Source organism: Papio anubis, chromosome 17, assembly GCF_008728515.1.
Source record: "Papio anubis isolate 15944 chromosome 17, Panubis1.0, whole genome shotgun sequence".
Classification (NCBI taxonomy): domain Eukaryota; kingdom Metazoa; phylum Chordata; class Mammalia; order Primates; family Cercopithecidae; genus Papio; species Papio anubis.
In genome coordinates, this window is record NC_044992.1 from 57,347,468 (window position 1) to 57,419,556 (window position 72,089).

The following is a 72,089-nucleotide window of genomic DNA, read 5'->3' on the forward strand; positions in this document are numbered from 1 at the left end:
AAATATGTGGATAAATCTAAATGGATTGTCTAAAACAGTAATAATAAAGAGATAGGTAAATAGCCCCCTGCTGATAAAAATTGTTCCAGGGTAATCACTAGAGAAAGAGCAACAGAGTGTGTAACTTGCAAGTTACTAGATAAATAAAATAGGATGATAAAATACACTTAATCCAAATGAACCCTCGCTCTTTCAAAAGGAAAAAAATAAAGACAATAGATTAGTGAAACCATAGGCAGTTCTGAGTAAAATAATAGATGTCAACCCAAATACTTCAGTAATTGCATCAAGTATAGATGGATTAGAATGTGCCAATTAAAAGGCAAAGATTGCCAACTTAGATTATTATTATTATGTATATATATTTTTTGAGATGGAGTCTCACTCTGTTGCCCAGGCTAGAGTGCAGTGGTGAAATCTCGGCTCACTGCAACCTCTGCCTCCCAGGTTCAAGCTATTCTCCTGCCTCAGCCTCCCGAGTAGCTGGGACTACAGGTGTCTGCCATCATGCTGGGCTAATTTTTGTATTTTCAGTAGAGATTGGGTTTCACCAATCTCCGGCCTGTTGGCCAGGCTGATCTTGAACTCCTGACTCAGTTGATCCACCTGCCTAGGCCTCCCAAAGTGCTGGAATTACAGGCATGAGCCACTGTGTCTGGCCACCAACTTAGATTATTTTTTAATAACACCTAACTATTTGACTTTCCCCAGAGATTCATATAAAATATAAGGACATAAAAAATTTCAAAGTGAAAACACGGAACAAGGTTTACCGTGTAAACATAAAACAAAAGAAGGCCTGTATAACTGTATTCAATCAGACAATGTAGATTTTAAGGGAAAAAATAATTACTAATGACAAGAAAGTTTAAAATGCAAAAAGTTAAAATTCATAAGCAAGTCAAATAGTAATTCTGAATTGTATGCAGCAAACAAGACCACTTTAAAATATATAAAGCAACAATTTTCAGAAGTATAAGGAGAATGAATAAGTCCACAGTCATAGAGAAATATTTTAATACAGTTCATAAGTTACTAATAAAGCAAATAGACAAATAATCAGTAAGAATATAGTAGATTGGAATAACATAATTAGCAAACTTGACTTAATTGATATATATAGAATGCTGGCATTAACAACTCCAGATACACATTCTTTTCAAGCATTCCTTAAAAGCATGATCTATAAATGAATATATGCTGGATCACAAAGCAAATATCAACAAATTTCAAATATGAAGTCATACTTAATAAATTCTCTGAACACAATGCAATTAAGCTAGAAATCAATAATCAAACAATAAGTAGGAAATTCCCATATGTTTATTAAGCAATATACTTCTAAAACATATACATGTAAAAGAATAAATCATAATAGAAATTAGAAAATATTTTTAACTGAATAATGATGAAATGTGACACATCAAAATTTGTGGGATATAACTAAAGTAATGCTTAGAGTAAGCTACATAGCCTTAGTTTCATACATTAGACTAAAGAAAAAAAAGCCTGAAACTCAGCAATGTAAGTACCAAACTTGAGAAGCTAGAAAAAAAGAACAGTAAATTAACCTCCCTCCACCACAAAGTAGATGGTAAAGCTAACAGCAGAAATTAATAGAATAGAAAACAAATAAAAATGTAGAAATTAAATAAAGCCAAAAGCTGATTCTTTAAAATAATTAATAAAACTGATAATTCCCTCATAAGGTTAATCAAATAAAAAGGAAAGAAGACAGAAATAACCATTATCAGGAACTAAGTTTAAAAGGAGATATTACTGTGATTCTTAAAGGCATGAAAATGATAATAAAAGAAGATATTATAAATAACTTTACACTAATACATTTGAAAATTTAAATGTAACAATCATTTAGGAAAATTTAGTTTACCAAAACTGACACTAGAAGAACTGAGAAATGTGAATAGTTCTAAATCTAATAGAAACAATAAATCTGTAATTATAAAGTTTTCCAACATTGAAAGATTCAGGTCCAGATGGCTTCACCAGTAAATCATTTCAAACACTTAAGAAAAAAACCACCAATTTTGTATGAACTCTTTGAGAAAATTAAAAAAAATGAAGTTTTTCAGTTCAATTTGTGAAGACAGTGTAACCTTGACACCAAAATCTGATGAGGCATTTATAAGAAGGGAAAATTACAGGCTGATGTATCATATAAATAAGATGCAAATTCTGAACACAAGACTGGAAAACCAAATCCTGAGATATTTAAAAAAGGTAATATATTACAATCAAGTTGAGTTTATTATAGTAATTCTGGGTAGACTTTTATTTTAGTAATAGACTCAACTTTGCTTAACACTAGAAAATTAACCACTGCAATTCACCATACTAGCAAAATAAATAAGCAAACTTGTATTACCTCTATAAATGTAGAAAATTTGCTTTATAAAATTTTACAACCATTTATGATCAAAAAATAAAAGTCTTTATAAATTAGGAATAGAAGAGAACTTTCTTAACCTGATAAAGGGTATTTACCCAAAACAACTTACTAGAAACATTATATTGATAAAGTCTCCCCTTGAGATCAGGAAAGACACATGGCTGCTCACTACAACCACTTTTATTTAGCATTATACTGAAGGACCTAGCCAGTGCAATAAGGCAAGAAAAAGAAATAAAGGTGTAAGAAATATTATTCACAAACAGCACAATTGTAGAAAATGTCAAAGAATCTCTGATTAACTGAAATATATAAGATATTTAGAAAATTATTTGAATATAAATTTAATATTAAAAATCTAATGCATTTCTATATACCAGCAACAATTAGAAAATAAAATTTTATTTTTACATTCATAAAAAGCCATTAAACATACAGTTAGTCTGAAAACTAGTAAAGCTCTTCAGGACCACTATCATAAAAGTTACAAAAGATTATTGAGGAAAATTGAAGATAATTTTTAAAAATATAAAATTATATCATATTCATGTATTGAAAGATGTTAATTCTCCCTAAACTGATATGTTGATTCAGTGCAATCCCAATCAAAATCTCGACAGACATTTTATGTGTGTGTTGATCCTAAAATTTATACTGAAATGCTTATAGCCACGAATAGCCAAGATAATATTGAGAAAGAATAATAAAATAAAAGTACTAGCTGTACTTGATATGAAGATATTAATTGCTATATTTAAGACATTGTGGTAATGGTGACATGTTAGATAAATGAGCCAAAATAATAAAATGAAGAATTCAGAAACCTACCAATACATATACAAAACCTTTATATATTATAAAGGTGGCACTACAGGACAATGAAAAAAGAAGGATACATCTTCACAATAAATACTGCTGGGTCAATTGGATATGCATATAGAACAAAATTAATACTGATTCTTTTTTATACCATCTATGAAAATCAATTCTGGGGTAGATTTTAGATGTAAGTAGTAAAGCTACTATGCAGAAAAACATCTTCACTATCTCAGAGTGAGCAAAGATTTCTTAAACAGATCTCAGAAAGCACTTACCATGAAGTAAAAGTTTAGCAAGTTGGACTACATCGAAATTAGTAACATCCTTTTTTCCACCTCCCCCAATGACACCATCATAAAGTGAGAAGGAAAGCCACATGATGGTGGAAGATATTTGCAGTAAATATAACAACAAGGAACTCAATGTAAAATATATAAAGAACTCTTACAAATCAATAAGACAAAGCCAGAAATCCCAATAGAAACATGGTCAAAAGATATTAGTGGGTAGTTTACACATTGGATATTCAAATGTCCTCTAAACAAGAAAAGGTGATTAATTTCATTAGCCATCAAGAAATGCTAATTATAACCACAGTGGCTTACTTCTATATACCCATCACAATGGTTAATATTTAAAAAGCAAAAACAACTAGTACTAATAATTGGTAAGGATGTGAAGTAACTAGAACACTCATGCATGGCTTATGGAAGTGTAAATTATTACAATCACTCAGGAAAACTATTTGGCATTCTTTACTGAGGTTGAAGATAGGCTTATCCTATGAGCAATTCTCCTCTTAAGTATATGCCTAACAGAAATATATGTACCTGTGTACGATGAGGCTTACACACAAGTGTCCCTAGCAACATTATTCATGTTGGCCAAAAATTGGAGACAAACCACATGTCTATCAACAGCAGAATGAATAATAAATTGTGGAATATTCATATAATGGAATGCTATCTGGCAATGAAATTGAATGAACCAAAGCAACACAAGAGAGTGGATCTGTCTCACGATGTTGCGCAAAAGACGTCAAATGCAAAAACATGCATTCCTTTGTATCCTGTATTATTCAATTTATATACAATTCAAAAAAGCAGGCAAACTATAGTGTTTAGGAATGCACACTTGGGTGATATAGCTATAAAGAAAAGTAAGGAAGTGGGTATAAAATTTACTCATGGTGGGGAGGGAAAGATTAGTAATGGGGAGGGGATATGAGGGGATATGAGGGATAAGTGATAGGGAGGGGATATTAGAGTGTGTTTTTTGTTCTGGCTACATGGGTTTTCACAATAAATCTGTGGTAATATGCTGAGCCATACATTTTTGCTTCGTACACTTTTTTGTATGGATGTTGTCAATCTTGTGTTTATGTTCAGTTGCTCCTGCTGAACCTCTGTGGAAGAGGGATGGGTGCAAATACTATGGAACAGGAAGCAATATGCGAGTTCATTCTAATGCCCCATGAGGGATCCACTCTCAGCCTCTCCAAGGAGGAAGTGACTCTTTTCACCAAACAAGGCTTGAAACCCTGGCCCATCTCCAGACCTCAGAAGAAAGTAGACTCTTCCAGTCAACAAAACCATCATCATCTGCTTCAATAGCTACCCCCAGGAAGGAGAGGGGAATGAGGAACCCAGGCTGGAGAGACTGACTTTCCTGGTGGTTTCTTATTATAAGCATATATTACAGTCATTGAAAAAAAAATTTTTAGACATGGTCTTGTTCTGTCACCTAGGCTGGATTGCAATGGCTTGATCTTAAGCTCACTGCAGCCTCAAACTTCTGGGCTCAATTGATCTTCCCTCCTCAGCCTCCTGAGTAGCTGGGACTATAGGTATGTGCCACTGCACCCAGCTAATTTTTTGTAGAGATGGGATCTTTCTTTGTTTCCCAGGCTGCTCTCAAACTCCTGGCCTCAAGCAATCCTCCTGCCTTGGCCTTCTGAAATGCCAAGATTACAGGAGTGAGCCACTGCATCCAGTCTGAAGACAGAAAAAGAGAGAGAGAGAGATGATGACCATGTTTAAAAAGAAAGAGGTGAGCAGGGCATGGTGGCTCATGCCTATAATCCCAGCACTTTGGGAGACTGAGGTGGGAGGGTCAGTTGAGCCCAGGAACTCAGGACCAGCCTAAGCAACATAGTGAGACCTCATCTCTATTTAAAAAAAAAAAAAAAGAATGAGGCAGAAGACATGAACTGAAATAGAAATATCAGATAGATAGGTAGATAGAGAGGTAGATAGCCAAGTTCAAAGAGCAAGTCACAGAATGATATACAAGTATGTATATATACGATAATCTGAAGATTTAGCAATAAAAATAATATACATATATATATTACAAATTTTGAAACTCATGTCCAGATGTCCAAAATAATTGACTACTTTGAAATTCAAATTAGTGGTAGGAAATGGAGTCACAGTTGATTATAAGGAAACTCACTCCATAAGATTTTTTCCTTTTTTGTTTTTCCTCCAGGTGGCCTCTGACCTTGGAAGGAAGACTGCTCAGTGTCCTGCTGCTAGAAGAAGGGTCTCGTCTGGGAGCTGTGTCTGTCCACGCCAGATTCCCCATTGATGGATGCTCCAGTCTGGCCCCCAGGAGAGGCTCACACCACACCCGCGTCACTGGAGGGGTCTCCACTGCTCTCTCTCTACCTCCCAGGTCTTCTGAGCCTCCCTTCTAGCTACTGCAGCAGTCCTTTTATTCGCAACAGCAGAGGCACATGAGGTCGGCTCTCCCTCCAGCTCCCCTCTAGGACCATGGGACACCCAGTGGCACTGCCTCCCGTCCTCTCTAGCCCTGGCAGCCCTTGTGGCTGCCTCTATTGTTTCCACACTGTGGAGACCGAGAGCTCCTCAGTGGCAGCCACTTCCCAGCCAGGGAGCCAGGAGCACATTCCACTGTGCTGGTGGATTTCCAGACATTTCCAAGGGAGGGTTCTTTTGCCACCTTCCTGCTCTTGCAGCTTGCTGGGAGTGAGGGCAGCACGTGAGTAGGGGTCTGTGTAGGGTTCATGTCCACCAGCCCCTGACTCTCTGACTCCTGAGGGAGAGTTGTGACCACAAATGTAGTAGTACCTTTCTTGGAAATTTGTCCTAAGAACTGATCAAAGATGCATACAATAATTAATATTAAAAAATTTCATAGTAACATTTATAATGGCCAAAAATTAGGTGCAATAATAGGGAATTTGGGTGAGTTGTGGTGTAACCATATTATGAGCTACTACATGGTCATTAATATGGTGATATGGGCCAGGCACGGTGGTTCACGCCTGTAATCCCACCACTTTGGGAGGCCGGGGCAGGTAGTTCACTTGAGGTCGGCAGTTCTGGGTATCCAGCCTGAGCATCACAGTGAAATCCTATCTCTACTAAAAATACAAAAATTCACCGGATGTGGTGGTGGGTGCCTGTAGTCCCAGCTACTCAGGAGGCTAAGGCACGAGCATCACTTCAGCCTGGAAGGTGGAGGTTGCAGTGAGCCAAGATGGTGCCACTGCACTCCATCCTGGGCAACAGAGTGAGACTCTGTCTCAAAAAATCAAACAAAAAAAAAAAAAAAGAGAATAAAATGGTGATATAGAAGAAACGTTAATGGAATAAAGTAAGGTGCAAATTGCATATGATTCAGATTGATTGATGGGTGGATTAATAGATGAATGGATAAATAGATAGGTGTGTATCAGTCAGCATTCTCCAGAGAAACAGAACCAATAGGAAATATATGCATGTATGTACGTATAAAGGAATTGATATTGCAGTCTTGCAGCAGAATTTCTTCTTTCCTGGGAAACCTCAGTCATGCTCTTAAGGCCTTTCAACTGGTTGGATGAGGGCTGTATTAGTCCGTTCTCGCATTGCTATAAAGAAATACCTGAGACTCTTGTAAAGACAAGAGGTTTAATTGGCTCGCAGTTCTGCCGGCTGTACAGGAAGCAGGATGCTGGCCATCTGCTTGGCTTCTGGGGAGGCCTCAGGAAACTTACAATCATGATGGAAGGTGATGGGGAAACAGGCTCATCTTACAAGGCCACAACAGGAGGAAGAGAGTGAAGGAGGTTGGGAGTAGGGTGATACACACTTTTAAGCCACCAGATCTCATGAGAACTCTATCATGAAACAGCACGAGGAGGATGGTGCTAAAACATTAGAAACTGCCACCATGATCCAATTACCCCCCCATCAGGCCCCACCTCCAACACTGGGAATTACAATTTGACATGAGATTTGGGTGGAGACACAGATCCAAACCATGTCAGGGGCCAGCCAGATTATGGAGGAGAATCTTTTCTATCCAAACTCAACTGATTGCTGATGTTAACCACATCTGCAAAATACTTTCACTGCAACATCCAGATCAGTGTTTGATTCAGTAGCTGGATACTACAGTGTCTTAAAATGCAGGTTTTATTATTATTCAGGTATGGTATGGTATTCAGATCAGGGGGCAACTGCCATTGAACCAATAGTTATGTTCACACATCCCATGAGGAGGGGTGCACCATGCCATAGTGGGGGCCACGAGAAGGCACACAGGGGAGCACCAGGATCTGTCAGGAGGCACAGAGAGTGAGGGGAAAATGCAGGCAAGAGCCTTTTTTGTGGTTTCTGCAGGAAGGAATGGGTGAGTCAGGGTAGGCAGGCTTAGGATTGACTCACCTAAATAATTTCACTGGGCTCTGGGGCAGGGTGGCTGTCCCTAGTTGCTGACAGCTGGCTCTGGAATGACTGCAGAAGGGCAATAGTAAGTAGCCCTGAGTATAAGAACCCAATTTTATTAGTCCATTGTCACCCTGCTTTGGAGAAATACCAGAAGTTGTGTAATTTATAAAGAAGAGGTTTAATTGATTCACAGTTCTGGATGGTTGGGGAGACCTCAGGAAACTTACAATCATGGTGGAAGGCACCTCTTCACAAGGCGGCAGGAAAATGAGCCGAGCAAAGTGGGGAAAACCTCTTATAAAATCATCACCCCCATGATTCAATTACCTCCCACCAGGTCCCTCCCATGACACATGGGATTATGGGAAGTACGACTGAAGATGAGATTTGGGTGGGGACACAGCCCAACCATATTATCAAAAAAGGAGGTGCTTGGGGTGTGGGCTCTGGATTCGTTGGTTTGCATGTGCCAGGAACTCTAAGTGAATCTCTTACTATCTGTAGAAATTGGCTAAACTTGGAGGAGCCCGTACCTCGAGGGTTAGCAAGGCCTCAAGATGTTAAAGCATTAGAGTAAAGAAAAGGTGTGATTAATTAAACTAAGCATGATAATAGGCAATTAGAAAAATGACTAGAAAGTGTAAGCAGAATTGTTAACAATGGTTATCTCTCAGTGAGCAGTGAGATTGTGTTGTGGAGTATTTTCTTTTCTTTTCTGTCATTTCTACATTTTCTGTATAATCATGAATTTCTTATCTGATGGGCATGGAGGAGGAACTAGATTAAATCATCATTTTTGGTGTCCAGAGGGACAAAACTATTAAATAGCTAAGCAGCGGCCCTCTAGAGTTCTGCTCCTGTCTGGGCTGGTGGCAGGTGACACAGGTGACACTATGTCCCTGTCCAGCCCTCATTGTCTTCTCTGTCCCCAAGGGCCAGGCTGACCCAAGGATAGCAATACCTCCTCTTTCCTTGCCCAGGCACTCTGAGAAAAAGGGACTCCCTTAGAGGACACTAGGGTGTTTCTTCTGAGGAGCCTGTATGGAAACCTCGGCTTTTGGGGGGCTGTGTGTAAGTGCGACTGTGAGTGCCTGTACATGAGTGTGTGTGTACAGGTGTGTAGGTAGGTGTATATGAGTGTGTGACCAGACATCACAGTGTGTAAGTGTGTGTGTCAGGAAGTATGCATATGTGTGAGTACATACGTGTGTGCATGTATTAGTATGTGTGTACATGAGTGTGTGTGCATACGTGTATGTAAGAGTGAGTAACTCTACGTGTGTGGGTGATTTGGGGTCAGCAGGCAGTGGGAGAAGAGTGGAAGACAGGAGGAGGCACAGACACCTGTGCTCTGGTGTCCTGGATGAACTACGGTTACAGAACCCAACAGCCACAGAAGGAGACCAGTCCCAGCGTCCTGTTCTGTCCAGGTTATACCCATGAATTTTCAGGTGCATAACCCCCTGCCAGGAGGTCTGCATGGCTGGCCAAAGGGGCAGGTCTCCACTGTCACCGAGGCCCTCATTACTTCTCAACCAGGAGAGGGACCAGCCCCCTCAGGGGGCATTTGGAACTGTGGGGGGACATTTCTTGACTGTCACATGTCTAGGGAGGGCTCTGATTTAGTAGAAAGAGGCCAAGAATGCTAAATGCCCCTCACAGTGCAATGGGCCTGTTGCAGCTAGGGGCTTGGTGGCAGCTGGGGGCCTCATTCCCGCTGTCTTCCCAGAGCCCTCACTCCATGCTTGCTGGGTCTGCCTCTGGGGAATGTCAGCTAAATGTGAAACAAGACACTGGTGCAAAAACAGTCTCCAGTGAACCTACCCAGGGCCATCAGCATTCCCAAGGTGCAAACAAAAGCACTCGAGGCAATCACACACCAGGAGAGGTCGTGAGTGCCAAACTCCCACCCCTCCCAGCCCCACCCACGTACATCTTCCTGGACCCAGACTGAGATGACATGAAACAGATGAAACAGGGGGTGGGAAGAGGAGGAAAACAAGGTTTTTCTTTCAAAAGGGACGTCCTTCCCCTCTGCGATGAGAAGGCCTTTCCTCCGGGGAGTCACCCGCAAAGTGCTAAGGCTTCTCCGAGCAGGAGCCAGCCCCCAGTCACACATTATCTTTGAAGCTGACCTCCTGGTGCTGGGGCTGCGAGGGCTTCATGGGATGTCCCAACCCCTTGGTGGGAAAGTATTTGAAGTGTCTGGTGAGGCCGAGCTTCTGAGCAGCTGAAAGTTCTGCATCAGACATTCAGGCAGGAGAGGGGTGTGGACTCCTCAGGTGAGGAAGGGCAGGGGATGGAGAAAGGCGCTGAGCCTTGTGTGAAGTTGAACAGGAGCCAAAATGAACAAGGGGCCAGGGGCGGTTCGAGGTCCTTGTCCCCACCCTGCCAGGCTGTCAATCCTGGCAGCTGATCCCCCAGATGCTGGGGAGGTCCTGGGCCCCAGGCCCCAGGCGCTTCTGATTCTGCCCTTCCTGAAGTCAAAGATGGGGACCTGTCCCCTAAGCCCCCTATCCCTGACAAAAGCAGCCAGAGACACCCGCTGAAGGGATTCTCACTCTGTGAGCCCCTCCCCCGGCCCCCCTGTCCTCCAGGGCCCTGCCACTCAGGGTGTGGGCCAGGAACCAGCTTCATCAGTTCCATCTGGGTGCTGGGAAGAAACGAAGCACGTGGAGCCCCACCCCAGACCTGCAGAATCGGAATGGACATCTTAACGAGATCCCCCAACCAGAATTCAGGTGCACGTGGAAGTTTGAGGAGCACCACTCCACAGGAGTAAATAACCTCTTTGCCTGTCTCTGGGAAGAATATATAATCCCTGTCTGGAATAAAACTGCAGTGGAGAGGAAAGTAACCCAAGGCGGCATTAACTGGCACAGGACAAGCTGTCTATTCTGCAAAAATTCCTCAATCCTGGTAACTGCTGGTGAGAGTTATTTTATTTTATTTTATTTTATTTTATTTTATTTTATTTTATTTTACTTTCGAGACGGAGTCTCACTCTATTGCCCAGGCTGGAGTGCAGTGGCATGATCCCAGCTCACTGTAACCTCCACCTCCCAGGTTCAAGTGATTCTCCTGCCTTAGCCTCCCAAGTAGCTGGGATTACAGACACACACCACCACGTCTGGCTAATTTTTGGACTTTTAGTAGCTATAGGGTTTCACCATGTTGGCAGGGCTGGTCACAAACATTTGCCCTCAAGTGATCCACCCATCTCAGATTCCCAAAGTGCTGGGACTACAGGCATGAACCACAACACCCAGCCAAGAATTCTAATATAATGAGTGTTTCCATTTTGGAGACAAAGAAATTCATCTGGGCTTGTGTAGAGGGAGGTTATGAGATTTAATAAAGCCACACAATCTCTGACAAACAGATATAGGACTGGGACTCAGGTCTCCTGGAAGGTCAGCAGGCCAACTTTCTACCACCCTGGTGACCCTTTATCAGCCACCCCAGTGGAAGGATGCTGGATAGGATGGAGAGTCAGGAAACCTCAAATTGTCTCAGTTTGGTCCAGGCTTGGCTGGATGACCTTGATCAGGTCAATTAACCCCTCTGGGGTTGGGACCACATGACCTAGAAGAACAATTTCTGCCCTGAAATTATGTGCCTCTTTCCTCTCTGGAGGAGTTCACTAGAGAATATTTTCTTTGTATATTTCAAAAGGCGATTCAACATATCAAAATGCTGTTTACATCCACCCATTACATAAAACACGGCACTTGGATGTCCCTGGAGGTCACCAGGGAAGGAGAGTTAGACTCAGGTTTCGCATGTCACTAACAGGGAGGTGATTGTTGCTCAGTGCTCAAAGCAAGGTCAAGAAGAAGCCTGTCTCAGAAGAAAAGGATGCTTCCCAGGTAACCACAGGTCTCAGTGAATGCCCGCTGGCAATTAACTACAAAATAAACACTGCAGGTCGGAGGGAAGCCTCCCCTTGCTCACCTCTCCTCTCCTTCCTGTTTTTGTGGCTTTTGTCCCTGTGACTTAAAAAAAAATTTTTTTTTAATGAATAAACTTTATTGCTTTTTTTTTTCAGGGTCTGGCTCTGCCACCCAGGCTCGAGTGCAATGGTGTGATCATGGCTCACTGCAACATCTGCCTCTTGGGCTTAGATGATCTTCCCACCTTGGCCTCCCGAGTAGCTGGGACTATGGGTGCATCCCACCACACCTGGCTAATTTTTCTATTCTTTGTAGAGATGAGGTTTCACCATATTCCCCAGGCTGGTCTTGAACTTCTGAGCTCAAGCAATCCTGCCTCCTTGGGCTTCCAAAGTGCTGAGATTACAGGCGTGAACCACCTCGTCCAGTCAGACTTTATTCTTTTTTTTTTTTTTTTTTTTTTTCATTTTAATCCAGATCCTGGCCAAGACTTTCTTTTTTAGAGTGGTTTTAGGCTTACAAAAAATAAGTGAAAATAACAGAGTTCCCATATTACACCACCACCAAATTTCTCCTATTATTAACATCTTGTTAATAACACATTAGTGTGGTAGATTTGGTACAATTGACAAGACCATATTGATACACTATTGCTAACTAAAGTCTATAACTTCCATGAGGGTTTTCCTTTTTGTGTTGTATATTCTACGAGTTTTAACAAACATACAATGATATGTATCCATGACAATCTCATGCAGAAGAGTCTTACTGCCTTAAAAATGCCCTATGCTCCACCTATTCACCCTCTTCCCTCTCCCTGCTGGCAACCACTGACCTTTTTATTGCCCCTATAGTTTCGCCTTTTTCCAGATGTCATACAGTTGGATTTGTACAGTACATAGCCTTTTCCGATTGGCTTCTTTCGCTTAGCAACATGCATTTAAGTTCTTTCCACATCCTTTTGTGGCTTGTTAGCTCATTTCTTTTTAGCCCTGACCCTGACCTTTTGATATGGGGCTGAAGGTCCTGGAGGTTGGGCCAGGATCTTCATGGGAGACCCTCCAGGTTCTGGCTGTGCAGTTTCAGAGCAGCGCACACAGCAGAGCCTGCCTCCATCAGCTAAGATGTGCCAACACGTGAGGGACAGAAACAGAAGAAATGGGCCCAGGCTGTTGCCAAAGCCTAAACAAAATGGGTAGAAGGAGCACCAGGGAGAGCTTGTGAGATGGGCTCTTGGCATCCTCAGATACACACCTCCCTGCAAGTGATGCAAAAGCCATCACCTGAATACGGGGTGATGACTTGTGACAAGGTGACCCCTCAGCACCTCCATGCTCTGTCTTGCTCCCTTCCCCTAACTAGGGAAAGATAATTCTGGGAGGAGAAAACCCAACTTCCAACATGCCTTAAATCACTGTCATCAGTCTGAGTTCACCAGCCCATGAGCCATAACAGTTGCCCATGAACTGGACAGAAAAGCAGATTGGCTGTCTCCCAGCCCCTCCCCTGGTAGGTGGTTTTCCAGAGAAACCAGACAGTGTCCTGAACTCCCCCAGCATAGGCAGGGTCAGCTTGATCTCATCTGTCTAACTCCCTCCCGGGCCAGGACAAAAGTGTCGCTCTGTGTCTGACACCGAGGCCTGATTTGCTCTCACCCCTGCTGTCCCCGTCAATGACTCCCAACTTTCGAGGCCTCATTCCTGGCTTTAGCCTGTGGCTGCCATTATTTATCACTGCAAAATGAACAGAGGAACATGCTTTTCACTCAAGGACACCACCCTTCGGGAGGAACTTATCCAAAGTTTTGGAAAACTTGGGCAGAATCAAGGTCTCACCTCTTTCATCTTGATGGGCTCAAGAAGGTTCAGACTCAAAGAATTTCTGCACAATCAACCAAAGGTGGGGTATAGAGGCAGGAGGAAAACAGGAGACACAGACTACCCCCAAAAGAAGAAAAAGTCCTTTAAACACCATCTGATAGCTCCTCTGCACAGGGTTTGGTGGAGCTGTTTTTAAAGTCTACATTTAACAATCTGGTGTACCCCAGGCCTGTGTATCTCAGTCTTAATGCCTCTGAAGCAAAAACTACAAAGGTCTCTGATGTTTCTTCTTTCAGACTTTTTTTTTTTTTCCACGATATGAACTTTTTTTAAGGCTCCCGCTTCCCAGTGAACTTGCCTCCATCTCTTTTTCTTGCTGAAGCTGCAGATGTACATTGCGGTAGTGTGAAAAAAGCTAATTAAACTGCAGCGGCTCGGCGGGAGGCAGGGAAGGCCCCGCGGAGCACACGGGATGATTGATTTGCACTGTCACACGGCTCTGCTGGGTGTCATAACTTAGTGACAAATCAAGGATTACAGTGGCCCAGAGTAACTCTCTTCCTTTGTTGTTCCATAGACATCAAAGCAGCCAAGCATATTAGTGTTTTTAATAAGTAGTTAAGTCAGGAGTAGCTTACAGTTTGAAATTACTCTGTGTACAGTCGAAGGTGTTGGGGGGCAGGGGTAAGGAAAACAACAGCCCAAATGTTTTAGTTAGATTTTTTAAAATTTAATAAAATAAAACAAAATAAAATAAAATGCAGGCCATGCACCAGGAGTAAGTTCTTGGTAGGGGTTGTTGGAGATTTTTGCATTATTTGTGTAAGCCACGTGGAGGCCTGCTGTGGTAAGGCATACCCTCTGGAAATTAGGTTTTCTTGGGAGAGAAAAAAAATGACTATCAATGCCACAGGTCTGGGGGGTTTCCTAAGCAAACGGCTTCATTTTAATCAGCACAGAAGGAAGCTGGGAGGGCCGCGGTGATGTGTTTGAGGATGAATATCCTGTTCCCCAACAATTAGGATCATAAAATGATTGGGGCAACTCACCTTATCTTGAAAGTACACAGATCCCTGAAGACAGCTGCAGCCAAGGTTTGTTTTTCTTGGGATATTTACCTTCCACCACAGAAGAGAGGCCTGAAAATCAGAGCAAGGTGGGAATCTGAAATGTATTCCTGCCTATTACGCAATTATCATCACTGTGTTGCTCATGGTTTCTCCCTGGATGGGCTTGAGTCCCTCTGGAAGATGCTGTTGGGGCCAGGGCCGTGATGAGATGCTGGAATGGATGGCCACCTCTCTCTGTGGGTGCCCATTTCTCCTCAGTGAGTTTAAGCTCGGTTAGCCCCAGGCATGGAGAAATACCACCGTAATCCCAAGATGCACCCTGAGATGCACACGTTTCCATTGACTGTGGCACAATCCAGCCCTTTTGGACCCAGCCCACTTGGGAGAGGAGCAAAGGTGACTCAGGACAAGTCTGTCAACCTCCCTGGGCCTTGGTTTCTTCATTCTTCACAATTGGAGATCATCCGTTCCTCCTCACTCACTAGGTTATGAAAATCTAATTAAACAATGCTGGTGGAAATATTTCACAAATTCCTAAGCATTATGCAAATCAATCAGAAAATGGGAGCACAGGACGAAGTCATCTTCCTATGCCCACGCTTCGTTGGTGTGGGTGGAGGAAGCCTGTCAGGGAATCACCCCTGTGAGCACCCATGACAGATTGGAAACTCCAGCATTTCACTGAAATTCACTTTGGTCTATGTTGTGTATAAAATCCATTTGGGGTTAAACAATGGTCTAGAATTTTTTTTTTTTTTTGTATATCTATGAATCTCTGCATTCCTATTTGCATCATTATGAACAAAACCCAAAACAATTTAAAATTGCAGTCATATGTTCAGTTTTCATTATTATGAATTAAATGAGGGAATTGGCCATTTTTATGTAAAACAGTGAGGGTGAGCGAGGTGGGCTTCCCCACACAGGGAGAAGGAGGCTGATAAAACAACACTCACTGGGGGAGATGAGGCTTTAAGGAACTGATGGTCCTTCAAGCAAATTCATGTTGACTGATGAGCCAGAGGGGACAGTTCCATCTGAAAACTGGGATTCACTAGTTAGTGCCATGGGTAGCCCCAGCATTCCCTGACTCTTTCTCTTTTGGCTTTACCTCAAACACATCACAATTATGTGCATCACACTTTTGCCTACTTAGAAGAGTCCACTATCTAACAGGAGAAGCACCCTGTATTCATCGATGCATCCCACAGCCTGAGCTCCTTCCATGTGTGCCAAAGTTCTTTGTTTATGTGGATTCTTATTTATTAAAATTGCAGACTTACTTTTTAAAAAATTTAATAAATTCCTTTGTAATGGTTAGAGAAGCTACTTTTGAACCCACCCCAGACCTATGTTCCCCTTTCCTAACTACAGAGAGCTTTCTTCAAATGACAGCTCTTCTGGGGAAAAAATAAAATAAAATAGTTCTGTTTTGTCTGATAAAGTTGAATCTGCTCATAACACTTTGAACGAGGAATTCTGTTCACCAGTGTATGTCCATGTGCACCAGGAGGCAGCACAGGGAATGTTCACTACAGCATCGTATGCAATAGTGAAAATCAGAAACTGCCTATATGCCCATCAGCAGAAAGGACAAATTGTGGCATTTTAATATAAAGTAAAACTATTGGTTAGAGAAAATATCTAATAACTATGGATATGAACATGAGTAAATTTCAACAACATGAAAAAATGATGAACAAAGAAATGTGTCATAGAAGAAGCCATAGAATATGTGTATGATTTCATTAATACAAAGTGCAAAAATGGTAACAGTAAACAATAAATTGATGACGGATACATACGTAAAGAATGAAACTATGAGAAGGAAGAAGAAAGGAAACATGGAAAGAGGAAGAGAGAAAGCAAGGAAAGAAGCAAGGAAGGAACAAAGGAAGGAAAGGAAAAGAAAGGAAGAAAAGAAAGGAAGGCAGAAAGGCAGAGGGAAGGAAGTGAGAAGTGTTCTCATTTCTGGGGAGAAGTGGTGTCCTCTCCTAACTCAGAGAATTACTGTGTTAGAATTGAGAGTAAAAATAATGAGGATTTCCTAGGAACTTGGAGTCCTTAGCATTACTACACAACATTTAGATCTATGGTTAGTAGGTACCAAGAGTTTGCTAGCCAGAATGCTTACATAATTGGCTTATTTTCTTCTGCAGTCCTTTGGAGAAACAAAGGAGGACTAATGTAGTTCACGCCAGGGATGTATTAAAAACAAAGAGCGTCTAAAAGACCGTCTAAGGCTAGCAGACATTCAGGATGGCCTCCCACACTTCCACAATCTCCAACTTGCATCATACACTTTACATATTCAACATGCTGCTCATGAACTCCTCAGATGGAGTGGGGAACATGTGGAGTGTATAAGGACAGGGGAGAATGGGGTCTTAGTTCCGATACAAGAAAGAGGGTGGAGGGAACAATAGGCGGCCCCAGATGGTGAATGGTCTGAGGCTGCCTCTTTGACTGTTAATGTGTGAATGTCAGTGTGAGTCTGTATAAGTGAGAGATGACATACACATGGCATCGGAGCGACTCTCAACATTAAGTACTGTTAGAGATTAGAAAGCTAACAAAGAAGGAAGAGATGTACCAGTTATTCATATTATTCACCTTAAAAGCCGTCTGCTCACAAAGAGGGGGAGTGACCACCCAATCACTTACCAACATATCAGAGTCTATTTTAATCCTCTGCATAGTACTTAACACTTACCAGTATCTCACATTTTATGATCTGTTTGTGTGTTTGTTTACAGCTGGATTCTCCGAACCTCAAACCTCGTTGCCTGCCACTATTCCCACCATCAGGACAGAAGCTTTGTTCTCTTTTTATTCTGTTTTTGAAAAATGTACATATCTTTTTTTCATTTTTAATTTTTGTGGTTATATAGTAAGTATATATATTTACACAGTACATGAGATATTTTGATACAAGTATACAACATGTAATAATCACAACAGGGTAAACAGGATATCCATCACCTCAAGCATTTATCCATTTTTGTTTGTTTGTTTGTTTGCTTTTGAGATGGAGTCTCGCTCTGTCACCCAGGCTGGAGTGCAATGGCGCGATCTCGGCTCACTGCAACCTCTGCCTCCTGGGTTCAAGTGATTCTCCTGTCTCAGCCTCCCAAGTAGCTGGGATTACAGGGGCGGGCCACCACAACTGACTAATTTTTGTATTTTTAGTAAAGACGGGGTTTCCCCATGTTGGCCAGGCTGATCTCAAACTCCTGACCTCAAGTGATCCACCCGCCTCAGCCTCCCAAAGTGCTGGAATTATAGGCGTAAGCCACTGTGCCTGGCCACTCTATACTTTTTTAATTGACTATTTTACCAAGCACATGTATTTCTATACTAAAAGTTTACCTTACTTAAAATCTCTTTCTCTGAACTCTCTCTCTCTCTCTCTCTGTGTCTTTTCCTCTGCCTCTGTCTCTGTTTCTTTATGAATTCACCAGAATGAATGTTTGAAACTACCTCATTTAAAGTCCTTTGGACCTGACTAATGACGTTTCAAGGTTCACCTTCAAGTCTCTCCCGCATTTTAGAATTTAGATAAAATATATGGGTGTTTCTTTTGATTTTCTTTTAATCCCCTTCACTGTCTTTTTCCCTGGAGGGGAAAGGAGAAATTTCCAGAAGAATCTTGGGACATGATCTGCTAGTCTGCCCACCTCCAGAAGCGAGGGTTGGACTTGTTCTCCTGAGCATTTGTTGGCATGAACCGTAGCAGCATAAACAAAAGCTTTCTCCTCTCTCTTGCTGACGTCCTGCTGGGTTGGACCTCTGCACCTGAGCACCCCAGCACGAGTCTCCCCAGAGCCGGTCGGCGCCCTCCCGTCTGCACTGGAAAGAGCTTCACTCTCCCAGAAGGAACCAGGTAGAGGGGACTGTCCATCATCCGTGCCCGTTGGCCAAGTTCCTCCCTCAGCGAAATCAGGAAGCTCATAAAAAGACCTTATCTCTGGGTAAGCCACGACTCTTCAGTTCCCACCCGCCTGGCGCCTGGGAAAGGACAACAAAGGGGTGTTGAGAACAATGACCATCTGTAGAACCGAGCCTGCACCAGCAGACTCACGGGAACCCCAGGGTCTCAGTGCCTCCCTTCCCCGGCCCGGTGCCCGGCGGGATCAGGTATCCTCCCGGGTAGACAGGTGGCCCTGGTGGCCACGTGTGCTCTCAGGCTTGTGGTGTTACCCACATCCTATCTTAAGTGTTACACCTCTCCTAAAACAGCCTGATGAGTGGCCTAGACTTCTCCCTTTATTTCTTAGAATGCTCCTAGTGTCGCAACTGCAGAGTAACTGTGCCATTTCATTTCTTACCACCCCCTTCGTGAACTGGGCTAAAGACAATGTCCAGTGCAACATGCCACACCCTGCCCCTCACTTGCCCCCTGCCCAAGTGGAATCCTCTGTCCACCAAGACCACAGCCCTAGGAGTTAGGAAGTGATTCCATTTTCCTCTGCCTTGCCTGAGCCACACAATTACCTGTAAATGCCAAGGCATCCAGTCGTCTCTCGCATGAGGCATGGTTTCCCCTGACCCTTCAGGCATTTAGGGCCCCAACGCAGGCCTCCAAACTCCCCCATCAGGGCCCTCACCTCCGCTGAGTAACTTCATAATCTTTTCTTTACAATTCCCGCCTGCTGTTTCACTAGCATTTTATTCACCAACCTGAGATATAAATAGATACGTGTTTTATGCATAAAGAGACTCAGGCATGATTTGTCTAAGGTCATTATGGGTTGCTGACTGACAGAGAACTCAATACCTTTGACAGCTAACCTAAGGCGTTTTCAATTCTATTACCATTTTGGGTACACATCACTAGATTTCGGTCCTAGTCCATGTCTCAATTCACATCATAGACTGCTAGGGCTGGGAAAGACTTCAGAGTGTATCCTTGTCCCCCACCCTCATGGTGAAACTAAGCCCCAGAGAGAGAAGTGGCTTCCAAGGTTACGTAATGAGTTGGTGGCCAAGTTCGGATGAAGTGGTTGGGCCAGTCCCCAACTCGGCCTCATGCCAGACCTCCAGGCTCCCTGTTGCCAGCATCCAAAGCCCTTTCACCCTGAGCCCTCTCCTCCCCTTCCTCCCTGCCAAGGTCAGCAGGTTTACCAGGCGGTCCTTGGCCTCCTGGCCCACAAGTCCCTCTGCGTGGTGCTTGTTGGTGCTGGTACTCTCTGAAGGGGGCAGGAAGCAGGGAGAAAGTCTGGGGGACTCCTGGGGTCCAGGGGACAGAAAGGGAAGAAAGCGTGAGGTGAGAGAGATAGGAAAAAGGACAAAAAGTGCAGTCATAAGGGACATGAGACCTTGGGAAAACCCCTCACCATTTATGCTGATTATTGGTTCAGTCCAGAAGAACTAATAAAATGAGAAAAAACAACAAACAAACAAACAACAACAACAACAAAAACGGTGTTGGTTCTGTAACACCACCACAAATTAGAGGTAATGAAGCAGAACGCTGTTCCCTGGATCTGGTTGCCGTGTGGCTCCATAATTGTGCGTCATCAAGCATATCAGACGGACTTGCTGCACGCCGTACTTTAGTAGAACGGTAAGCTGTATCCTGCCTGTTCAGTCTTCCAAGCAGGTTGTCTCGGCAACACGGCCATAGCTTCAGGGTTAGAAGGGACTTGAAAGGACAGACCCCTATTTAAAACAAACCTAAGCGAAAAAATGGTGTCCTTGAGTTTTGCCTGTGGCTCCTTCCCTTTCTGGTTTCTAAGAGGTCACACTGAGTAGCCAGCGGGGCTGCTTAGGTCACTTATCAGCCCTGAGTTAAGTTCTAGAGAAGCTGGGGTGAAGAGCAAGCTGCTCACTGACCTCTTTCATTCCTGAGCAAGAGGGGTGAGTCACCTTAAAGTGGGGACAGGAGCATCATGCAGCCAGGATGGCAGGGACACTGAGTTCAGAGCATGCAGAGAAAAGGGTACTTTCTAGCTTTTGGCCTGGAGGTTGTAAGTTTAGTGGATTTCCTCACCTTCCTTTGATGGGAGGTGTGAAACTGACATCCCTCCCAACTTGTAGCAGCTCCTCCCAAAAGCTGCCCAAACTATTATTCTTTCCAGTAAACACATGCTTGTTTTGCAAACACAGCTTTAGGACTTATCCTCCAGCCTCCCCTTCTACCAGAAGGATGTCCCCAAACTCTCTCATATGGAAATCTGGGAGCCGTCACATAGGCCTAGAAGTTATTTCCCTGGAGAGTAAAAAATCCTATGCAGAAAACACACACACACACACACACACACACACACACTGACACACACCCCTAGAGGGAAATACTTTAAATATTAATGGTGATTTTCTTTCTTTGGTTGGTGGGATAAAGCCTAATTTTTTCCCATTTATTTTTTTCAATTTCTAAATGGGCTATAATGAGTATATAATATCTTTATGCTATAAAATATAAACTAAAATTTTTAGCAACACTAATTAGCACTGTCGTCCATGTAACAAGAATACAGTCAGCTATCTCCATGCAGACAGGGTCCCCAGAGGGAAAGTTCTTCCCCGAACGAAAGCAGGTCCTGAACTATATCCCCAGTGCTTTCTGTGAAAAGCTCAGTTTAAGGATCCTTAAAGAGGTTTACATCCTTCAAGAGCTTCTCATTCTCTCCTGACCTCACAGAGATAGGGCCATATGGGGAAAGATAAATCTCATTATCCTCCAGCTCAGCTAAATGGTGAGAAAATATAGACTGGTGCAGGCACCTGCGTTTTACTATGAAGTTTCAAAAACTGCTTCTAAGTCTTTCTCTGGCTTGCTTCTCTCCCCCATCTGGTATAAATATCCTCAGATAATAAATAAATATCTCTTCAGGTAGCTCCAATGCAGTAAAGGATTTTAACCTTTAATGTCCTGCACGAGCTCTGATCTTAACTTCTTTAACACATTAAAAGCTTTAGCTACTTTAAACATAGACTTACCAGGGGATTTCTGGAGCAATTCTATTCCTAGGTATATAATTAAGAGAGTTGGAAACATACATCCACATGAAAGCTTGCACGTGAATATCTATCTGTAGCGCCATTATTTATCAGAGCGAAAATGTGGAAACTACATAAATCTCCACCAACTGTTGAATGAATAAATAAAGTATTGCATATCTTCACAAAGGAACATTATTCAGCCACCAAAACAAATGAAGTACAGTCTGTTCTCCTTATCTGTGGGTTCCACATTTGTGAATTCAGCCAACTGTGGATCAAAAATAGAAAAAACAAACAAACAAACAAAAAACCCCCATGAAGCTCTAAAATGCAAAACTGAATTTGCCATACCCCAAGTACTACACTGAATCCAAGTGAATGAAGTGATGTGTAGCCTTGTTTGGGGGTATTTATAAGTGATCTAGACATACATGAGAGGATGTGCATAGGTTAGATGCAAATATTACGCCATTTTATATAAGGGACTTGAGCATCTGTGGATTTGGGTTTATGAAGGGAGTCCTGGAACCAATCCTCCTCCTGGATACCAAGGGACGACTATAATGACACATGTTACAACATGGATGAACCTTGAAAACATTATGCTAAGTAAAAGAAGCCAGACACAAAAGGCCACATCATATATAATTCCATTCATATGAAATGTCCAGAAAAGGGAAATCGATCTACAGAGACAGAAAGTAGACTAGTGGCTTCCAGTGAGAGATTAAGGGGTTGGGGGAAGTAGGGAGCGATAATTCAAGGGACTGGAAGTTCCTTTCTCATCATTGATGATCATATTCTCAAACTGATTGTGTTGGTTGCACAACTCTGTGAATATACTAAAAACCATTGAGATGTACACTTTCAGTGGGTAAATTGTATGGTAAGTGAATTATAACTTGACTTATTTTTTAAAAGCTTAGCTAGCTTATTCACAAATAAATCACATGCACACACTTGCATGCCAGTTGTGTAGCAGCTCTGAGGCAGGGCAAGAGAGAAAGTCAAGGTTGAGCCCAGCTCCTAGGTGGCCAGATCAACAATCCATGCAGAAAGCAAACATCCGGCTCAGGATCCAGGAGGCCAGAGAGATGTGCCAAGAAGTCAGAGCAGGCATGGGAGGGCTTTGCAGACATCCTGGAAACCCCTAAGTCAGGTGTACCAGTAAGGGGGGGGAGAGGAGCAACTGCTCAGAAGAAACCAGAGGTTGCAAGAGGGGCTGGATTCTTTTCTCATGAAAAGCAGCGCGGTTCCCTTGAGCCATGCTGGCCCATGTTTTTCACCTGGACTTGCTTCACCCAGGGTCTTTTTTGCTCTGAGGTCATGCTCTGTGCCCTAGTTTCTTGGTGCCCTGGGTGGGTTCCCTTCTCCCTGGAAGGCCGACAGGCAAAGGGGAAAGGGCAGCACTCAGATCACCTGCACAGGGTTTTGTGAGGGTTTGCTTTATGGATGCTGACCCCTGTACTTTGGAACATTTTAGTGCTTGAACTAAATTGCAAAGCCAGGAACAAGAATTTCTTTGTACCAGGCGAGGAGCCGATCTTGACATTCCCTATTTTCCATTAGAGAAAACAGGAGACTGATTCAATGTCACTTCCACACACAAAACCTTTGCACAAAGGTTGCTGCTACGGGGCAGAGAAGGCCAAGGTTCGAATCAAGGGGAAAACCACTCACTATGTGCTAGGCACCGTGCTTTATAGACATGAACTCATTTGAGCCTCTTAATTATCTATGAGCTTCAGTTTCCTCCTCTGTATAGTGAAAACCAGGCCTCAACCCTGCAAGTTATTTGAAAGAGTTGAGTGAAGTAAAATATATGGGATTTTCCAGCACTCTTAATGCATCAGAAATCTTAGATCTTATCATTGTACAGGATATTTAGATACTGTAGGCATGCTTTCATTTGATCCTGGCTGGAAGATATATTATCTCCCTGTTAAATATGAGAAAGTTGAGATCAAGTAACCAACCCACGGCTATACAGAAAACTAAGGAATCATGGAATTAAAACCACCTCCCCTAGTGCCTCTCCCATCACCAAGGGTCTCAGAGTTCACTTACATCTGAACCATGTGGGCACCTGTCAAAAACAGAGGCCCAAGACCTACCCCAGACCTATGGAATTCAAATCCCCAGAGGGGGCCCAGCCACCTGCATTTTTAAATCTTCCTCAGGTGATTCATGTGCATACTATAGTCAGTCTCTGCACTGGTAAGAAGAACTAGGCAAGAGAAAACCTGAAGGAAAAATAAAGAAGTAACCAGAAAAACTAAAGGCTAAAGAAGAAGCTAGAAGATACAACCTGGTTATATATTACAGCTTTTACGCAGTGTTTACCACATGCAGGGTATGGTTGTAAGTGCTTTGTAAGTCTTATACGAACTTAGTTGAGTCTCAGAGTAGCACCCTACGACACAGGTGCTATTATTAGCCCCATTTTACAGATGAGAAAATTGAGGTTCAGAAAAGTGATAAGTTATTTGCCCAAAGTCACATAGCCAGTAAAGAAAGGCAGGAGAGAATTTTTTTTTTTTTTTTTTTTTTGAGATGGAGTTTCACTCTGTCATCCAGGCTGGAGTGCAATGGTACAATCTCGGCTCACTGCAACCTCTGCCTCCTGGGTTCAAGCCATTCTCCTGCCTCAGCCTCCCAAGTAGCTGGGACTACAGGCATGCACTACCACCACTGGCTAGTTTTTGTGTTTTAGTAGAGACAGGTTTTCACTATATTGGCCAGGCTGGTCTCGAACTCCTGACCTCAAGTGATCCACCCGTCTCAGCCTCCCAAAGTTCTGGGATTATCCAGCATTGTGAGTCATTGCGCCTGACCAGCAAGAGAGAATCTTAACCACCTTGATACAGCTGTAGAGAGGAAAGTGAGCCAAGATAATGAGAAAGGAGAAAGCACAAGAAAAGAGGCACCATGGAAAGCTAACATGAATCAAAGCTGTGTCCAGGCCCCGATCTACGTCTTCAGAAACCCACCTGTGGACTTGGCAAGTTTGAGAACAGGACTTGGGTACCTGTAAAAATATTCATGGTGTGTGGATGGCAAAGCCAGTCCAAATGCTTCCCTGCCACTTGGGGGTGGGGGCACCCCACATTGGCTATAGTGGTTTGAATGGTGACTCCAAACTATATGTCCATGTTCTAACCCTCAGAACCTATGAATGTGACAGTCTATGGGAAATGTGACAGTCTTTGCAAATATAATTAAAGATCTTGATTTTGGAAATTATCCTGGATTATCTGAATGGACTCTAAATCCAATGACAAGTGTCCTCATAAAAGGAGAAGACACAGAGAGGAGGAGAAGGTCATGTGAAGATGGAAGCAGAGACTGGAGTAAGCAGCCACAAGCCAAGAAATGCTGACCACCCCAGAAGCTGGAAGAGACAAGGAAAGGAAACTCCTCTGGAGCCTCTGGAGGGAGCGTGGCCCTGACAACACCTTGATGTTGAACTTCTGGCCTCATGTTGCTTTAAGCCACCAGATTCTGGTCATCTGATACACAATATAGCAGCCTCCAAAAACTACACACTGGGCAATGTTCTATTGGTAACTGTTTTGTTTGCTTGTTTGTTTGTTTCAGACCGAGTCTTACTCTGTCACCCAGGCTAGAGTGCAGTGGTACGATCTCAGTTCACTACAACTTAGCCTCTCAGGTTCAAGTGATTTTCTTGCCTCAGCCTCCCAAGTAGCTGGGATTATAGGTGTGTGTCACCACGCCCACCTGGCCTGATAAATGATTTAGTGGACACTGCTGTTTAAGTCTGCCTAGCATCCCTTTTTCATTTTCTCTGGTTATAACTCCTCCCTCTCCCTAGACACCTGTTTCCCAAAACCTCTTGCATGTGATTCTGGTGGCCCATTCTAGACACAGGAAGTGCCATTCGTCCAGAACTGGCCAGTCAGAGAACCCCATCTCTTCAGCTACAGTGATTGGTCCAGGGGTGGCTCATGACCCAGGCTGGGTCAATCAGAGTCTTTCTCTAGATTTTTGTAGAAGTGAGCTGTGAGAGTTATACTTCTCTTTCCTTTGGAATTATTAAGTTGATGCACCACTGAGGAGCACGTTTTTCTGTATGGAGAAAGCCCATCCATGTACAGTAGGCAGGAACGAGGCCAATGTGCAAAGGGAGACAGAAATGAGTGGTGGAGTTAGAGCATGAGGGAATCCTGATAGTATCTAAGTTTCCGGAGCACCTGTAATGTAGTACACATCCATCATTAAGCGTGAAACAATGTTTCGCCCTTAAGTGAAACAATGTTTTGGCTTAGGCTACCTTAAGTTAGCTTCCTGACCTTGTAACCATCAGAGCTTGGACTAACACAAGGGACTTAAAGCAATTGCTGTTTTCTTCAGGCAGAAGAGAAGCATCTGGGGATAAACTTTACTGCACCATTTGCATCTCATCCATTTCAGAGAAGATCTGAGGATAAGGTCAAGAGCTAGTGGTGAAGAAAAGACGTGGTGAAGAAAAGAAATGGGAGAGAAACATGCTTGAGAAAATCATTCTCCTTTACCTTGATAGCATCAGGCAGAATGTCCTAAAGACGGAATGGGGACCATTTCCAGGCAGAAGCAGGTTCATTCTCATTTGGCAGAGCATGGAAAAGAGAAGGAAATGAAAAGATTCAGACACGGAAGCAAGTCAGGGGTGGGCAGAGAGGTCCTGATTCCCCTTTTCATAACCACACGAAGCTACTTCTACATCCAAACGCCAGCCTCAGGATCGCAGTGACATCTGAAACTTCATTTAGCCATTTCCTTCCCTTTTCAGGTCTCTTTGGGTTGCTCACCTCATACGTTGCTAATTTTTCATCTTTTCAAAGCTCTCCATCGCACGTAAAGTCAGAATGCATCCTATTTATCACTTCTGAATTTGAGGCGGTGGAGTACAGAGGTCAGCAGGCCTTGAATATAGAAAGTAAATGAGCAAGCGAAGCTGTGCATGAACATGTGTGTGCATGTGAGCACACACATAGCTTATTATTTCCTGCCTTAATCCACTTTTCAGCTCCACTGTGCAAGATCACAAGAAAGACTTGGGCAGTACCTCTTAGGTTCCTCACTTCTCCTTCAAGAAGCTTCTTCCTAAAAGTTGCCTTTTGTTGTTCACCAGGTCTGCTGTGCAGGCTTCAGCCAAGCTAATTACTGGTCAGCCAGCAGTCGCTTTGAACTAGTCACACACCAGACGCCCTCCAAGGATCTTGTTTGCTAGGTGACTGTTTTCATACAGTGCCTATTATGTTTTCACGTGGCAAAGGGCTCTTTCTCTCTTACTTGAGGCAGAGCAGAGAGGAAGCCCCTCCAATTAAAGCAGCGACAAAGAAATGGAGGAAGGCTGGGGCACATGGTCTTCTGACAAGGCTCAACAGAAAAGGGGCTCACAGAGAAACCAAATTTGGCTGCTATAATCCACTTAAAGGAAAAACTAAATCAAAGGAAGAGAGTGTGTGGAATAGGGGTGTGAACCATTGGCTTCCTTCAGGCATAACCACTAGATTTCCAATCTGTTCATGGCCATCTGCACCATCTGCAGAGTTCCCAAGGGAGTTGTATATAGGTTTGGACATACGGATCCTACTCACCTAAGGTAGCTTAGAGTGGGTGCCAGGAAAAGAGAAAAGTGTCAGAGGTCATTCCTTTTACCAAATCAGGCCTTTACAAGATAAGTAATAGGGAAAAAATAGTGAAGACCAAAAAGTTGATGGCATTCAGTCCCAGGCTGTTAATAAATTCATTATAAATATGACCTTAATTTCCGAGCCAAAAGTGAAGACAAATGGTCTTATGACTAGGAGTGTACGTGGAATCCATGGAATAGAATTTTTAAAATTTGACTGCTCCTGAAATTATAGAGTAGTAGTTCTCAACTAGGGGCAGTTTTGGCAATGTCTGGAGACAATTTTGATTGCCATGATTGGGAGGGTAGGGTGTGTGTGTAGTATTGGAATATCTTGCATAGAAGCCAGAGATACTGCTCAACATCCTCTTGGGCACAGAACAGGCTCCAACAACAAAGAATTACTCCGTCTTAATGTCAAATGTGCCACTTTTGAAAAATCCCGAGTACAGGTTGTATAATTGGCAAACCCATCAGAGTCATCTGATATGGTGTGGCTGTGTCCCCACCCAAATCTCATCTTGAATTGTAGCTCCCATAATTCCAATGTGTTGTGGGAGGGACCTGGTGGGAGATAATTGAATCGTGGGGGCGGTTTCCCCCATACTGTTCTTGTGGTACTGAATAAGTCTCATGAGATCTGATGGTTTGTTTTCCCTTTTGCTTGGCTCTCTTTCTCTCTTGCCTGCCACCATGTAAGACATGCCTTTTGCCTTCTGCCATGGTTGTGAGGCATCCCCAGCTATGTGCAACTGTGAGTCCATTAAACCTCTTTTTCTTTATATACCCAGTCTTAGATATGTCTTTATCAGCAGTGTGAAATCGGACTAATACACCATACGAGACCATTTTAACCCCTAGGCAGTATCTTCCCTAAATTACGAGTGCATTTCTCACTAAAGACCTTGGATGCCTCCTCTCTGAAGAGTAAGATATTTTTCTTACAAACTCTCCTTTTGGAAGTGATGAAGCCAGGCACATTTTAATCATGATTTATGTCAACGCCAACTACATCTTATTGAACTGAGACGGACAACTGACCCAGGCTAGGTCGTTCAGATTCTTCCACCAATAATTTATACTCACACAGGGAGACAGTCTATTAATTAGGAAAGAATAGGATATGCTGCAGTAGTAAACAACCCTCAGATCTTAGTGGATTAAAAATAGTTTATTCCTTGCTCACCTGTTTATTCCTGGCATTACATGCAAAGGTAGGTTGCCAAGTGTGGGATGGGGGCAGGAGACTTTCTCTGTTCCACATAATCACTCAGGCCCCAGGATGACAGAGGTTCACCCATCTTATGACACTGTCATCTCTACATGAGGCTTCAGGGTTCACCTTAGCAGAGGAAGAAACCACGGAAGGGGCTCCTGCTGGCTTTAGAAGCTTCGACTGGTAAGTGATACATGCTCCCTTCCTCTCACAGCCCATTGGCCAGAGCTAGTCACGTGGCCCCACCTGCTTGCAATGGTGTAGAGGTGTGCAGTCTTCCCAAGACCCAGGAGAAGTGAGGAGCCAGTGAACTGTGAGAAGGTGGGCTGCAAGGCCATGTAGTACCAGAGCTTGAGTGGACATCAGAAGGAGCCAAAGCTGAGGTTATAGGAGAGCAGACCTCAGGAGAAAACAGAAGAGGCTGGTCAGAAAAGAGAAAATGAGGCAGGTGTGCAGGGAAAAGCAGAGAGCAGGAGGTTCCTGAGAGATCCAGAAAGTAGATGCTCCAGTCTTGGGCAGCTTTCTGCTCTCCAAGTAGCCTGCTATGCTCTGTTTCATGAGAACTCTAGGTCAGTACACCAATGCCTTGCTCTGAGCCAGCGTGAATAGATTTCTCTTCGTTGCTACCAAAACAGCTTTGACTCAGCTTTGACTGTAGTACTCATGCTTGCCATTTGTCCTTCTTTAATACGTAATTCCCTGTTAGGATTGTTGGGTTGTGGAAGGAAGCTGGACTCTCAAACTAATGGAACTGCCCAAAGATGACGAAACTCCTGGGGTGAACTTTTCAGAAGAGCCCAACTTTCCAACAGCCCCAGCCTAACACAGCCAACTGAGCCCAGGCAGATAGCGGCCACTGAGGCAATTTAAGAGGCTCAGAAGGACAATCCCTGTGTCCCAGTGCCGCCCCCACATCCAAAAGATGCTGATGCAGGGCTTCTGGCCTGCTTTGTGCCATGGTTCCCTTCTCAGAAAAATGCTTTTAAATCATTTAAATATTTTTAAATGCAAGAAAATAAAATACATAGGATTACAAAGCAAACCAATTACACTGAAAAACAGTTAAAATATTTTAAAATCGAGACATAGTATTATGTGCACTTGTTGTTATTGCTTTTAGAAACTATAGTGATAGCTTTTTACCTATCATAATTTTAGTAACACTGATAATAAATAACTTCAAGATATATGCAACTACTACACTTCATATGAAAATATTTATTTGTTTTGATGGTAACAAAATCAACAAAGTCACAGACACTTTTACTATGTAAATGTTTACTCTGTAAGTGTTTATTATGTAAGTGTTATTTTACTATGTAAAACAGTAAAAACCATTTTACTATGGTTTGTTGCCTGCATCTGTAACGAAAACATGTATCAAATTTCCATTAGGGGTTTGTGAAAGGAATGATGTATTTTATTGTTTAGTTAAAAAAATACATATTTTGTTGTTAGTGAAAACAAAAACATATTTTCCCAGCCATGTTCATGGACCCCTTGAATTCTATGACCCGTTGGCCGTCCATAAACCACAGATTGAGCATCTCTGGCCACAAAGCCCTAGACAAAACTCAAATAGATTTTCTGAGCAGGAAAACAGTTGGTGAAGAGGAAACAGAAATTATTTATTATTGTAAGTCTAAGCCATAAACAATAAACAATGAGTGATACCTAAGGCAATATTAGTTGATCAGCTTAGCTCTTGTCACCCATTAGAGACTTGAGTATGAACAGAAGAGGTAAGTCTTAACGAGAACTTGGTGTCTGTAGAGGATGCTGAATCAGAAAACATGAGTGTGGGCTCACTGGGGTGGAACAGCCACTGCCTGCAGGACTATCTTCAGGAGCAGGGACACATTGGAAGTGCCACCAGAGCAAAGGAAGAAATATCTGCCACTAGGTTTCAGGCCTGGCCACTTGAAGGAAATGTTCAAAATGTTCTTCAGAAATTAACCTGATAATTGAGAAAAGAGAAAAAGTGTTGGAGCGGGGGGAGTGGTGGTGGGGAGTCAAGGCAGATGGAATGAAATTCATGGGAACCAAGTTTGTAGAGTGGAAGTGGGGAGGCTGAAGTCAAATTCCTCAATCACTGCAACCCAAGCCCTATGTTCTTTCTGTGGCTGAAGGTGCCTAAAAAAACAAAGGTTGTATGTGTTTGGGGAAGAACCGAAAATCTTCTGAACACATTTACAAAGAAGAAACAATGAACTAGGTTCTAATTTCCCTTTTGCCTCTCTCATCTGCTGGGCCATCTGAGTCAAGTCTTCTCACCTCTTTGGGCCTCAGTTTGCTCGTGTATAAAATGGGAGAATTAGATTAGATAATCTCATGGGCAATCAGTTTACAACTTCAAGAAAAGCCACCGATACCCTAGCACTGTGATTCCCAATCCTGGCTGCACATGGAACTCTCCTGGGGAGTTTTTTTCAAAAAACAAACAAACAAATACTGATGCTTGGGTCCTGCTTCCAAAATTCTCATTTAATTGGTCTGATGTGGCTGGAGCATGCAGAGTTTTAAAGTTCCCCAAGTGATTCTAACACACAGCCAAGGTTGAGAAGCAGTGTTCTAGCACAAGTTTGTTTATTAGGTTGACTCTAGTTACTTGAGAGAGCACTTTGAGCTTGGGTAGAGGACAACAATCAGACAGCTGGGACAGACCAAAGGTTCAATAGGCTCAGCCACATTGAGACATGGGAGGACCCACAGAAGACAGTGGACATCGTGTAGGGGTGAGCAGGGAATGAGGTAGTTTGGGCCTGGAATGCAAGGAACGAATCTGTCCAACTAGCTTAGTGAACTTGGGCCAGTAACTTCCTGTTTCTGAACCTCCATTTTTTCATCTGTAAATTGAGCCCTGTGTAGAGGAAGGGGAAACCAACATATGTTAAATACTCCCTAGGTGGCAGGCCCTGCCTGAGGTGCAGTACCTCTGTTACCCAATCTAATTCTCACACTGTATTTGACAGATGAGGAAACTGCTGATGGAGAGGTTAATTAACCTCTTTCCCTATCTCATTGAGTTACTGCAGAGCGAAATGAGAACAAGTGTCGGAAATAGCGTTGCCACCTTCCGCAAATAAAAATACAATATGCCCAATTAGAGTTTTAGATAAACAATAATTTTGTTAGTCTATCTCAAATGTTTTGTCTGACAACTCAAGTTGGAAATCATTTTATTAACCATGAAGTATCATTTAGAGTCTTATTGGGTTATTTGGCTTACTAGTAAGAAATTTTTCTGTATTAGGGATATTAACCTTCTGACATGCGTCCTAAACATTTTTCTAGTTGTGTTTTATTTTTTACTTTGTTTTCAGTGTTTGTCGTACAGAAGTTTTTAATTTTTATATTGCCACATGTTCCAATCTTTCTCTTTTGGCTTATGGCATTTGTGCCATGCCTACACGTTTCCGTCCAAAGATTATACAAGTATTCATCAGTGCTTTCTTTGAGTACTTTTACGGCTTTATTTTTTACATCTAAAGCATCTGGAATTTATTGGGGGGGATGATGGCACCTTCCCCCCAAATGGCTAGCCAGTTGTTCCAATAGTGTTCAATAAATTATCTTTTCCCTTGCTTGTTTGAATATATCCTTTATCGTAGACTGAATTCTGAGATTTACATGTTGATATTTCTGGAACCTCTAATCTGTTCCACTACTTTGTCTTTTTCTTTTCAGTGACACTATTAAAATAACTGCAATTGAATAGCATGTTTTATTATCGGGGGTGAGGGTGGCTTTTTCCTTGTTTTCCTTCTAAGGATTTCCTGTTTATTCTCACCTTTATATTCTTCCAGATTAATTTTAGAATTATTTTTATCAAGTACCCAAAACACTTGTTGAGGTTTTGATTAATGTTGGGTCAAATTTTCAGAATAGTTGAGAGTGAAAGGACTTCTTAACAATACCGTATGTGCCTATCCAAAAACAAAGGATATCTCTCCATTTAGTTTTCTCTTTATGTTAGAAGCATTTTCTTCATGTAAGTTCTGCACAATTCTTATTAAATTTATTCTTAGGGTTTGATATTCCATTGATATGTTCTATTTGATTATTATTTTTGTGCAAGGTGTTTATCTTTTCTTTTTCTCTCTCTTTCCTTGTTTTCTTTCTCTTTCCCTTCCTCTCTCTCTTTTCTTTCTCTATCCTTCCCTCCCTCCCTCCCTTTCTCTCTCTCTCTTTCCTTTTCTTTCTTCTCTTTCTCTCTTCCTTTATTCCTTTCTCTTTTCTCTCTCTCTCTCTCTCTTTTTTTTTTTTTGTAAGTTCTCATTCTGTTGCCCAGGCTGGAGTACAATGGTGTGAAGCTTCAAAATCCTGGGTCCAAGGATTTTCCCGCCTCAGCTTTCAGAGTAGCTGGGACCACATGCATGTGCCACCGTCCCTGGCTAACGTTTTTATTTTTTTGTAGAGATAGGGTCTTGCTATGTTGCCCAGGCTGGTCTTGAATGGCAGTCCTCCCAACTCGGCCTCTCAAAGTGCTGGGATTACAGGTGTGAGCCATCACAGCTGGCATGAGTAGTTTCATTAATGGGAAGAAGGCAGGAGTAGCAAAGAAGGAAAGAGAGATAAAGGCAAATTTGGTCAACCTCAGAGTGTTACCTTATCTTCCCAAGAGATTCTAGGGAAGGTTCAATTCATGATGGTGACACCCCTAAAGGAAAGATGGTATGTTTGAGGACACCATTTTAAAAACTGGAGAGTCAGAAGAACCAGATACAATTCTCCCACATCGTGCTACAATAACAGACTATTTCTCGGCTAAGGAGAGGCTTGGAGGACGAGGACCGAGGCCCTTCCCACAGGAGCCCGCCATCTTTGCCCTGACCACGCCAGGCATCCCGTTGGCTCTCAGGGAAAGCCCTGCCCCTTCCTGCTGAGGCTCCACTTCCGGTTCAGAGGAGCCAGTGTTCTCTGGAAATTCTCTCTATCGTTTTTCATCTCTGGGCTTCTTTCATGATAATTTGGTCCTCTGAAGGGAGTCTGGCATCTGCCTGACAAACACGTTTGCTGAAAGATTTACATTTTCGATTTCCTCGCCCATTTTCTGACTGCATACATAAAAGAGAATTGTAAATGTTTAGAAAAATCAAAGTTCTTCTTAGATACCTGCAGTTCCACCCAGTTAGTTTTCTCGATAATTCATGCCAAGAAAAGGCTGAAGAAACGAGGTGGAATAACCTGGCCATTTTCTTGCTGAGGTTTTCCAGACTTTATTTCCTCTCATTCTTGGAGTAGCTTCAAACTCTCAGGGCAGTTGGGAAGCTTGTCAGATAGAGCTCCCTGCTTTCCTGGGGCTAGAGGTAGTCCTGGGAGCCCCCGGTCACTCCTCATGGGTATAAGTGCCAGGGGAGGAAGGGCAAGGACAGCAGCCACTGCTGAGGCTTGGAACATTGGCCTGGTCCTGGTTAAGGGCTGGCGCTCAGCATGTCTACTAGACACTGCCTTTCCCACGCCACAGTGTAGACCCTCTTGCCAGACCCTGCCCCAGTCCATCCTTCTCTGCCTATTCCTTTCTTTCTTTCTTTTCTTTCTTTCTTTTCTTTTCTTTCTCTTTCTTTCTTTCTTTTTCTTTCTTTCTTTCTTTCTCTTTCTTCTTTTCTTTCTTTCTTTTCTTTCTTTCTTTCTTCTTTTCTTTCTTTCTTTCTTCTTTTCTTTCTTTCTTCTTTTCTTTCTTTCTTTCTTCTTTTCTTTCTTTCTTTTTTCTTTTCTTTTCTTTCTTTCTTTCCTTCTCTCTCTCTCTTTCTTTTTCCCTCCCTCCTTCCTTCCTTCCTTTCTCTCTCTTTCTTTCTTTCCTTTCTTTCTTTCCTTCTTTCTTTCTCTCTTTCTTTCTTTTTCACCCTCCTTTCTTCTTTCGTTTCTTTCTTTCTTCTTTCCTTCCTCACTCCCTCTTTCTTTTCTTTTCTCTTCTCTTCTCCTCTCTTTTCTTTTCTTCTTTTCTTTCCAGAGTCTTTCTTTGTCACCCAGGCTGGAGTGCAGTGGCATGATCTCGGCTCACTACAATCTCTGCCTCCAGGGTTCAAGCTATTCTCCCGTCTAAGCCTCCCAAGTAGCTGGGACGACAGGCCCATACCACCATGCCTAATTTTTTTTGTATTTTTAGTAGAGACGGGGTTTCACTGTGTTGCCCAGGCTGGTCTCAACTCCTGACCTCAAGTGATCCACCCGCCTCAGCCTCCCAAAGTGCTGGAATTACAGGCGTGAGCCACCACCCCGGGTCTCTGCATATTCCTTTTCTTTCGTTTAGTATCTGTGGGGTGCCAGTGGCCCTGCAGAGGGCATTCAGGGCTGAAGAAGGCTGCAAGCTGTTGACAACTAGCAAACATTTGCGTGTTAATAAAACATTTGAGTGTTAATAAATTCACACTCAGAAAAAGCATAAGCTGGGTTGTCATTTCCAGTTTTTCAGATGGGCAAACACAAATGCTGAGAATCTCAAGGCTGTTCCTAAGAAGATGTGGAAGGGGAGTGCCCTTACTGGTCTCAAGAAGGACCAGTCCTAGACTCATGCTCTTGGCCCATTGCAGGGAATACTTGCTGAGTGAGTCTAGGACTTCTAGGCTGAGTGACATTTATCTGTGGAACACTGGCGACGAAAGCTGATTGCACAACTCTCTACAGGCTCCTTGGACACTGACTTTCAAACCACCCGAACCCAGATTGCTAAGAGAACCGCACTATCACGTTTCAAGTTCACATCACATTGCCTTAAAAACCCCATGCTGTTCCTATGACCACACCTACAACTTTCCCTTGAAAATGGAAAACTCCGTTCCATAAAACAGGTTTCTTCTTTCAGGTGCCCCACCAGGACCCTTCAAGAGAAGTCTGAACTATAATGAATCAAAATTTCCCACATTTCCCACATCCCAGTTACGAAGGAGTGGACCACATTACGATTTCCCCAGGGCTTATATAAGACATCTTTCTATTTCTCACTTTCCATTTAAAGGAAGGACCCTTTTGGTCATCTTAATTCTCTGGGCAGAGACAGAAGAAAAGACCCTATTCTCCAATTCTTTTCCCTGTTAGACACAGTTCCTTTGAATGTTACAAAGAAAAGATACAGACCAGAAGTACCTTTCCAGGAACTGATTTCAAATGTTGATTCCATATACTACAAGAGACTGCTGGCATCCACAGCTGCAATCTTCATTGAATAGTGCGTCAGGAGACAATTGTCAAGAGCTTGAGACCGTTTTGATTGCATGGAGAGTTGGGTTGGGCAGTTTGTGCTATACTCAGCAGTATAGTAAGTTTGGACACACCGAAGTTAAAGAAAAGAATGAATTCCGGACAAGGACCCTGCTTCTATCCCTGGGACATTCACAGTGCTCTTCCTTTTCGGCCTACTTATGTACCATTCATGGGTCCTAATTTCGAGCAAGCTTCTTATCCTTCAACCCAGCCTATAAAAATGAGAGCATCTGGGAATTCCAAGGCAGGGTGATAGGGGAAACAATCTCATGGCTCCTCTCCCTCTCCCAGCCTCATAAGTTTTTATTGCTTCACAATTCATGATCTCACTTCTTCCTCCACCTCTCACCACCATCCTTCTGTTCACACGGGTCCTATGGGACAGTTCATCTGGAGGGGAATTCATGTTCCTTTGGAATAGCCACTGGATGAGGATAGGCTCAGCCAAAGGCCCAGCTAGGAATATCCCTGCCCCCTTCAACATTCCCTCCATCTGGCTTACTATGGAGCAATTTCAAGGCTTGCCACAGCTAAGGCTTGGGGTGTTTCCTTGATTTCTGCTTCTCATCTGTTGTACATTCCCCAGGAACAGTCTGGGGATGAGAGTCAGGTAGCAACAATGCAGTGAGTCTCTGAGACCGAAAGATAATTGAAAAATCCCAGTAAGTCCATTCCCTTTGGCCTTGAGTTCACATATGGTCACCACATTAGAGACCTTGTCCAAAAGACCAGCTTGGGACATGGGGTGGAGGTGATTTCTGTCATTAACACAGCCACATCTTCCCCCAAGTCAATGGGCAATCAGGGCTCTGTGTACTCTGATTCATTGCAGGGCTGACCATGTCACTGGTTTTAACCCAACATGATGTCCTTTCTAGAATGGTCCTCACTCTAGGAGATAAAGTAGCTGTCTTCATGAGTGATTGCTTCCAGACCCAATGAAGAGAAACTCATGTGTTTGAAATGCCTGCCATTCTTCTCCATTTCACCATAAAGTAGCCAACTTAATTTTGCACAATACTGTTTGATAACAACCATGTGTGTGTCTTCTGTATTTATATACTCAGGAAAGGACCTACTTGGTCAGTGTGAGATGATTTCACAAGAAAAATGGAACCAGATGTGACTCCTTTTTATTTGGCTCTTCAAGCTCAAGAAATCTAATTCCGAGGTCAGCCTTTACGCGGGTTTTCGGTTACCTTGCAGAAGAGGATACTTTTACACTACAGCATTTGCTTTTCCAAGGTCCCTGACAAGCAGAAGTAGGCAAAAGATTTTAGGGAATTTGTTCTCAGCTTAGCACTTTCCAACATTTCCAGGCGTAGAGATTCAGTGGGACAGACTGTTTCCTCTTTTGGAATAATAGAACATGCCTGTTCAGTAGTAGACATCCCCACCTTTAATTCAACCATTCTTCCAACTTCCCAGAATGCACAAGCACTTTGGGCCTGGAACCCAAGATCAGATAGTGCTAAAGTCACTCACTCAAAACTCCAAAGCCAAGGAGGTGGATGGGACTGACATCAGAGAAGGGCAGGATTTTCTCCTTTCATCTTGGTTCTTCTTTTCCTAAACAAACAAACAAACTTTCATCCCAACTTGTGCTGGTAGGCCTGCCATGTACAGTGGTACAGTTTGTGCACTGCACAAAAATGCTTAGCCAAGGGAGCAATCAGGGACTGAAATGCAGTCTGTGCTACACTTATCAAGCCATGTACCCCAGAAAGTGATACATCTGCTTGGAAGAAGAAGCACCCCCCATGAACCCCTCCCCCCAAATATTAACTGCTCACCAAGTTGGCAACCCTGTGCGTGCATCTTTGCAGCAGTGCACTTTTCTAAGAAGCAGCATGTGCTAGTGGTACCTTGCATACTGGTGACAGCCTGAGATATGAATAAATATGCAAACGCCAGAGGATGTGTCATTTACTCCTGTGTTTATTAGTACTGTTCAGTGAGCCAAACTCAACCCCAAGATAAGTCATCTAGAGAGGCTTTAGATGCAGGATAATGGCTACACGGCACTTCTGCCATGACTCCTACAGCAGATGTGACTAATCAGTCCTGGAGTTCTTTCATACTCAGCCCAAATTTGTCACAATCCTTTTCCACTCAGTGGATCACTCTGCTCAATCACTACCAATTGAACAGAGTTGACATTCAAGAGAACACCTATCTGCCATCTGCCCCAGCTAGCTCTTGCCACGAAAATGCTGCATAACAAACTACCCCACAACTCAGTGGCTGAAGACAGGAATCATTTATCTTTATTCTCCTATCTCTGTGGGAGCTGTGCTTTGGCTAATCGAGGCTGACAGGCCAAGAGTGCTCTGCTTCAAGCTGCCATCCAGCTGAGTTTGTCTTCTTGCTGTGAGTTGGACTTGAGTCTGCTCCATGTGTATCCATTCTGGAGTCTGTGTGAAAGGTCAGCAGCCAGCCAGGGGCCATTCTTCTCATGGCAAGAGAAGAGGCACAAGAGGGCAAACCCAGCCACACAAGCGCATTTTCAGTCTTTGCTTACGTCGCATCCACTAACGTCGCATTGACCAAAGTAGGTGATGCAGCCGAGCCCAAAATCAAGGCGTGGAAAGGCTGCCCTCTCACTCCAACACAAAGGCCAGGTGAAGAATTGTGAGAAAGGCCGGGCACAGTGGCTCATGCCTGTAATCTTTGCACTTTGTGAGGGCAAGGCAGGAGGATCATCTGAGCCTAGGAGTTTGAGACCAGCCTGGGCAACATAGTGAGACCCCATCTCTGCAAAAATAAAAAAATTAGCCAGGCATGGTGGCACAAACCTGTAGTCCCAGCTATTTGGGAGACTGAGGTGGGAGGATTGCTTGAGCCCAGGAAGTCAAGGCTGCAGGGAGCTATGATGGTGCCACTGCACTCCAGCCTGGGTGACAGAGTGAGGTCCTGTCTAAAAAATTAAAAGAGTGAGCAAGACTTGGAGCTGCCACAGCATCTGTGCCATAGGCAAAGGGGCAGGAGAAGTATCAACCCACATTTGGTGTGATGTTCCCTGCTTGGCTGGTGCTCCTATAAAACTGTCATTAAACCCACCTTCCCTAGACAGCCAATCAACCTCTTGGCTTACTGAGGGAAATAGCTGGGAAGGCTGAACTTCAGAGCCCAGGATGAGGGATAGAGTGGCTCTTTATATAGTCCAGCTGGTGAACCTGCTGAATAATGAGAATTAAGCTGGATCTGAAACAGGTATTTGCTCTAGGAAATGGGTCCATGTAAATAAGTCAGAGGGCCAGGTGGATTCAGGGTGCTCAAGCTTCAGGGTGTGTGATTTGGAAGAAACAAGGGAGTGAAGTAACAAGAGCAGGGGTGATGACTGTTTAGGACAGAGCAACCCAGAGCATGCAAACCCCTGCTGGGCCACGCCTGAAGGACTTTTCATTTTCGCTCATCAAAAGGAAAGCATCCCTTCAGGCCACAACATCTCTGATGATGATGCCCATCTTCAAAGGTTAATCTAGAAAATTACAGAGCCAATGTCCTGCTCTTCAGGACTTCACAATCTGAGATGGAAACACAAGCAGCAACTCTGAGTAAAATATAAACAAAGAACCAAGACAGTGTGAGGCAGACAGGTGGCAAAGGAAGTTCCAATTGTAGAGAAGGAAAAGCAGGGATCGATCCCAGCAGGCTCCTGGGAAGAATGAGCAGTCAGAAGCTCCTCATGGGAGTGCTGTGCAACCAGAACAAGGATGCGACTTAACAGAGGACAAGGAAGTAGAGGTGAGGGGTGGGGAGAGAGGGCATTTACTATGGATCTGGAGAGAAGAGAGTGGAGGGAAGGGGCTGGATCAGGAGCTCAGTCGTGTGCTGCTCAAATGATGGTCAAGAGCTTTGCACCAGCCTGACAAGGAGGCTTTAGAATGGTTGTAAGGGGCTGGGCATGGTGACTCACACCTGCAGAACCAGCACTTTCAGAGGGCAAGGCAGAGGGATTGCTTGAGGCCAGGAGTTCAAGACATGGCAAAACCCTGTCTCTACAAAAAATATAAAAGTCAGTCAGGCATGGTGGCATGGACCTGTAGTCCCAGCTACTTGGGAGGCTGAGATGGGAGAAATCGCTTGAGCCCAGGAAGTCGAGACTACAGTAAGCCATGATTGCGCCACTGCACTACAGCCTGGGTGCCTTGTATCAAAATAATGTAATAAATAAATAAATAAATAAAAGAAGGGCTATAAAGATTTCCCTCTAAGAGAAGTTTAGCTGCCTCTTAAAAAAAAAAAAATTACAATGCTGAGTACAAAACAAAAAAGTTGACAGGAAGACTTGTTACCTCCCAATCGGACATCTTAGAAAGGGAGGTCTTAGAATTAAAAAGGGAGGAGGTCACCAAGTCTGCATAACCCCCACCCGCAAGGACACCAAACCAAATCTAACCCGCCTGTATCCCATCCTAATTGTGTGGATCCATCAGGTCAGGCTCTGTGGGAAGTACTTTACATATTTCCACAAAACTGTGAAGTAAGTACTATTATCATCCCTTTCTACAGATGAGGAAACTGAGGCTTCCAAAGTCAAGTGGTTAGAGAATGCTAGTGCTAGAAGTTGAACCCAGGCCATCTGAATTTAGAACCCACATCCTTAACCACTGTGTGATACAATTCCTAAGAGGCTTCACTTGCTTAAAAGACACAGCAGACCAGGCCAGGCGCGGTGGCTCATGCCTGTAATCCCAACACTTTGGGAGGCCAAGGTGGGTGGATCACCTGGGGTCAGGAGTTCGAGAGCAGCCTGGCCAACATGGTGAAACCCTGTCTCTCCTAAAAATCCAAAAAATTAGCTGGGTGTGGTGGCACACACCTATAATCTCAACTACTAGCGAGGCTGAGGCAGGAGAATCACTTGAACCCGGGAGGCGGAGGTTGCAGGGAGCCCAGATCGGGCCATGGAACTCCAGCCTGGGCAACAACAGTGAAACTCTGTCTCAAAAAAAAAAAAAAAAAAAAAAAAAAAGATGCAACAGACATTGAATTTACTTTAGGTAGGCCCAGCCAGCAACTGTAGGACGTGTTTGTCAATCAAGATGCCAAAATATGGCTGTGAAGTTTTCAGCCACCCAGAAAATTGATGTGGCCTCATTTTCCACATTGTTCTGAAAAGCATGCTTCCTAAAACATCCGAGACCCTTGGGAATGTTCTTTTATCAAATGGGTCCCAGGTTTTTCCCTCTGTGCTGCAAAATTCTGGCATGTTTTCTTTAGGAGAGAAGTGAAGTGTTAGTGACAGGCAAAGAGAGGCTGAGGGAAATATACTCTTCCCTTTCAAGCCGGGTTAACCGAGTCTGGTTTGTAGGCAGGTGAATCATTGATTTTCCTCTCTTCTCCAGAGAGCACTGCCATAGTTACATGGATAAAAGCCGAGGAATAAAGACAGAATTGAATGGTCCAGGTTGAAAGGAAACTTTTGAAACAGGTTAGAAGACTCCAGTCGGGGGTTGGTTTGCAATGTGAAATGTCTACTATCCAAGCAAGATGCCCAACATTGTTTAGTTGTGGTTGAGAGGGAGGAGAGGTTACATAATTATCATGCCTTCCGAAAGCTTAAAGGAAACCATTTTCTTTTGTCTTCTTTGTTGTTACTTGCAGCTTGTACCTGCTGTTCTGCAAGTCTGACTTTGAGCCTGGATTTTTCTAAAAGAGTTTAGGGTTTTTGCTTTTATAATGCCAAACTTCACACAACCCACAGTCAACTTTCATTGATGCTGAGGCCTCCATCTTGCAAAGAACAGTCTCAAAATCACCACAGAGGGACTGACAATGCTAGGACAGGTGGGTGGCAAGGAAGCCACTTTGCCGGGATGCCTAGTGAAGCATGCCCTGCTCTGGGACCCTGGGAAATATTCTTGGAAAAATTGTCTTCCAGTAGAGATCAGTCAAGATGTTATCACGTCTTTCATGGGAGGTAATTCGTCTTTGGTAAAAAGAAGGTAGAGGGAGGTGGTGGGTGGGACTGCAAAATAGGAAACATCAATTCACATCCACATATATTCTTTGAAGGCCAGAAAATGTACTAAATAATGCAAAGAACCAAATACATTTTAGCCACTTTTCATGAGAACCTCAGGAAACAATCTTAGGAAGAGGTAAGAAAACAAATGAGCAAACTGGGTTCTCTTTCCAGGCCAAAGAACCACAGATTTTTTTTTTTTTTTTTTTTTTTTTTTTGAGATGGAGTCTCACTCTGTCACCCAGGCTGGAGTGCAGTGGTGCAGTCTTGGCTCACTGTAGCCTCTACCTCCCAGGTTAAAGTGATTTCTCAAGCCTCAGCCTCCTGAGTAGCTGGGATTACAGGCACCTACCACCACACCTGGATAATTTTTGTATTTGTAGTAGAGACAGTGTTTCACCATGTTAGCCAGGCTAGTTTTGAACTCCTGACCTCAGGTGATCCACCTGCCTCGGCCTTCCAAAGTGCTGGGATTACAGGCATGAGCCACCGCACCCAACCATAACCGCAGATTTTGAATGGAATCAGTTAGGAGAAAGAGAATTCTATGCATAAAAGTTTGTGACAGTTGATGTGAGGGCTATATCCCTGTAGCCCCATGTGCCCTCTGAATAAGCCAGAAAAGTCAAGAGAAAGATAATTCTGCAGACCCATCATCAAAAGAGCACAGACTAGGAGGTGATTTTCCAACATGAGATGAGGTAAGTTGAGTTGAACCACCTGTGCTTCTCCACTGAGTGTGTCTTGTGACAAACTGCAGATATTTGCAAGGTGGAAGATCAAGGTTAAAGATTTGGTCTGAGCAAAACTATTTGGTCCATCTGGCCCAAGGCAACCCCTCAAGTCTTGGCCACATTAACGCTGTTCTCGCTTGTCAACCAGTTCATGCTCTAGTTTGCTCACTTCCTTTTTCTTCTAGGTTTCTTGACACATGAAAGAATTTTCACCCAGTTCTTCCTCACTAAACTCCATTGTGGTTCTCTTTGGAAAATAATGACTCTCCTTCAGCCCTTACTCAGCTGGAGAGACTCAGAGATTGGGCCAAGTCATAGAGTTCCTTTGGGCTCAGCTTTCAAGACCACTTCACAGGTCAAGCCAAGTTTTGAGGGTGAATGAAAATTAGAACAACCTGTGCAGCCAAGTATGTGGGGGTGAGGACTTTGGGACACACAAGAGTCCTCAGAGCCATCTGCCTGGACTGCAGAAGGAAAGTCGTCTGCACTCTGCAGATGGCAGGCCCAGGTCTCATGAGCAGGAATATTGTTTTTGCACTTTTCGCCAGTAGCAAAGGCTGCTAGTAGCCTTTCTTGCCTACATTCTCAGGAATGGCACTCTCCCCTAGCTCTTTCAGGCTGGGCATGTGGCCTGATGATTATATTGACCATCCTTTCTTGCAGTGACTAAGCACTAGCCAGTGAGGTACACGAAGCTGTAGGTGCCATGCTGGGAACATCCTCAAAGGGAAGGGAGTGTGCTCTTATCCTCCTGCTTTTCTCCTTCCTGCTGGCTGCAATGCAGATGTGATGGCCTGAACTAGAGTAACACTTCCATTCTATGAGGACAAGGGTCTTACCCTAGGTCTTCAGATTTTTTGCTCTTAGGATCCCCTTGTTATGGTCTGAAGGTCTGAATGTCTGTGTCCCCCCAGAATTGCTATGTTGAAATCATGCCCCTCAAAGTGAGAGTATTAGGGAGGTGATCTGGTCACGAGGGTGGAGTCCTCATGAATAGAATCCATGGTGCCCTTATTAAAAAGAGCCCAGAGGGCTAGCCCCACCCTTCCATGTGAGGACACAGTGAAAAGTCACCATCTGTCATGGACAGCCAGACTCCAGATTCCTCATGGGAGAAAAAGTAAATGAAGCTTCTTCATAGTTGAAGAGGCTGCTATTTGGGGCCTTTTGTCCTTTGTGGAAAAACATAATCCTAAGTCATCTGCTCTTTGAGGGGAGGGTTAGTGGAATATACACAGTATCTCTGGCCCTATTTCTGCGATTTTTTTGTCTCCCCAGAGGCTAAAAATAACACATGCATTCTCATGCAATTTGAGCAAATTTTTAAAAGACAAAAATTTTCAGGAAGGCATTCCTTTTTCTCTTTTGTCAGCTTTTAAGGTAAAATACCTTCTTACATGCATACGTATGTTCACTGCAGCACTATTCACAATAGCAATGACATGGAATCAACCAAATGCCCATCAATTATAGACTGGATAAAGAAAATGGGGTACGTATATGCCATGGAATACTATGCATCCATGAAAAGGAACAAAGTTATGTAATTCGCAGAGACATAGATGGAGCTGGAAGCCATTATCCTCAGTAAGCTAACACAGGAACAGAAAGCCAAATACCAAATGGCCTCACTTATAAGTGGGAGCTGAACAATAAGAACACAGGGAGGGGAACAATACACACAGGGGACTGTCAGGGAGTGCGAGGGGAGGGAGAGCATCATGATCAATAGCTAATGCATGCGAGGCTTAATACCTAGGCGATGGGTGGATGGGTGCACCAAACCACTATGGCACACATTTACCTATGTAACAAACCTGCATGTCCTGCACATGTATCCCAGAACTTAAAATAATAAATAAATAAATAATAATAAAAATATCATGTTCACTTTTCCTACATAATGAGGGGGAGCCGTACATGGAAATTCTGAGTCACGGGGTTCACTTGATGTGCAGTTGCACCACATCGTTCTAAATATCATTCCTGAATTTAAAAGCACAACGCAGGACAGAGTTAACATTGATTTTCCCCAAACCCCTGCAAGATGAGTGTGATTATCCCCATTGTGCAGATGAGGAAGCCAGACCATGAAGGAGCTTGCCAATTATTATTATATCATGCTTGCCATTTTCAAAGCATCCCTGTTCATTAATTAGCACATCCTCTCAATAAGCCTGTCAGGTACATAGTGTACTTTGTCCTCACATCCAAGCACTCCTATATCCTTTATGAATCCTGAGCTCATTAATAATCTTCTAACAACCCCTGAAGTTTGTGGAGTATCTGGAAGAAAGAGGAGTAGGTATGCAGAGGAAGGAAGCTGCAACCCCCTGGTTAAAAAGGAATGAATGAAGTGGTCAGGTCATGCCTGAAGCAAGATCACAAGATTGTTAAATATTAACCTGTTGTCCAGATCATTAGAACGCCCATCTGGGACTCTCTCCACCCCTACTATGAGCTCCTCTCTCAGAGTCCAATACCAATTATGTTCAGGGTAGGACCTACTGCAGCTAGCTCCCTGTGAGTGTGTCTTAGATACAGATCCATGAAACGTTGGTGCGAGGCCCGCCCAGCAAGCCTCCAGCTTCACCTGTATTCTCTTGGAGGCACCCTTGTTGAAGAAGTACTAAGACCATTCAGTGGTCTCTCCCAACTTCTCCCAAGGTATATTTCAGTGGGTTTGAAATAGACTAGGGAAAGGAAAAGCCATCAAGCTATTAATACTCCTCTAATGACTATAGGTGGTTGAGAGAATGACTGCCAAAAAATCTGGTAGTGGATCCTGCTGTAAAACATGACATGGTACTTATAGCATGCAACATACTGCCATAAATTGTGCATGCTCCAATGCCATAGGGCATTCAATTTAATTTTTTAGTGCAGGGAAGAAGAAATGGAAGTAGGGCAGCCTTCTGGGGGTTGGGCATGATATTCCCCAAGCACTTTATAAGTCTATAAGGAATGAAATAGTCCAGTTACAGATAACATAATTGATCATATTACAAGGGAAAATGAACAAAGTAGGTTACCATCATTTTTCAGAAGAATGAATTTAAAGAAACACGTGTTGATTTTTCCCCCTATCTCTACTCCACAGATAATTTCAGCAAGGCAAGAATGTATTATTGATGAATGAGCAAAGATGAACATGATATTATGACTTAGGATAAATATATAGAATCTACTCATTTTCTTTTTTGAGACGGAGTCTCGCTGTGTTGCCCAGGCTGGCGTGCAGTGGCTGATCTCAGCTCACGCCCTCCTGGTTTCTATTTATCTCTCCTGCCTTTCCTAGCCTCCCGAGTAGCCACCAGGCATGCTCGCCACTCCTAAATTGCTTAGTTTTGCATTTTTAGCATAGACGGGTTTCACCTCGCAGAAGCTAGGGATGGTCTCAACTCCTGACTGCGGATCCGCCTGCCTCGGGCCTCCCCAGGTGCAAGTGCTGGGATTACAGGCTTGTTTCACCGCTACCGGGCTGAATCTACTCCATTTTCAATGTGATAATGCAAATAATATTATTCTCGCTCATACTTCATCTCTCCTTGCCTTCTTCCTTGCTAAAAATGTATTCATGGGCAAAATAAAAAATACCTATCTCTATCAACATCACAGCTCTTAAGGGCTATAATAAGTCACAATTGGCACAACTCTCAATGATACATCAATATTTGTAATTCATGACTGGCTTGGCACTCTTATAGAGATACACTGGAATCCATCCTAATCCATTGATTAACGTAGAGACCAAGATGATAACCTCTTTCATTCCTTCCCATTATTACGATGTCCATCACCGACAAAATTATGCATCCATTGTATTGTGAGTAACAAAGTAACCTGCAACACCTGAAGTAAAACTTGGAGCTGTTGAGAATGCCTCCTCTAGGCCAAGGCACTCAAAGCGTGGTCCACAAACTGATGTTGGCCCATGAACTGATCTGACTTTGCCACAACCTCTTAGATGATCCCAAATGATCGTGGATTTGTGTCATTGAACAGTGTATAGATCATTTCTGAAGCTGTCTGACTTCCTTGGTGAGCCATTTTGGTGACACCTGACACCAGTTTTATGCAGTAGAACAGCATGTTGGTCTGCAATTGACTGAAAATTAATGCAAACAAAAATAAAATAAACAACCACAGTGAGGTTAAGAAGCACCATGGTAGCCCATTTTCATCATGGAACCAGTATTCTCTGCAGAGGTGAGTATCTTGCTGCTGGACAGAGTTGAATATAAAGATTTGAATTTCTTTCTTTCTGAGACAGAGTCTTGACCTGTCACCCAGACTGGAATTCAGTGACGTGATCTTGGCTCACTGCAACTTCCGCCTCCCAGGTTCAAGCAATTCTCGTGTCTCAGCCTCCTGAAGTAGCTGGGATTACAGGGGTACACCATCACACCCAGCTAATTTTTGTATTTTTAATAGTAAAGACAGGGTTTCACCATGTTGGCCAGGCTGGTCTTGAACTCCAAGTGATCCACCCCCCTTGGCCTCCCAAAGTGTTGGGATTACAGGCCTGAACCATGGTGCCCAGCTGAGATCTGAGTTTCTAATAAGTAAACCCCTTTGGGTAAACATGTCCCTCAAAGCTAAGAAGTGGGCATTTGGGAGAGAATGGAGTTCATTTAAAGGGGAAGGACATAACTCTTTTGTTCTGGAGATTGCCAGGACAGTAAATGGAACATGAATTGAGTCCATTATGTGGATCAAACCCTCAGCCCAACAAATCTAATTTCCCAGGTACATCCAGATCCCCAGCTTTCCAATTCCTGGAAATTGTAATGCAAGGCTCAAAACCTCTCCCTTTATAAATCTCTTTACAGACATAATACTTGATCAGAGAGAAGTTTGAGTCCGTTCTTTTGTCATTGAGTGGCTCAAGAATATAACAGGTTTGCTCATCGAGGAGAAGTATCAGAGGTGCTTAATGACGGTGTGGCGATGGCGAGCACAAGCACAGTTCTTCCTGGTCCCCATTGTCGTCAATGAATTTCCTTGATCATTTCCTAGGTTTACATTTGTGAAGTTGAGTTTGCACCAATATGTTCACTCGGGGTCTTTAGAAACTTCCAGCAGCTAGAGGCATGGTACCCAGTATCATTCTTCTTCACACCACCTGCCAATCCTCTTTGTCATCCCCAGATCCCCAGATCTTCTTTTTTATTTTTTTTCTCTCTTTCTTTTTTTGTTTTTTGAGATGAAGTCTTGCTCTGTTGCCCAAGCTGGAGTGCAGTGGCACAATATTGGTTCACTGCAACCTCTGCCTCCCTGGTTCAAGTGATTCTTCTGTCTCAGCCTCCTGAGTAGCTGGGACTACAGGTGCGCACCACCACACTGGCTAATTTTTGTATTTTTAGTATAGACGGGCTTCACTATGTTGGCCAGGCTGGTTTCGAACTCCTACCCTCAGGTCATCTGCATGTCTCTGCCTCCCAAAGTGCTGGGATTACAGGCATGAGCCACTGCGCCCAGCCTACCCCCAGATCTTCTAATAGCCAAGTTAGAATCAAACACCCAAGAGAAAAATATTTTAAAACACCATCCAAAAACAGTATGTCAGTAATTAAGAGAAGATTTTAATCCTTAAACAGGCAAACCAACATATGTTAAATGCACGGAGAACCAGACCAAAAAAAAAAAAAAAAAAAAAAAAAAGGCTGAAAACTTGAAACGTTTCATTTTTTTAAATATGCAGATTTCTAAGAAAATGTTCCTGCTGAGGGTATCTTAAATTTTGGCTTAATATTAATTGACAGTCACATCAGCGTGAAAACAGTGGTTTGAAGAAAATTTCTTTGGCCAGAGTGTTACATACTGCTTTGTTCTTTCATACTTTTCAGCAATTACGAAAGAACGGTGAAGTATCCCTTAGCGTTGAATCATAACAGAAAGAACTAAAATTCAAGAATGATCTTAACAGGAATAAGTTGGATACAGTTCTGCCTAGAAATGGGCATGACCCAGAAATGGGAGCTAAGGTTCCTTCCAAGTTTAAACTCCCAGGATAACTAACTTGAAACTAAGGATAAGTCTATTGATTGATTCAGAGAAGCTTAATTAAAAATGCTTTTCCTAAATGTGCTTTGAACTTGAGTTTTTACAGAGCCCTTCTCTTGAATACCTTATCAACAGGCAGCCAACGGAGCCTTCCCTTCCTTCTTCTTTCCTTCCTTCTTTTCTTTCTCCTTCCCTCCCTCCTCTTTCTTTTCTTTTCCTTGTTTTTTCTTCCTTCTTTTTGTCCTTTCTTCTTTTTTTCTTTTTTCTTCTGTCCTTCACTCTTAATCCTTCTTTCTCTTAATTTTACCTTTCTTGCCTTTCTTCTCTTCACCCTGTCCTCTTTTCATCCTTCTTTCTTTTTTCTGTCTTTCCCTCCTACTTTTTTGTTCCTCTTTTCCTTAACCCTCCCTTCTTTTCTTCCTTCCTTCCTTCCTTTCTTCCTTTCTTCCTTCTTTCCTTTGTCTCTCTTCCTCCCTCCTTCCCTCCCTTCCTTCCTTCCTTCCCTCCTTCCTTCTTCTCTCTTTGCATTATTCTTTCCTTTTTCTGCTTTATTTCTCTCCTTCATGCTTTTCCTTAGCTTTCTTTGTCAACTTCCTGTATTTTCTTTCTCATTGCTTTCTTCTATTACGTCTTTCTCTTTATTCTTTCCTGCTTTTCTTTCATATCCTTTTCCTTTCTCCTTGCTTTTTTTTTTTTTTTTTTTTTTTTAAATTCTAGATGTGTGGGCAAAACACTTTCTCCAAATTGGTTCCATGCAATACTTATTCATTAGCTCCAAGTTGTGAAAACAAAAGCAAAAAGCTTACAATCACTTCTTATTTCCAAGACAATAAAATGTTTTGATATTATAGAACATAACTTAGTAAAATTAGTAAAAACATTGCCCCCTACTAACGCTTTCCTTTGAAAAGTTGCTCTGTGCAAGTTTCTTTAAAACCTCAGAAGCATTAAATCCTCATTAATATAAACCCAGTGTATTTATGGTGTCAAAATATGTTTTAGAAAAGCCAAAAGCAACCGTTACACAAGTTGCCTCATTATCAATAATCTAGCATTATGCCTTTTATGTGTCATTTCTTTACACAATATACTATCATTGATGACTTTTAGCAAATACATCATGGCAAAGGATTACTCTCATCAGAGGCAGACTTTGAAAAGGATATGCTAATTTCTAGGGAGCAAGAAAACATCAAAACAGTGCCAGCAAATAGCCAAGGGACTTTTATGTCTTAATATCCCTCAGAAGTGCTTTATCTCTTAGTGCAATGTGTATCATAGTATAAACAGGAAATGAAACAGCCACAGCATCAAAGAAGTGCCAGGCCATGGCTGTAATTTCAGATCAGGTTTAATAAAGGTTATCTATAGTAGGCTAATCAAACAAAAGGGTGCATGTTTTAAAGAGCCATTTGATAATTTCCACTTAAGGTGCCCTATCAAAGAGATCCCAACAATGTCTTAAGACTCCCACTGAGTCCCAGCACCTCCTTTCCAACACGACTCCCTTGGATGGTTGCAAGCCTATCTAGATGTCCTAATTTTTAGTTGATTCTAATTTTGAGGTGATCAGCTTGCCCGAATTTGACTTCTTGCAGGCCTTGATTTAAAATAAAAATATATATATATATATATATATTCTATGTATGCATATATATATTATATATATGAACAAAAGAATCAAAACTGGAAAAGAGTTTGAGCACCAAGAGAAGAGTTTCTGGAAAGGCACCAAGCAATTATGTCCAGATCCACAGCTAAGCAAAGGCAAGTATCAGCCTTTTACCTGTCCGTAGAAACACTTGGTGCCTCCAATACGGCACTGAATTTAAGTCTAGTGCAACGTCAACTCATGGCTTTCACCAGAGCCTGAACTTGAGAGCAACCACAAGAAACAGTCCTTCTTCTACTTATCAGTTAGGTAGAGGAAGTGTCATTAAGTAGTTCAGCCTTCGAGGTTCTCATTTAGGTACCAAAAATGTGTCCTGCTATACCCGTGTCAGTGAATGACCAAGAAAGCAAATCCAATCTTCTCTCTGCTCCGTACTGACCATAAACGCCTTGACAGTCATAAACCTGAGATCTGCAGACCGAGAGCAGAAGGCAGAGGCTTCGACATCGGGCTCAGCTCTGAACTGGGAGTCATCCTGTGTCTTGGGTGACACGGCACCATACCCGCATCCCCATGCAACCACGCTACAGTCCAGCTGGGACTCGGCCCCACTTCCCAGCTGGGCAGAGAACACCCCTAACATTTGCAAATCAAACGCCCCATTCAGCTCCTCCCAGTTGATGATCATGGAGATGCTGGAGGACAGATGGGCCACCTGTCAAAAAATCTCACCAGGGGAGACAGTCAGGAGAGAAAAGGTCATCTGCTCAGATGAGGTCCTGGCTCAGCTGGGGTCCAAGTAAGTCATTCTGCGGAGTCCTCCCCTCCAGGCATTTCCAAGAAAACTGAGCAGGCTATGGCCAGTCTCTGGGCTTATTCTGTTCCATGGGGGATGTGGGGGGTAGAGTGGGTAGGGGAGTTTTTGGCTGGGGACAGCTACAGTTTTGGATCCCCCCACCCCCACCAATGTCCCAGCTCTAAGCCTCTCCAGAAAGCGAGGCCTTCCTGCTTTTCCCCAGGCTGTGCCCCCAAGCCCCTCCACAGACCCCAGGGAGGGGCAAAGACGAGGGCCTCAGGCACATGGCCGGCAGCCCATCCATCTCAGCCCATCAGGCAGGCAAGGCTGAGCTGCATCTCCCCACCCCCTCCCTTCCCCCAGCTGTTGCCATGACAGGCCTCTGTGCAGTGGAGATCCAGGCAGCCCAGACACTGGTGGCCAGGGCACAGAGGGTCAACGCCATGGCTGGGGCAATGCCATATGCCAAGGCCCGCGGCACTGGGCTCTATCCACCAACAGTCGCCGACTGGGACCCCTCCAGCTCATTGTTGAAGCAGCTGGGGGGCGGGACATTTTATGCTTTGTTGAGAGATAGTCTGCCTTTTTCATCTCTTCCCTAGACCTCTGGCCCCCAACAGAGGCCTAACTGTGTTCAGCCCAAGCACACCAATCGGCTACGAGCAGGGGCTACGTGAGGGCAATGTTGATGGGGCCAGGGTCGCAGAGTGGAGTCAACGGTCCACACCCCCCACTCCCACCCAGGCCCAGAATCTAGCCCCCACAAGCCAAACTCAAGTTTGACACATTCCCACAGCACAAGCGACCCAACCCATCCGAATTCCAAACCTGTACTGTAATTTCTCCACCCTATATTCTGTGTGTAGGAATCTGATAAAACAAAAACTCAATCACTCCCACAAACAATGCCTGCCGCCCCATCCATTCAGGGTAACAGATCAAAGGCACCAAGGACAGATAGAGTCATAAACATCAATCTCAATCCCCCAAGAGCTTTATCCCTGGATCTCCACCCCACCCATTACAAACGTACAAATGTGGTCTGGAGGCTCTGGGATGAGTTTCAGGACAAGTGTCTTCCCTTGCTGTGAAAACTGGCCATGGGAAAAGTTCCAGGGAAAATAAGCTTGTTAAAATCAATTTTTAAAGGCTTGCTTGTAACATAACTGGAGTGAAGCTTTTAGTTTTTTTCCTTCCTTATAACTTAACTTTTAGCCAATAGGGAAGTTGCCTGGCTAACAGGTAAGTTTGTGTCAGTTGGGGCTACAGGTAACTACCTATTACCATTATTTTTAATTTTATTCAATCATTAAGTATTTCTGGAAGGGTTTCTTTCTTTTTTTTGAGACAAAGTCTCACTCTGTCCCCCAGGATGAAGTGCAGAGGCATAATCTCAGTTCACTGCAGCCTAGACCTCCCGAGCTCAAGCCATCCTCCCGCCTCAGTCCTCCAAGTAGCTGGGACTACAGGTGTGAGCCAACTTGTCTGCCTAATTTTTTTTTATTAGACTTTAAGTTCTAGGGTACATGTGTACAACGTGCAGGTTTGTTACATATATATACATGTGCCATGTTGGTGTGCTGCACCCATTAACTCGTCATTTACATTAGATATATCTCCCAATACTATCCCTCCCCTCTTCCGCCACTGCATGACAGGCCCCGGTGTGTGATGTTCCCCATCCTGTGTCCAAGTGATCTCATTGTTCAATTCCCACCTATGAGTGAGAACATGCAGTGTTTGGTTTTCTGTCCTTGCAATAGTTTGCTGAGAATGATGGTTTCCAGCTTCATCCATGTCCCTACAAAGGACATGAACTCATCCTTTTTTATGGCTGCATAGTATTCCATGGTGTATATGTGCCACATTTTCTTAATCCAGTCTATCATTGATGGACATTTGGGTTGGTTCCAAGTCTTCGCTATTGTGAATGGTGCCGCAATAAACATACGTGTGCATGTGTCTTTATAGTAGCATGATTTATAATCCTTTGGGTATATACCCAGTAATGGGATGGCTGGGTCAAATGGTATTTCTAGCTCTAGATCCTTGAGGAATCACCACACTGTCTTCCACAATCGTTGAACTAGTTTACAGTCCCACCAACAGTGTAAAAGTGTTCCTATTTCTCCACATCCTCTCCAGCACCTGTTGTTTCCTGACTTTTTAATGAGTGCCATTCTAACAGGTGTGAGATGGTATCTCATTGTGGTTTTGATTTGCATTTCTCTGATGGATGTTTGGCTAATTTTTAAATATTTTGTAGAGATGTGGTCTCGCCATGTTGTCCAGACTGGTCTCAAACTCCTGAGCTCAAACGATCCTCCCGCCTTGGCCTCCCAAAAGCACTGGGATCACAGGCATGAGCCACTGAGCCCAGCTAGGGTTTCTTTTTACACAAGCTCAGAAGGACACCTACTAGAGTTCAGAACCCACTCTGTTTTATATGAATATAATATTCCGCTCCTCAGAGGGCTGTTACAGCAGTGGGTTACTCTAATTGCTATATTGCCATGAGTTTTTTTGGGGAGTCCAAGTGACACATGAGAACTTGGATAGACCTGGATTTCAATCCATCACTGCAATTCATTATCTGTGAGAGCCTTGATCTCCTCTTCTATAAACCTTATAAGACTGTTGTAAGGATGAAATTGTCAATAATTATAATGGCAAATCCATTGAATTCTTAGTATGAACTAGGCATGGTACTAGGCACATAAACCTTTCTTATTTAATCTCAACTACACCATTAGGTAACTGTGTGATCTTGTGCAACTTGCTTGACCTCTCTGTTTCTGTTCCATTTTTGAAATATAAATAATGATAGTACCTATCTCATAGTGTAGTTGAGATTTGAACCCAGACAAACACGCATACATATAAAATTACAATGTGGAGAACAAGTGAAAAAAGATAAACCTGTGCTGTCCGATACACGTAGACAGCACAGACAGAACATGTCCACCATCACAGAAGGTTCTATTGGAGGCCAGGCATCGTGGCTCATGCCTGTAAATCCCAGCACTTTGGGAGGCTGAAGCAGGCAGATCACGTGAGGTCAGGAGTTCAAGACCAGCCTGGCCAACTTGGAGAAACCCTGTTTCTACTAAAAATACAAAAATTTGCCAGGTGGGGTGGTGGGCGCATGTAGTCCCAGCTACTCGGGAGGCTGAAGGAGGAGAATCGCTTGAACCTGGGAAGTGGAAGTTGCAGTGAGCTGAGATAGTGCCACTGCACCCCAGCCTGGGTGACAAAGCAAGATGCCATCTAAAAAAAAAAATATATATATATATATATATATCATGAAACCTCAATGTATCACATAAACAAAAGTGCCACTTCAATTAGCATTTATTTATTTTCTAAAGTCAAATTAGGCCAGGGGCATTGTCTCACGCTTGTAATCCCAACATTTTGGGAGGCCAAGGCAGGTGGATCACCTGAGGCCAGCAGTTCGAGACCATCCTGGCCAACATGGTGCAACCCCGTCTCTATTAAAAATACAAAACTTAGCTGGGCATGGCGGCATGTGCCTGCAAGCTCAGCTACTCAGGTGGCTGAGGCACGAGAATGGCTTGAACCCAGGAAGCAGAGGGTGCATTGAGCTGAGATTGTGCCACTGCACTCTGGCCTCCACTGCACTTCAGCCAGAGTGAGACTCTGTCTGAAAAAAGTAATAATTTAAAAATTAAGGTCAAATTAATAACATTTACTAATTACGAAGTCAGTGATAAACATGATTTTTATATATGTTAATTTATATACTACTTATTTTAAAACAATTTTTATTGTGAAATATTACATATGCATATGAAAATGCATAGAAAATAAATGTGGAGTTTAGCGAATAATTACAATGTCGACACCCAGGTAGCCACCCCCATGGGAAGAAATTGAACACTGCCTGAAATTGAGTTGCAATTTCCTTTCCACCCCCCGCCATCTCTGCCCCTTTCCAATCACATCCCCTTCCACCCCCTAGAGTTTTCTGCCATCACGAAGCTATTTCAGTTGATGAAAACAATATTAAATTTAGGGTTATAGATGCAAAATCAGCAAACAGCTTGTGAGTTAAGAATGATTTCTAGGGCTACAGTGGCTCACACTTGTAATCCCACCACTTTGAGAGGCTGAGGTGGGACGGTCCTTTGAGTTCAGGAGTTCGAGACCAGCCTCGGCAACATAGTGAAACCCCGTCTCTACAAAAAATAACAAAATTATTCAGGTATAGTGGCACACACCTGTAATTCCAGCTACTCAGGAGGCTAAGGTGGGAAGATTGCTTGAGTCTTGGAGGTCAAGGCTGCATTTAGTCCTGATCTCGCCACTGTACTCTAGCCTGGGTGACAGAGCAAGATTCTGTCTCAAAAGAAAAAAAAAAGGCTCTACCTTTTTACATGGTTTCAAAAAAAAAATCAAAAGAACATTTCATGACACGTGAAAATATATGAAATTCAAATTGCAAGGTCCACAGTCCACAAATAATGCTTTATTGAAACAAAGCCGTAATCATTCTTTTACATATTGTATGTAGCTCCTTTTCTGCTGCCAAGGCAGAGTTGAGTAATCAGGACAGAAATTGTATGTTCCACAAAACCGAAAATATTTATCATCTGGCTCTTTATAGAAAGAGTTCGCCTACCCCTCTTCTAGATGATAACTCATTCTTCAATGAGCCTCAACATCCAATGTATAAATTATTTCTACATTTTATTTTGGCTATACATTAATAAAAAATCTTTTGATTCGCACAGACTAGAGGTTGAGAATGGTTTGTTATACATCTCACCTTGCAATCTCAGAATACTTTTCAATTTTAAGTGGATCTGAAGACTCAAAAGAGACGTAGCTTGAAATTTTATTTTCAAGTTGAAACACATACAGTACCTAACCTTGGCTTACATTCTTTATCATACATATAGAAGTGAAAGAGGAAGCATCTTAACCTAGAACAAGTGCAGAAAATATCTATAATACATATTATCAGGACACATGTTATGTTTACTCATTATCATGCAATTGACAAGACAATACCAAGAACATGTGCTGAGCAGATGTGCCTGAGTTCTGTCTGCCTGTGAATGGAGTTGAGCCCATGTCAGCTGTGGCAGTACAAAATTTCATGTGAGCAAACCTGCAAAACGTGAACTTAGGAAAAAAGCAATTCATTCTTTCCAATCAATGACAGATTGATAAGGATTTAAATAGACCTACAGAGACAATAAGTTAAGAAAGATATTGGTGGTTTCTGATGTGTTACAATTTGGTAGATAACACTCATGTGTAGACCTGTTGTTTTTTGATAACAGTTTTTGAAAGTCTTGATTTTTTAAAAATAGAAATTGAATTCAGTGAACGGGGAACCCCCAGTTACTCACGCATGTTCCACGGAATGTTCCCAGGATGAAAGAAAGAGTTGGGATTTGTTGTTGATGATTCTAAGGTAGTAATTTTCAGAGTCCCAAGATGGAGATGACTCTGCTCTGCATATCAGAATTGGGGAAGATGTTATATTCATAACACAGACCACACAGAGTCAAGTCCAACAAAGCCTTCTTGGGGCCTGTGTTGTAAAAGGTTGATGAGCTCTGCCCTGGGACTGAGCTGAGCTGTCATTAGCATGCTTTGTGGAGAGAGGAATAAATTAGCACATAAGCAATGGCTCCATCATCTTCCCAGCACCTTCTAAAATGGGCTGCTAACACTCCCTCACTCAGCCAACTATCTTTTCTTGTTTTTTTTCTTTCCTGTTCTCCAGCCCCACAACTTCACTGTCACGGACCACAACCTTCCTGACCTCCTGCTGCTCTTTCCTTTCTCAGTGCCAGGCCCAGCTGTACCATGTCATCTGCAGACTGATTCCAGGGGCCCCTACCGTCTACCAGGTGATGGCTAACAACTGAAACTGGCCCAAGACCGTCAGTTCTTGCTCTGTCCCACTCCAAAACTACATTTTCCTAGACTGATTCAGTATGCATCCTTGTGCCAGCTTCATACCTTTCGCCATATATAAGACTCATGAATTTTACTCAAAGATTCTTATTATATTATTAATGATTAAAATACTATTAAAGTTATTGACTTATTTATTTTAAAATATTGTTTAAATTTTTAAATTATTTCAGTATTATTAAAATACTTACTTTAAAAGGAAATGTTCTATTCACCCCTTTGATGGAAAAGAAGCAGGACTGCCATACATAAAAGATACCTCATAAAAATCAATGCAGTAGGAACAAAGCAACATTAAATTAGATTCTCTGTGGGTCCTATTTCAACTGAGGGTTCTAAGCCTGGATCTTGTTCTCTGCCGTTTAAAGGTAGGGGAGATTAGCAGGTTAGAGGGGTGTTAAAGCCACTCTCATCCCAGAGTGAGCCTTTCTTCTTGCCTGAGATCAAGAGGATTTAAAGAAAGTTGCAAGGAGGGGTAACTGTCTTGCTGTGTGATTCGACACTATTTAGGCTGTATTCCTTTACAATCTAAAATCATCTCTCCTTCCTAGAAATCACACACATCCCATAGATTGGGAAACAACGCACAGGCATACCTCGGATATTGCGGGTTCAGTTCCAGACCACAGCAATAAAGTGAGTCACATGAAATTTTCGGTTTTCTCAGTGCCTATAAAACTTATGTTTACACCATCCTGTGGTCTATTAAGCGTGCAATATCATTATTTCTGGGGGGAAAAATAAAGGACATAATTAAAAAACACTTTATTGTCTAAAAATACTAACAATTATCTGAGCCTTCAACCCGCCATCATCTTTTTGCCTTGATGTTGATGGCTACTGACTCATCAGGTGGTGGTTGCTGAAGGCTGGAGTGGCTGTGACAATTTCTTATAATAAGACGACAATGGGCCGGGCGCAGTGGCTCAAGCCTGTAATCCCTGCACTTTGGGAGGCCGAGACGGGCGGATCACAAGGTCAGGAGATCGAGACCATCCTGGCTAACCCGGTGAAACCCCGTCTCTACTAAAAAATACAAAAAACTAGCCGGGCGAGGTGGCGGGTGCCTGTAGTCCCAGCTGCTCTGGAGGCTGAGGCAGGAGAATGGCGTGAACCCGGGAGGCAGAGCTTGCAGTGAGCTGAGATCCGGCCACTGCACTCCAGCCTGGGCGACAGAGCGAGACTCGGTCTCAAAAAAAAAAAAAAAAAAAAAAAAAAAAAAAAAAAAATAAGACGACAATGAAGTTTGTCACATCAATTGATTCTTTCTTTCACGAAAGATTTCTCTGCAGCGTAAGATGCTGTTTGATAGCATTTTACCCACTGTAGAACTTCTTTCAAAATTGGAGTCAATCTTCTCAAACCCTGTTGCTGCTTTATCAACCAAGTTTGTGTAATCCTTCAAATCCTTTGTTGTCATGTCAATAATGTTCACAATATCTTCACCAGGAGTAGGTTCCATCTCAAAAAACCACTGTTCTATCAATGGAGCAGAACAGAGAACCCAGAAATAAATCCACACATTTGCAGCCTACTGATTTTGACAGAGATATCAAGAACACACTTTGAGGAAAGGACAACCTCTTCAATAAATGGTGCTGGGAAAATTGGATGACCATACACAAAAGGTGGGAAGTAGACCCCCGTCTCACACCATATACAGAAATCAACTCAAAATGGATTAAAGACTTACATGTAAGACCTGAAACTATGAAACTGCTAGAAGAAAACATAAAAGAAATGCTTCAGGACATCTTCTAGACAAAGATTTTGTGAGTAAGACTAAAAGCACAGGCAACAAAACCAAAAATAAACAAATGGGACTACATCAACTAAAAGGTTTCTGCATAGCAAAGCAAGCAACAAGCAGAGGGAAGAGACAACACACAAAATGGGAGAAAACATTAGCAATCTATTCATCTGACAAGAGACAAATATCTAGAATATACAAAGAACAGCAAAAAGGTAAATAATTCAATTTTAAAATGGGCAAAAGATCTGAATAGACACCTCTCAAAAGACATACAAACGGCAAACAGGTATATAAAAATGCTCAACACTACTAACCATCAGGGACATGCAAATCAAAACTACAGTGAGATATCCTCTTACCCCAGTTAGAATGGCTACTACAAAAAAGACAAAAAATAATAAATGCTGGTGAGGTTTCAGAGAAGGGGAAACACTCATGCATTGTTGGTGGAAATGTGAATTGGTGTAGTCATTATGGAAAACAGTATGGAGGTTCCTCAAAAAACCAAAGAGAGAACTACCATAAGATCCAGCAATCCCACTCCTGGGTATTTATCCAAAGGAAGAAAAAAATCAGAATACCAAAGAGTTACCTGCATCCTTGTGTTTATTGTGGCACTATTCACAGGAGAGAAGATGTGGAATCAACCTAAATGTCCATCAACAGATGAATGGATAAAGAAAATGTGGTATGTATACACAGTGGAATACTATGCAACCATAAAAAAACAATGAAATCCTGTCATCCACAGCAACATGGATGAGCCCGGAGGACATTAGGTTAAGTGAAATATGCCAGGCACAGAAAGATAAATACTTCTTGTTGTCTCTCACATGTGGGAGCTAAAAAAAACTGAGCTTACAGGAGTAGAGTAGAATACTGGTTATTAGAGGCTGGGAAGGGTGGGTGAGAGGAGGATAAGGAGAGGCTGGTTAATGGATGCAAAATTACAGCTAGATAGGAGGAATAAGTTCTAATTTTCTAACACAGCGGTCACTAGCCTTTCTGGCACCAGGGACCAGTTTTACGGAAGACAGTTTTCCTACTGACCAGATTTGGGGTGGGATGGTTTCAGGATGAAACTGTTCCATTTTAAATCATTAGGCATCAGTTAGATTCTCTTAAGGGCTGTGCACCCTAGATCCCTCGAATGTGCAGTTCACAATAGGGTTCAGGCTCCTATAAGAATCTAATGCCACCACTGATCTGAAAGGAGGTGGCGCACAGACGGTAATGCTGGCTGGCCTGCTGCTCACTTCCTGCTGTGTGGCCTGGCTCCTAACAGGCTGGACCGGTATCAATCCACAGCCCAGGGATTGGGGACCCCTGTTGGGTAGCGCTATAGGGTACACATGGTTAAAAATCATTTATTGTATATTTTCAAACTGATATAATTTTTTTTCTTATTTTTTTGAGACACAGCCATGCTCTGTCGCCCAGGCTGAAGTGCAGCGGTTATGATCTTGGCTCACTGCAACCTCCGCCTCCCAGGTTCAAGTGATTCTTATGCCTCAGCCTCCTGAGTAGCTGGGACTACAGGCAGCCACCACCATGCCTGGCTAATTTTTGTATTTTTAGTAGAGACGGGGTTTTGCCATGTTGGCTAGGCTGGTCTTGAACTCCTGACCTCAGGTGATCCACCTGACTCAGCTTCCCAAGGTGCTGGGATTACAGCTATGAGCCACTGCACCCAGCTCAGAAGAGAGATTTTAAATGTTCACAACACAAAACATGATAAATGTTTGAGGTGACGGATATACTAGTTACGCAGATTTCATTTTTACATATTGTATACATGTATCAAAATATCACTCTGTATCCCATAAATATGTACAATTATTCCATGTCAACTAAAAGGAAAAGAAGTTTTATCATGAGATTGCAGCAATTCAGTCACATCTCCAGGCTCCACCTCTAATTCTCTTGCTATTTTTCCTACCTCTGCTGTAACCTTCTCCACTGACATCCTGAATCTCTCAAAGTCATCCGTGGGGGTTAGAATCAACTTCTTCCAGACTTCTGTTCATGCTGATGTTTTGACCTCCTCTCATGAATCACGAATGTTCCTAATGACATCTACAATGGTGAAACCTTTCCAATTGACTTTGCCCAAATCCATCAGAGGAATCACTATCTATGGCAGCTACAGCCTTATGAAATCTATTTCTTAAATTATAAGACTTGAAAGTCAGAATGACTCCTTGATCCATGGGCTGCAGAATGGATGTTGTGTTAGCAGACATGAAAACATTAATCCCTTTACGTATGTCCCTCAGAGCACTTGGATGACCAGGTGCATTGTCAATGAGCAGTAATATTTTGAAAGGAATCTTTTTTTTTTTCCCTGAGGAGTAGGTCTCAATAATGGGCTTGAAATATTCAATGACCCATGCTGTAAAGAGATGTGCTGTCATCCAGGCTTTGTTGTTCCATTTATGGAGCACAGGCAGAGTCAATTCAGCATCATTCTTATGGGGTCCAGGGTGTTCAGAATGGTAAATTAACATTGGCTTGAACTTAAATTCACCAGTTGCTTTAGCCCCGAACAAGAGACAGCCGGTTCCTAGGAGTTTTGAAGCCAGGCATTGACTTCTCTCTAGCTATGAAAGTCCTAGATGGCATCTTCTTCCAATAAAAGGCTGTTTCATCTGCATTGAAAATCTACTGTTTAGTGTAGCTAAGTTCATCAAAGATCTGAGCTAGATCTTCTGGAGAGCTTGCTGCAGCGTCTCCACAGCACTTGCTGCTTTGCCTTGTATTTTTATGTTAAAGAGATGGCTTCTTTCTTTAAACCTTATGAACCAACCTCTGCTAGCTTCCAACTTTCCTTCTGTAGCTTCCTCCCCTCTCTCAGCCTTCATCGAATTGAAGAGTTAGGGCCTTCCTCTGGATTAGGCTTCAGCTGAAGGGAATGCTGTGGCTGGTTTGATATTTTAGCCAGACCACTCAAACTTTCTCCATATCAGCAATAAGGCTTTCTCACTTTCTTATTGTTTGTGTGTTCACTAGAGTAGCACTTTTAATTTCCCTCAAGAACTTTTCTTTTGCATTCACAACTTGGCTAACTGTTTGACACAATAGGCCTAGATTTCAGCCTATGTCAGGTTTCAACATGTCTTCTTCATTAAGTTTAATTATTTCTAGCTTTTGATTTAAAGTAAGAGATGTGTGACTCTTCCTTTCATTTGGACACTTAGCAGCCATTGTAGGGTTATTAACTGGCCTAATTTCATTATTGTTGTTTCTTAGGGAACAGGGAGGTCCAAGGAGAGGGAGAGAGGTGGAAGAACAGCTGGTCAGTGGAGGTCAGAACACACACCACATTTACTGATTAAGTTTGCCGTCTTATATGGGTCCACTTCATGGCACCCAAAAACAATTACGATAGAAACATCAAAGATTACTGATCACTGATTACAGATCATAATGGATAAAGTAATAATGAAAAAGTTTAGAAATTGCAAGAATTAGCAAAATGTGACACAGGGACATGAAGTGAGCATATGCTGTTAGAAAAGTAGTGCTGGCCAGGTGTGGTGGCTCACGCCTGTAATCCCAGCACTTTGGGAGGCCAAGGCAGGCAGATGACTTGAGGTCAGGAGTTCAAGACTAGCCTGGCCAACACGGCGAAACCCCATCTCTACTAAAAATACAAAAAAATTACCCAGATATGGTCATGCATGCCTCTAGTCCCAGGTATTTGGGAGGCTGAGACAGGAGAATCGCTTGAACCCAGGAGGCAGAGGTTGCAGTGAGTCGAGATAGTACCACCGCACTCCAGCCTGGATGACAGAGCAAGGAAGGAAGGAAGGAAGGAAGGAAGGAAGGAAGGAAGGAAGGAGAAAAGGAAAAGAAAGAAAAGAAAAGAAACAAAAGAGGTGCTGATACATTTGTTCTACACAGGGTTACCACAAACCTTCAATTTGTAAATAACACAGACTATCTGCAATGTGCAATAAAGTGAGGTGTGCCTGTAGTTACTGGCACAGAGGGCAAGGCTCCAGGACTGCTGCTGCCACTCCTGAGCTCTGTGTCCCCGGCAAGTTCTTACAGTTACTGTGCCTTCCTGGTCCCTTCTGGACAAGGACAGTAACAGCCTCTACTTCAGAGCGACAGTGCCAGCATTAAATGTGAAGTTTTTAAACACGGCTCCCATCACATAGTATGTGTGCGACAAATGCGTTCATTTATTCAACAAATATTTCTCGGCTACCTGAAATGTGCTGAGCACAGCTCTGGGCATTGGGGATTCCACTGTTAAAAAAAAAAAAAAGCCCGAAGAAACTCCCTGTCCTTGGGGAGTCACATGCTGTTGTTCAACTATGGCAGCCACAGACGATCTGATGAAAAGCACTTAGATTACTCCTGGTCTTCAGAGTGACATCATTTTGGTCTGAAACTTGGGGCAGGCTTAGGATCTGACCACAGTCTAGTGTTCTGTGCAGTTGTCCCTGCGTCATCCTCTCCCCCTAATGCTTTTGTCACTGAGCTTACAGGGGTCATCCTTTGTGCATCAACTGAAAGCTTCATGGTAAAGATGCCTGCTCTCTAAAATGAGATCAAAGACTCCAGGTAACCAAGGCAACCTGTGAGGGAGACTCCAGGATGCCGGCCTCCCATTCTGAATCATCTCTGGCTGCAGCTGAGCTGTGTGGCAAACGTTTTCCTAGTGGGGCTGGTGTGCTTGGAAGAACAAGGTCTGTGGAACACACAGAACCTTCCACTTTTCCTCTTGTGAGGAGGGAGGGCCTTACCAATACTGATGATGCCTGAGTTTCAGGACCCCTCACTCACGTGGGCCCCTCTGAGTGCTGGCAGGTGCTAGGAGTTCTTGAATGTTCTAGTGTGGAGGAGAAGCCAGGTGGCGATCAAGACACATTTCTCTGTAAGCATTTCTGATACTTTAGTAAAAATTTGTATTCTTTCTCTTAAAGAGGAGACCCCAAAACTGTGTAAGCTACAGACCCTAGAAAACCTGAGTTTGGTCCTAACTGGGGGTTTCTAGACATGCTCTCCGGAGGATGCCAGTCCAGGGAAGAGCAAACCATGAGGCAAGCAGGTTCTAGCCCCAGCTCTTGCCACAGACAAGCTGGGTGAGCGTGGGCAAGCCCCTCTCTGGACAATCACCAGGTAAAAGGGACAGGAAGGCTGGCTTCTCTGAGCCTTCTTGCTCTGTTTGTTGAGTCACTCTTCTCTGCCCCGGCAGGCCCTGGAGCCAGGGGAGCCACAGGCAGAGGGAACACCAAGAGCACGGCTTCCACACCACTGTGAACTGGAGGAGGGTGGGGGCTTCTCCCATCCCACTCCCACTATATGGACCACCCCCACCGTAGGCGTGACTGAGGAGTTTCTGTGCATGCGTTTTCCACTGCACTGTCTCCAAACTGGCAAGTAATCTAGATATTAAAACCACTCTGTATTTTATTCATCAGAGTATGAATTGAGATGGGCATCTTTATTTTTTGTTTGATTTTATTTTTATTATTTCATTTATTATTTATTTTATTTATTTATTTTTTCTGAAATGGAGTCTTGCTCTGTCGCCCAGGCTGGAGTGCAGTGGCACCATCTCAGCTCACTGCAAGCTCTGCCTCCTGGGTTCACACCATTCTCCCGCCTCAGCCTCCCAAGTAGCTGAAACTACAGGCACCTGCCACCATACTGGGCTAATTTTTTGTGTTTTTGGTAGAGACAGGGTTTCACCATGTTAGCCAGGATGATCTCGATCTCCTGACCTCGTGATCCACCCGCCTCAGCCTCCCAAAGTGCTGGGATTACAGGCGTGAGCCACTGCGCCTGGCTGAGATTGGCATCTTTATAATGAGTATGAATTGAAATGTGCATCTTTATAACGAGTATGAGTTGAAATGTGCATCTTTATAACAGGCAGTACATGATTAAAGGTTGCTGATACACACAAGCATGCCCCTGTGTGTGGAACTTTCGTTTTTTCTTCTTCTTTTCTTTCTTTCTTTCTTTTTTCTTTTTTTTTGAAATGAAGTCTCACTGTGTTGGCCCGGCTGGAGTTCAATCGTGCGATCCTGGCTCACTGTAACCTCTGCCTCCTGGGTTCAAGCGATTCTCCTGTCTCAGCCTCCCAGGTAGCTGGGATTATAGGCAGGCACCACCATGCCCGGCTAATTGTTTGTATTTTTAGTAGAGATGGGGTTTCACTATGTTGGCCAGGCTAGTCTCAAACTTCCAACCTCAAGTGATCCACCCACCTCGGCCTCCCAAAGGGCTGGAATTATAGGCGTGAGCCACCACACCCAGCCTGTGCATGGAACTTCATGATATATGACATCTCAGCTGAACCAGCCCAAGGTCATTCTGGTTAAGCAACTCAAGGAAATTCCATATAAAGAAGGTGTCGCCGGTCGTGAAGCTTGCATGCATGACTTCATTCATTAGTCTGGTATTTAATACAAAAAATGTTATTTATCTAAATAAATGGTTAGATAAATCTCCATGTAGCAGTGAGGATGTTTTTGGCTACAAATGGCAGAAAACTCGTATCGAGCTAGCTTGAATACAAAGGGAAGTTGTTGGTTCTTATAATGAAAAGTGCAAAAGTTGTGTGAGCTTCAGGAGTGGTTTGATCCAGACATTCAAACTATCATAAGGACTTGATAGATTTTTTTTAATGAATGTATTTTCTCTGCCCTTTATAATATGTCACTATCTTTGGTTGGGTCCCTGGAGAGGCAGAGTCTGATAGCAGGATTCTCAGAGGCAAGTGGTTTATTTGGGATTCCCATACAACTCCAGTAGGAAGTGGGGAGATGAGACGGGAACAAGGAAGATGGTGAAAACAGGGTGTGTTGTCAAGCAAGTGACCACTAAGGGCAACTGGAGCTTAACCCACGGAGCAACGCAAAGAGACAATGTAGAGCATGCATCTTCAAATTACCCTGCCCAAAGAGCAAGGGAGGAGGGCATTTATCTGCCCATCCCAATCAGTAGTTACTGGTTTAGGGTAGAGTTCCCTTATGGTAACAAAGATTCCAAAGCAGTCAAAGGCCTCACTCCTCACCCCCCACCGAAGGAGAGTACAGCTCTCTCCCAGCTTTCCACACCAAGCCTGAGAGCCACTCTGACACACCGATGAATTGCACACCCAATCAATCCTGAACGAACTGTACGGCAAGGGAGGGGACAGGATGTGCTGAATGGCTTAGTGCAGAGTAGTGCTGTCTTTCCCCAACCACTACATGGCTTTCCAGCGCAGACCGAGGACTTTAGAAAAGGGGAAGGGAAAAGAGGATGCAGGCATCTACTGCACAATAATTAAGTAATGGTCTGGACTAATTAACAAACACTAGATTATTAAACTCGAAGGCACCAGAGGTCTCCTGCATGGTCATAGACCAAAATGCTCCAGTGTCAGGCAATAATGCAAACGGTCAAAGTGGGCCAGCGGGAGGCTGCTGTGTTCTGCAGGCGCACACCCAGCCAGAGCAACCAGACCCTGCACTCAGCCCTGGCCAATGGCTGCCACGAGAGAATGTGGGCCCAGGGGTGCCAGATTCTCTGATATTTCAAGAGTAGCCAGAAATCTGGATTTTTAAATGAAATCTCCCCCTCTGAAATGTTGGAAATGAATTCAAAATGTTTTGGATACTTCGTGGGCCAAATGACACACATCTGTGAGCCAGACGCAATCTTGGATTGCCAGTTCGCAGGCTCTGATGCAGATCCGCCCCTTAATTTTACAGAAGGGAAAACGGAACAGTTCCAGAGACACTCAGTGACTTACCCAAAGTCACGCAGGTGGTCAGTGGCAGAGCTGGGACTAGAACTGTTGTTTCGCCATTGTGGTTTGTTATAATCGCTGATCAACTGTGCTTAGGAAAGATCCACTCAGTGCCCAAACTAAGGATGGCAAACTAGAACCCCTGGGGCCAATTCTGGCTGGCAGTCTGTTTTTGTAAATAAAGTTTTATTGGAACACTGCCACACACATTTGTTTACATATTATCCATGGCTGTTTTCCCAATACAACAGCGGGACTGAGTCACTGGAACAGAGATCACATGGCCCACGAAGCTTGAAAATATTTACTATCAGACCCTGAACAGAAAAAGGTTGCCAATCCTTGTTCTAGACTCTTGGTATTTTTAGATGTCGTAATTTTTGTTTCAACTACTCATGAGATGTCTCAATGGTCTGAGGATATTATTTAATAACCCATCTGAATGCTATTTGCAGTGTGGCAGGTCTGGGTTGCAGGTCCCAGGAAGGAACAGTGATTGAGCCAAGCACCTGAAGCTTATCTCATCCTATGCGAGTCATTCCCATGAGATGATGAAAAGAAAATTACTGCTATCACCACCACCATCAATGATGGCAACAACAAAAACACCTTCTCTCAATAGTCCTGAAAGAAAAAAAGAATTAAGAGGCCTAAGAATATAAAGTTTCTTTTCTTTTCTTTCTTTTTTTTTTTTTTAATTGAGACAGAGTTTTGCTCTTGTTGCCCAAGCTGGAGTGCACTGGTGTGTGACCTCGGCTCACCGCAACCTCCGCCTCCCGGGTTCAAGCGATTCTCCTGCCTCAGCCTCCCACATAAAGTTTCTTATAAGTGAATAGAAATTTTAGATAAATAGTAGAATTTGGTGATGGCAGTGAACAGGAAAGACACATGTACACACAACCCTCTGGAAACAAGAAAATGTGATTTGTGAAGAAATTTCAGAGACTGCTCCAAGCTGCATAAAAATTGCATGCAGCCAATGAATGGGACAGCATTGATGTGGATGAAAAAGTTGCCAAACCAAGTGAGACTCAGCCAGGACTTCCACCTCTTGCAGGAAACATGATCTCAGGAAGGGCTTCTGTTAGGGGCATTTCATCCCCCTGGCTTCAGGCTTCCACCAGGGTAGTGTCCAAGCCTTTCTCCCCACCCACCTCTGCCCTGCTCCTGGGAGCAGGGCTTGCTGGTCTGATTGGTGAGGTTGGCAGGAGAAACTGGGCATACTCAGCTCAGTCCCTCCTGGGCTCACGTTGGCCACAGAGTGGCAGTGCATTCTCAATGCTTCTCTACCACATGGAAGGCTCTCACCCTGGCAGAGGGGACCTTTGCCTCTGCCAGGGTCTGGGTGGGTAGGAATGTCCAGCTCAGGGATGAAATATTAGAAAGCCCATTGGGGCCATATGCCTAAGCCATGTCTCCAATCCAGCTTCAATCACTATCTCCAGCCATCTGACCCCTCTCTCTTGATTTGGAACTTGGAAAAAGGAAAGAGGTGTTATTTATTAGACACGACTGTTTATAAGGTAGCAGTGCTGCGATTTCCCAATGCATTTTGTAGGGGAATTATCTGCTATGGCTGAAGTCACAGACTTGGAGATTTTTATGTTCCCCACTCAAATGCCAAAGGCCCTATTGCTGATCTAGAAGCTATCAATGCGGGACAAGAAGCCCAGCCCACAAGATGTTTATCATCTATCCAATAGTTAGTAGATGATCAATAAGTTAGTTGATGATCAGTTAGTAGATGATCAATGTGTTGCTTAATATATTAAATAAATTGTTGAATAAAATATCACAAAATAATTTGGAACATTATAGAGTACAGGTTTATATATATATATATATAAAATATCAAATCAAATGGATATTTATTAGGCATTTGCCATCTGTGATTCAGACTCTGATATACTACTGATACATGCTTTTTTTCATCAAATAAGTGTGTAAATAAAAGTTCTTTGGGAGGAAAGGAACAGCTTCTCAAGTCCCATCAACTAAGAAGTAAAATCACGTTGCTTCAAAGGACAGGCTTGTAGATAAACAACTAGAAAATAAAAGATACTTTAAAAAATCTACATGCTCCTGGCCAGGCACAGTGGCTCACGCCTGTAATCCCAGCACTTTGGGAGGCCAAGGCGAGTGGATCACAAGGTCAGGAGTTTGAGACCAGCCTAGCCAATACGGTGAAACCCTGTCTCTATTAAAAATACAAAAATTAGCTGGGTGTGGTGGCGGGCACCTGTAGTCCTAGCTACTCTGGAGGCTGAGGCAGGAGAATCGCTTGAACCTGGGAGGCAGAGGTTGCGGTGAGCCAAGATCATGCCACTGCACTCCAGTCTGGGCGACAGAGTGAGACTCCATCTCAAAAAAAAAAAAAAAAAAATCTACATACTCCTCTGGCGTCATGCTCTCCCCTGTAACCAAAGGGTCATTCTTCACTTGAAATCAATTCATTAAAGCTCTCAGAATCCACCAGAATGCATGGGAACTGAAGTGAAACTTGTTCAAAGAGCTATTTCTTCTGGTCTTTCATTCTAAGATTCACTAGAACCAAACAGAGTTAGAAGGCTAATTTGGAAGCATGTGTGTATGTGTGGGTATTTATTTACATCGACATTATCTATATAACACACACACACACACACACACATATATATATATACACACATAAATAGCATTTCATTCTCACTTTTCTGAGCATGAATCAACTGACGGCCAGTGACCGGGACCTTTCTGGGTGGCCTAATAGAAGTGAGATGTGTTATGGAGATATGTAAATGAGCAACTAATTGCAGGTATATGAGCTAGTGTAATCTATCTGGAGAACAAATTAGCAATTTGGATCAAGTGCTCTCAAGTTCAAAGACTTGGACGCTGTAGTAGGAACCTAGGGCTCTATGCTACAGGAAGAATCAGGATGCAGAAAAAGATGTACTTTTTTTTAATCAGAAAAAGATACAAGACTGTTGGTTGCTGCTTTATTTATAATAGAGAAAAAAGGTATTGATCTGAATGTCCAACAAGAAGACAACAAGTAATTGTGCGTTTTGCTACTGAAAGTAATGGCAAAAACCACAATTACTTGTGCACCAACCTAATATCCAATCAATTGCAATTTGTTTATATGGGGAGAAGCAGGGGCAGGTGTCATGATGCCTGACCAGAAAGACAGTATGGCAGAGTAGTTGAGCGTGTGACCTCTTAATCAGATTGTTGATGATCCCTCATGATGTTAACCTAAAGAAGTTAGCTTTTTGCATTTGGTTTTCCTCCTCTGCAAAATGGGGATAATGTTGATAACCAACCTTGTAAGGTTTGGTGAGGATTAATTCACTTAGTACGGGCAGTCTTTAGAACAGTCCCTGGCATGTAGTAAGTGATCAGCCATTGTTAGCCATTTTATGAAAACGGGACATTTTGTAGTCACTGGACAGCATGTTTTAGAAAAATCTCTAGTGACACAGGGAATCTCTGTAAGTACATTCATAAACATTGAGGTCTAACATAAGTACATAAATCTTAAGCTTACAGTCAATGAGTTTAGGCACATAGGTAGTCCTATGTAATCTCCACTGCACACCCACCTGAGAGCTAACCACTATTCTGACTTTATCATCATATATTTATTTTGCATATTCTTGAATTTCACGTAGATGGAATCGAACTGTCTGGAGACTTGTGTTTGGCTTCTTTTGCTCAACTTCATGTCTGTGAGATTCATGTATGTTGTCATGTGTAGCAGAAGTTGATTTTTTAGTGCTGTATAGTATTTCATTGTATGAATGTATCACATTTTTAAATCTTTTCTACTGCTGTGGGCATTGGGTTACTTCCAATTTTTGGTTATTATGAATAAAGCTGCTATGAACATTTTTGCACATTCTTTGGTAAACATAAGCACTTGGGTATTACTAGGGAATAAATTGTGCCCCCTCATTCATATGTTGAAGTCTTTTTTTCTTTCTTTCTTTTTTTTTTTTCAGACAGAGCCTCGCTCTGTTGCCCAGCCTGGAGTGTAGTGGTGGGATCTCAGCTCACCACAACCTCCACCTCCAGGGTTCAAGCGATTCTCATGCCTCAGCCTCCTGAGTAGCTGGGATTACAGGCACACACCACTGCGCCTGGCTAATTTTTACATTTTTAGTAGACTTGGCCAGGCTGGTCTCAAACTCCAGAACTCAGAGATCAGCCCATCTCAGCCTCCCAAAGTGCTGGGATTACAGGCAGGAGCCACCGCGCCTGGCCCCATGTGTTGAAGTCTTAACCCCTAGTACCTCAGAATGTGACCATATTTGAAGACAGAGTCTTTACATAAGTAATTCAGTTAAAAATGAGGTGATTGGGGTCAGCCCTAATCCAATATGACTGATCTCTTAATAAGATGAGGTAATTTGAACACACACAAGTATAGAAAGAAGACCATGAGAAAGCACAGGTAGCGGCCATCCACAAGTCAAGGAGAGAGGCGTGGAAGAGATCCTTCCCTCACATCCCTCAGGAGGAACCAGCCCTGACACCTTAATCTTGGACTTCTAGCCTCCAGAACCATAAGGAAGTAAAATTCTGTGTTTTTAAGTTACCCAGTCTGGGCTGGGTGCGGTGGCTCACGCCTGTAATCCCAGCACTATGGGAGGCAGAAGAGGGTGGATCACGAGGTCAGGAGTTCAAGACCAGCCTGACCAACATGGTGAAATCCCGTCTCTACTAAAAATACAAAAATTAGCTGGGTGTGGTGTTGCATGCCTGTAATGCCAGCTACTCGGGAGGCTGAGGCAGAAGAATCGCTTGAACCCAGGAGGCAGAGGTTGCAGTGAGCCAAGATCGAACCATTGCACTCCAGCCTGGGCAACAGAGCAAGATGCTGTCTCAAAAAAAAAAAAAAAAAAAAGTTACCCAGTCTGTAGTACTTTGTGATGGCAGTCCTAGCAAACTAATATAGGCATACACCTAAGAATTGAGTTGCTGAGTCATAAAGTACTTATATCAATCATATAATCATAAGCTCTGGTAGATACCACTGGACAGCACACAAGTTAAATTTAAAAATCAGGGGAAATTATACATGCTTTATGTTTCCAATTGTATGTGTGTACATAGATATAAATACAGACACATATATATCCAGATAGAAATATAGACAAATAGAGATATATGATAGAAAGAAATTTATCTGAAAGTTAACTGTAGATTTTTTTTGTCTTTTTAAAAATAATTAACATGACTCACTTACGTAATATAGAAATGTCATAGTTACTACAATTTTAATAGTGGTCATTCTGGGCGATGTGATTATCAGTGTTTGGTAGTTAGTATTACACCAGTTTCTGTAGTTTCAGATTTTTCTACAGGGGACACAAGTTCCTTTTCTAACCAGAGGAGGGAACTGTTCCTAATAAAGAAGAGAGAAAAGGCTGGAAGAAAGTGTAGTAATGTGTTACTGGCATTGACCTCTGGGTTGTGAAACTTGGGATTATTGTTGCCTGTCCTTCATTTTAATTATCTGCATTTTCCATGTACTGTAATGACCATACGTTACTGTTATCAAGGGGGTGGAGAGAAGAAAGGTTTTTCTAGAAAATCAGCAGGAAATAAACTACAAATCTACAATAAACTACAAATAGAAATCGTGGTAATATCATATTTCAACAATTGTTGACATACGACAATTGTATGATGCATTATTATTTTGTTTACTAGTAAGAAGAAAAAACACTTTCAACTGAACTATAACCTTTCATCAGTTATAAGATACCTACTGATTTCAGGGATGTTCAATTGTCGGGAAAAAAAAATGCATCTCACCACTGAAGACATTCAGTGAG